General features: G+C 34.8%; 3 protein-coding genes and 2 pseudogenes across 3 annotated transcripts; 4 read left to right on the plus strand and 1 right to left on the minus strand.

Moving 5' to 3' along the window:
- The first annotated feature begins 22,284 nt into the window (after nucleotides 1–22,284).
- Nucleotides 22,285–25,037, plus strand: LOC127076484 (pentatricopeptide repeat-containing protein At4g16390, chloroplastic). The gene has a single exon (XM_051018153.1). It carries the CDS (start codon nucleotides 22,398–22,400, stop codon nucleotides 24,399–24,401), a length of 2,004 nt encoding a protein of 667 aa, XP_050874110.1. The 5' UTR covers nucleotides 22,285–22,397; the 3' UTR covers nucleotides 24,402–25,037.
- A 7,651-nt stretch (nucleotides 25,038–32,688) lies between these two features.
- Nucleotides 32,689–39,559, minus strand: LOC127076504 (uncharacterized). The gene is made up of 2 exons (XM_051018175.1): nucleotides 39,347–39,559; nucleotides 32,689–32,948 (listed from the first exon to the last, which is right to left on the minus strand). The coding sequence occupies exons 1-2, from the start codon at nucleotides 39,424–39,426 to the stop codon at nucleotides 32,699–32,701; spliced, it is 330 nt and encodes a 109-aa protein (XP_050874132.1). The 5' UTR covers nucleotides 39,427–39,559; the 3' UTR covers nucleotides 32,689–32,698.
- LOC127076495 (pentatricopeptide repeat-containing protein At4g16390, chloroplastic-like) lies at nucleotides 34,372–37,092 on the plus strand (annotated as a pseudogene).
- Nucleotides 39,560–41,464: 1,905 nt separating the features above from the next.
- Nucleotides 41,465–43,880, plus strand: LOC127076515 (pentatricopeptide repeat-containing protein At4g16390, chloroplastic). The gene has a single exon (XM_051018183.1). The coding sequence runs from the start codon at nucleotides 41,719–41,721 to the stop codon at nucleotides 43,741–43,743; it is 2,025 nt and encodes a 674-aa protein (XP_050874140.1). The 5' UTR covers nucleotides 41,465–41,718; the 3' UTR covers nucleotides 43,744–43,880.
- Nucleotides 43,881–62,290: 18,410 nt separating this feature from the next.
- Nucleotides 62,291–68,294, plus strand: LOC127112153 (pentatricopeptide repeat-containing protein At4g16390, chloroplastic-like; annotated as a pseudogene).
- Nucleotides 68,295–72,089: the final 3,795 nt, after the last annotated feature.

Consider the following 72,089-nt stretch of genomic DNA (forward strand, 5'->3'; position numbering starts at 1 on the left):
TGTATCTCCACTCGAGTCAAGTATTCTAGCCTTTGCTAAGAATCGTCATTGTACCTTCATGGTAAGTTGTATCTCCAGTCGAGTCAGGTATTCTAGCCTTCATTAAGAATCGTCATTGTACCTTCATGGAAAGTTGTATCTCTAGTCGAGTCAGGTATTCTAGCTGGCGCTAAGAATCATCATTGTACCTTCATGTAAATTTGTATCTCTAGTCGAGTTAGGTATTCTAGCCTTCACTAAGAATCGTCATTGTACCTTCATGGAAAGTTGTATCTCCAGTCGAGTCAGGTATTCTAGCCTTCGCTAAGAATCATCATTGTACCTTCATGGAAATTTGTATCTCCAGTTAAGTTAGGTATTCCAGACGTTGCTAGGAATCGTCATCGAACGACTTCTTTTCCCCACATAATCGAGTATTCTAGCCATCACTAAGAATCATCACCGTACCTTGTCATTTCTCTCCGACTGAGTCAGATGTTCCAACCGTTTCTAGGCATCATCATTTAAAATCATTTATCTTCCCCACTAAGTCAGGTATTCTAGTCGTTGATAAGAATTATCGTTGAGTTTATTCATTTGATCCCTAGTAGATGTCACATGTTCCAACCATTGCTAGGAATCACCATTTTGTTTTTCCTCGACCGTTGCAAGGGGAAATTACCCTTTCTCTCATCCCCTAGTGGAGTTTTCTTCCCTCCATCTTCTCGAGATTTTGACATCAAACCTTCCTCCTTGAGAAGATGCTTATATTGCATACATCACATTGCATTCATAACAATCATAACCATGCATAATCCCCAGCAAATCATAACACTATCATCTCCCGGTAGAGCAAATTTCCGGTTACTCCTATTAGTGTTTAATCCTCTCCTACCTTGAACCATGGAGGCCATCACCATCCATATATTCAAGTTCGAGAAAATTAAATAGGGGCAACTGTCATACCCCAAAATTCACCCTATCCCCATACAACTTTCATCTAATCCATGACCCTATTGCACATACATACATTCATTGTTCCATCATCATAATCACATTAACATCCGTAACCAAAGGCATATTGCACGGACTCAAGGCATGGTGTTTACACCTGAGAGAAAACTGAAGATTTCCGGTTAAAGCTCTAGAGAAAATACCAGCAAATTAAGAAAAAAAATAAAAAATAAAAAATTAATTTTTGGTCAAGTTAATGGATGTAAGACCCCAATTTTGACCCTAAGACCCCTCATGCAATTTCATCATAAGCATTAGCATTGGAATCATACCCTAGCATCCTCCTTACCCCTCTTTCATTGGGTTTATTTTGGGAGAGATAACCAAGCACTTTGTGTTTGTATCATACTTGTATATTATCATTTTACTAATCAAAATACCAAAAATATGTCTTTGCATTTGCCTAACTCCTTTGTAGGTAGGGCATGATCACATTGATTCATCAAGTTCATATCTAGGGTTTGAGACCCTCATGACAAGGAGCACAACCATGAATTGATCCAAGAATGGTTATGAGCATCATATATGAGTTCCATTTAGTCCTCTACATGTTATTTTGATCAAGTTTTCTTCAAGAGTTTGAGGATGATTTACCTTGGAAACCCTAGTTTGACTGGGTATGTTGAGTAACTTCTCCAACAAGCTATCCCACCAATTGGTCAAATTTATAAAGGTACACTTAAAAATTCATAATATTATGCATATATGAGCTACCATGAGCCAAGAAAGTCAAAGGAATTGAAGGTTAGCAAGTTGGTTGATGGTGGTTGGCCAGATGACTTCATCTGATCAAAACTGGGTCTCACTAGACCCTATCTCCTACAATTTTCACCATATGAAAATGATTCCAAGAGAAAATTTACTATAAATGACATTCCAAACAACTTTAATGTTGATACCTAGAGCTATTTTTTCTTGGAAAATCATTTTCTATGTTGAAACATTATAGGTCATTCTGTCTAAACCCTAATTTGAAAGTCAACTTCCCAAGGCCATAACTTGCTCAATTTTTATGATATGAAATATTTCCAAGTTGAAAAATCAAATTCAAGATGTCTACTTATACTTTTATGTTTGGAGTGAGAGCTAATTCAACTTTTATGAGCATGTGATATGAGGTTACATTATAGGTCACTTTTGACCTATACCATTGAATAAGTGATTTTTCCAAACTTCAAAAATGCATAACTCTATCATCCCAAATCCAAATGATATGAAATTGGTTACCATTTTGAAGGTATTTGAAAGAGATACAACTTTGATGAAGACATTTTTATCATTTTAAGCTCACATAAAAAGTTAAGCAAGGTGGAATATTGAGATATATGGCTTGACACTTAGAATTTTTTTAGATATGTTGAAATTTACAAACTTCCACCTCAAAATTCATCATGACACAAGCTTCAAATGGAAAAGTGTTGAAAATGAAAGTTGTTCCTCTTGATCTGACCTTTCCAAAAGGTCCAATTTCATCCATTTTGGACAAGATTTTCTAGAGTTGCGCATGGCTTGAACATGATATCATTATTTGGCAAAGATCAAACTTCAAGTTTCCATATACATTTGCCTTGCATTCCAAGCTGATTTCAGACTTACTCACACTCAATTGTGGATCAAATGGAATGATCTCATAGGACTGTACACGCCCATGCACCCATGCATCACTCATTGCCAATTTTGGAAAGTCATTTGGAAGGTGCAAATATCACATGATCCAGCTATAAATGGAGCTCTAAACCCCTAACCCTTCCATTTGAGAGGATAAACCTGAGAATTTCCTTTGGAAATTGAGTTGAATTCTCACTGTTTTGAGATTTAAAACTCCAGGAATCCAAGACCTTTTGTGCATTCTAATCCACTTCTTCAAGCATACTGAGCAAGATCAAGCACAAGCCAAAGCAAGAACAGTTGAATCCAAACCTACATTGAAGGTATTTTCCAGAAAATTTCATCTCTTCAATTCTCTCTTAATTCCACTCAATTCTCTTGGATCTTTGGTTGTCTGAAGTCCTACCAACATAGGGAAGAAGATTGAGTTGCTTAGAGGTCAAATCGAAGCAACTCAGTTGACACACCTTAAAATTCAACTCCTCATATCTTTCTATATATGTGAAGTTAATTAAAATTGAGGTCAGATTCGTGCTCTACGCCATTTTTTCTTTCAGATCATGTCCTCCTTTTTTCATTTTCTTGATGGTGATGAGTGAATCAGTCCGGCCAGGGTCACCAGAGAAGATGACCGGCCTTTGGACACCAGTGATGTGTTGGCATGGTTCAGAGCCATTGATCCTTTTCAAATTGTTTTAATCTCGTGCGATGCTTTTAAATACCATGCCTATGCCGCGTTGACACAAGTCCACCATGGAACGCGCGCTGGTGGCCACTTGATCTGCCACCTCAATTAATGAGGGAGATCAAGTGGTCCATATTTTTTCTGATTATTTGAACTTCATTTTAATTGCATTATTTTCATTAATTCATATTAGTTTTAATATTGATCCAAAAAATATGACAGTTTCACCAAAAAAATTCAAAAAATTTCCTCTTTCATATTTTGAATTAAAATTATTTTTTGGATCATTATTAATATTTTTCATGAATTAATTGATTTTGCATTTGTTTTTAATTGTTTAAAAATACTTTTAAGTCTTCAAAAATTTTGAAATTTTTTCTCCAAGGTCCTTTGACCTTGTTTGACCTATCATAAATCTCATGACCATTTATTTGGTGTTTTGATGAGGTTTTAGGAATTTGACAAACCATATTTAATTTAAATGTATTATTTTAGTATTTTTAATTTGAATAAATGCCAAATAATTTTGTCGACCAATTGTGATGACTTATTTGAGTTTGACTCTTGTTGTTGGGTCTTGGTCAAGGTTGATTTGACTTTGTCAAGTTAATATCATTGGATTTAGGGGATTGATGGAATGTACATTCCATCTCCCAAAATGAATGAATGATATTAATTTGGTAAAAGTCCTCCTTTGATCAATTTGAGTTTTCATCTACTCCCCTCCCTCTTCATCTCATTCCCCTTCTTTATGCATTCATCTCATTTGGCCAATGATATCTCAAAGTCCTAAAGCTAGTTGATTGAAAAATTAACATGAGTATGGATGAGATTAGGCCACACCTTTTGCATATTCTTTTTGTGTGTGGTATGTTCCATGAGCATAGTCCATTATACTATGTCTCTAACATGCATTAACACCAAAATTCTATTGCCCGACCTCAAATAGTTGTGACTTTTACATAAGTCCAATTACGATTGCTTAACATAGTGCTAAATTTGTGACACAAAGGCATAATATTCTAGTTAGTGAGATTGTAAGTCTCCCCTCTTTCATGGTATTGTGTGGAAACTTGGTCTTTTTTCCTTCCTTTGGAAGATGTCTTGGCTCAAGGATCCATGCTTGTGATAAGTGAGTTGAGTGTTCTCCAAAGAATGTCTTAAAATGAAAAGCAAAAGCAAAACAATACTAACTTCTAACCTATTAACAACTAACTTTTAATTTCAAGCCATTTACTTTAATGTCATTTAATTCTAGCTTTTATACATTTGCCATTGTTCATATTATTCTAATTGTTTATGTTAATGCAATTTTCACTTTGTCCACTTGGACCATATTGTGTGATATATTTTGTTTGTGTACACTTTGTTTGTTTGTGTGGTCTTTGACCATTAATGTACATAATAACAACAAAACCCCTACAAAAATTGTGTGGATTGTTGGCTTGATGTGGACAAATGAACTTAGAATTTAGGCAACATTCCTATGCTAAAGGACTTGGCCAATGCAAACTTATTGAGAAACCAAGTGCTTGCAATTTGGAACTTCATATGACACATCATTCAAGATCCCTCTGAGTTCATCTGCAACATGATCATTGTGTAGCTGTCATTTTGAACCCGTGACTTGTGGAATTCATCTGCTACATGGGCTAATTTTTGAAGAAGATCATGGAATGGCTAAAGCTTGGATGTGGCTATCTTTATTTGATGCCTTTACTCTTCAAGATAATATAATTGTGAATTTGTGTGTTGCTTGATTCTAAAAGTCCAAGGGAATTCTGGGTTTCTATTGACATTCTTGTCTATTGGATTGCTACCCATTTGGTCAGATCTTTTCAACTCTTAACTTTTAATTTTGTGCATAGGACTAGTCCCTTCATCTTCTCCCCATTTCTTTAATTTCAAAATCTCTCCCTCTTTTTTACAAAATCTTCATTGATTGAACTTATTTTGTTCTAAACTTTGACCACTTTGCAAAAGATAGAAACTTTGGCCTTATGCCATTGCATTTTCAAACTTCTTTTCTTAAATCAAACTTGTAAATAAACTTAATTATACTTGACTTAAACTTTCAAAAAGCCAAAAAGAACTAACTCGTTCAAACCATTTTTAGGCCTTTGTGCCTTTCAAGCTTAATTTTTATTAAAAGCAATGCATCCACTTTGAAATTTGTATCACGAGCTACGAGGTTTTGATCCCTCATTTTTATGTTGGTACGTAGGCACAAGTTCAAAGGACTTGTCAAACACAAAAATATAATTAATGAATTCTTTTATCATCCCCTCATTCTATTTGTTTGTAAACATCATTTTGTACCAAATACATATACACACAAAAAGGGCTCCCTAGGAGTACCTAGGACACTTTGGGTGCTAACATCTTCCCTCTGTGTAACCAACCCCGTTACCTATAATCTCTGACATTTTATTAGTTTTGATTTGAAAACTTCTTACTTTTGGGTTTTGTTCGTACTTTTTCCCTTTTCCCTTGGAAACAATAAAAGCGCGGTGGCTGTAACACCCCGATAAAAATAAGATAATTATTTAATTTAAGTTAATATTATATTTATTAATTTAATTAAATAATTGGAATTATTGGATTATTATTATTATAATTATTGGAATAATAATTATTGGAAAATATATATAAGTTGGAAATAAGAAAAAGAGTCCCATTTGGTAAAGAAAGGGTTTCACGTGAAAAGCAGAGAAGCGGCTGAAAAGAGGAAAAGGGCAAAGAGACAGAGCAAGAGGAAGAAGGTTGGAGAAGAGAAAAGCTTGAAGCTTAAAGATTCGCCAGATTAACTCAGGTAAGGGGGTTTATCGTCGTTTAATGGGTATTATGGGGTTAACATGTAATGGGTAGTGATAAGCCATTGATTTGACCCTAATTGGGATGTTGAATGCTGAAAAATGGTGTTGGATAAGTTGTGTTAAAGTTGTAATTGACTCTGTAATTGGATGAGTCTTGATTTCCCGAAAGTGTAGCTTTTTACGGAATTGAAATCGGAGGTCCGGAAGTCCTCCAACGGCGGAAAATGCGGAGAATTCTGCATTCTGCTTCGTGTTAGCGCAGGAACAGCTTTCTGTCTTGCGTTAACCGGTTAACCCAGGGTGTTAACCGGTTAACACTGTTAGGAATTGTGAAGTATTGCTGTTTTGCTTGCGTTAACCGGTTAACCCAGGGCGTTAACCGGTTAACACTGTTGTGATTTGTGAAAATTGCTGTTCTGTTTGCGTTAACCGGTTAACCCAGGGCGTTAACCGGTTAACACTGTTGAGTTTTGCCAGAAAGCGTGTTCTGTGTTGCGTTAACCGGTTAACCCAGGGCGTTAACCGGTTAACACTGTTGGAAATTGGAAAAATTGATATTTTAATGTTGTGAACATAATTGGTGATTGGCCTATATCGGTGTGTGATATATTAGGGATTATTTCCCGTTGTTTTGAGTAGGATAGGTATTAGTAGAGTGTGCTAATACTGTGATTGAATTATTTGGCATGACATGATATGATTATGTGATAAATATGCTGATGATGTGTGAAAATATGCATAATGTTGTGAATGTATATATTATGTATGTAATTGTGGATGGACTGTTTTATGGCTTAGAGTGTGAGCATATGTCCATTGTGGATTGTTGTTGATGTTGCATGCTAGGTGATTTGGCATAGCATAATGTGGCCTTTATGGTGGTAGCTAATTCCCATGGTGAGGAATTAGTGATGTTAGTCATTTTGGACTGTTGTTGATGTTTGCATGCTAGGTGATTAGCGTGCATAGCATGGCCCTTGGGGTGGTAGCTAATTCCCATGGTGAGGAATTAGTGATGTGAGTCACTAGGTCTCAAATGAGTGGGACTAGTGAGCTTGGTAGCCGTACCTGGATTTGGTCGGTGAAGTTGAACTATATGTTCACGAATAGTCGGTACCGCATGCATGGAGTCTCATTGCATAATGTATGTATGACGTATAATATGAATGGATGTATTCCAATATTATACGTGTGTTTTGTGTTGGTGTTGAGTATGAATTGAGATTATACGTGTGCTTTATGTTGGTGTTGAGTATGATGTTTGAGTTGATGTGCCGTTACTGAATGTGTGTTATGATTATGGTGATGAAATGTGTTAAATTACTTAACATTGCATGATACTTTATAATGCTTATTATATCGATTGAAGAACTCACCCTTACAACTATTTTTCAGGTAACGAGCAGTAATTGAGTAGGAGCTAGTGCTTGGAGTCTAGTGTAGTTCCTTAGTGGGTCATGCTCTGGTAGATGTAACATCGGGATGGGATGTTTTAAATGTTTATTGTTGGTTGTGAACCAGTTTACATGTAATATGCTACATGTTTTGCATGATTGATTTAATCTCTATCCGCTGCGTATTGTGCAAATGCTTTATGTTTTGAATTAATAAAAGAGCATGACAGTTATCATGGTGAATGGTGTGAAGTAATTGTGTGACACCCTTGATTGCATATCTACTCTGATTGATATATGTTGTTATTTTAATTAAATATTTGGGGTATTTTAGAAGGGTGTTACAGTGGCGACTCTTATTATTTGATCTCTAGCTTATCCATAACTTGATGATCATGAATTTACCTCTACAATGGGTTAATCTGATTTGGTTAACCCATTAACACAACCATAATTCAGACTCCCCAGATAATTTTTGGTCTGGTTAATGGGTTAACCTGATTTGGTTAACCCATTACACAACCATAATTCAGACTCCCCACATAATTTTTGGTCTGGTTAATGGGTTAACCAAATCATATTAATCGATTAACCAGACCATGCGCAGGCTTTCCAGGCCATTTTTGGTTGTGTTAATGGGTTAACCAAATCAGGTTAACCGATTAACACTGCGCAGACAGCAGTAATAGCTCTATATTTTTTACACAAAGTGATTTATTTTTTACCCACTTATCCACTTGTTTCCCCTATAAATAGGGACAACATTTCCCTTCATTTACCATGCTTTCTAACCCCCCAAAGTTCTGAAAAATCATCCAACCCCTCTTCTCTAAACCCAAGACAAAACAAAAAATATTTCTCTCCCAAAAGTCACCCCCTCCAACTTTTTTCCACTTCACATTTTTTCCCTCAAAACTTCTCACTCTCTAACACTCACAACTCAGCCCCTTCATTAAGCTTCCACCATAAATACTTTCATCCCCAAACCCCTTGCTTCACATTCAAGCTCAACACCATTTCAACCTAGCTTTTTCTTCACATTTTTGGGTAATGATTGTAACCTAAACTTTGTAACTTTTTGGTTCTGTTTTATATTGAAAAATGGTTGGTTGTTCTTGGTTGATCTTTTGAGAGGGTTTATAGTTATCCTGTCAAAAAATGATTAACTTTGGTTGACACACTTTTTTTGAGGTTTTTGCTCTTACTACCTTTTTGTTCACCTTTTATTGTTCACCTTGTTGTTCTTGCTTTGTATTTGTTATCATTTGCTTTTATTATGGACTTGTTGTTACATTTGTTTGGTTAATGAGGTATATTAGATCATGGTCATGGTTGTTTATGGTTGATTAAATCTTCAATGTTTCAAACATATTAATGATTGACCAATAGATCGCTCATGATACTTTAAGACATTGATAGATTGCCTCTGTTTCAACCATATTTGGGTCATTTGATGCATAGATGAAATCATGTTCTTTACATTAACTTGCTAATCCATTTGCTTATTGTTATTCTACTAACAATTAAATACTAACTTCTAACATTTACGCTATGCTAATTTATTTACTCTCTACTATCTTGCTAAATAAAAAGAAGTAAAAATAAAAGAAAGAGAACAAATAATAATTATTTGAGTGACATATTGATAGATGGACTTAGGGTTGTATAACTTTCTTTGTTACAAATCTATTGTTAGTTAATTTTTTAATCATATTCAATACTTTACATCAATGATAAGTTATCCCTTAATGTGCCATATTTTGAGTTTTGACCTATGAATAAATAATCCTCAAAATGTTCACTTTGCATATATCATTAACCACTAACTATAGTTCACTAACTTTGTTTACTACTAACCATTATTATTGTGATTTTGTTACCATTAACTTGTGGTTTATTTTATGTCATTTATACTCACTAACCATTGTTATTGTGATATTGTTATTCTTTATCTTATAATTTACTTTTATGTCATTACCTTATAATTTACATTCAAGTACTCATTACCATCATCATTGTACAAACTCATCAGGCATGTTTATTTACTTGTTATTTATTTTTATTATCATCAAACATTAAAAACAACAAAAACATGATAAAATGATAAGACCAAAGTATATTCACTCCACTCATTAATCACTTGGACTTAGAGGAATCCATTTAGGACCTTTGCCTGGATGCATTCCTTTACTCTTTTGTGATACTTTATAAACACTTGGATTTTTATCCGTAACTTACATGCTTATTTTAAGAATGGCATCATGACACCACCTTAGGGGGCATGTTTATAAGATCATTATCCTTTGTTTAGCATATGTCACTTTGGCACACACAAGACTTTCTCTTGAGCTTCCTTACAATGAGACCCTCTATTTTCTTGTTGGTTACTTTGCATTCATGTTGCATAAGCTAAATTTCATAAAAAATAAAGCAAACCCTTGATTCAACGTCAAATGGCATTTTCATAATCAAACTTAAAATACAATAAAATTACGATTATTATTGTGCTCCACGAGCCTTAAGTGGTGGAGAATGAGTAAGAATGGAATATTCCTACCCTTACTCTGATTATTTTGGATGCAAGACGCTTAGCTTGTTGTCTAGAATAATCATTTCCGCCCATAGACTTTAGTACAATATAATCACAAACATTCTTTCATAAAACCCTTATTCAAGGTAAAAAATAATACAACTCATCAAATTCATTTTTGTGCCTTAGGGCATCATCCCGAAAACCCTTTTCTCAAAGGTAAAACCAATCAAAACACAAATATTTTCTACTCCAAACTACGGAGCTCTGATTCCTCATCCCCGAATGAGTGATAAGTAGGCACAAGGGCCCAAATCCTTGGCTAGCACTATAATAATAAAATACCCCCTCTTTCACACACATTTCTTTTGAAAATAAAACAATGATAGATAAATCCCTATGTATGTAAAATAACCTAAATGGTTCCCATGGAGTACCATGGACGTGAGGGGTGCCATTACTTTCCCCTAGTGTAACCGACTTCCGAACCCAAAATCTCGGTTCCGAGACCGATTCCTTATTCTCTTTTAGCGCTTCCTGTGCACGTCTCTTTTTCGAGGGTTTTATCGACTATTTCTCATCACCTCTCCGATAGAGGTAAACTAAATAAAATTCGGTGGCGACTCTTATGATATTGCCTCCCTTTGGCATCTCTTTAGTCCCGGTTTTATTATCGTGAAATCCTGGTAGCTACAATGTCTCACTCAGAAGACGAGCTTGAAAATCCAGAAAACCTTTGCTTCAAAATCGATTCTCATCTTCAAAAATAGAGAATCGATTTCTCAGTTTCAAAGCATTTCAACTTGAAATTCTGGTATCAGATATGAGATGTCGAAGGTAATGTCACGATACTAATATCTGAACAATACAAACAGGATAAAAGATAAAGAACGGTAATGCAAGAGACACAAGCAATTGTTAACCCAGTTCGGTGCAAACCCACCTACGTCTAGGGGTTACCAAGCCAGGAAGGAAATCCACTAAATAGAATCAGTTCAAAGACTCTCAGTAAACAACTTCAAGTTACAGTCTTTTCACTTAATCTCTACCCATGTGACTTCTACCTAAGAACTCTTAGATATGAGATCCTACTCACTCCTCCTCAATCACACCAGTGATATAAAACAAGAATTACAATGAAAAGAAGACACTCTTCAAAGACACATACTTGATCTTACTTAAAAGCTTCAATCAAGTAAACACAGACTCATGCTTCAAAGCTTAGGGTGGACAAATTACAACTCAAAAATCAGACCAATTCAATCATCTATGGATGAATTGAATGGCTTACAATTCACACGACCACACAAGACTTAAACCCTTATTCTCTCTCAATATTTCGTTAGTTATTTCTTGTGTATCAAATCAGGTTTTCCATGTCCTTTTTATAGAAGCAATTGGCTGGGCTTGGACATCATAAAACCCTAAAACTATTTTCCATTCATATCTTCTCGTGACAGTTGATTATATCTCTTTGGAAAATAAGTCAATCTAGTTGTAATTACTAATTGATAGCGTGTTCAATCATACATAGATTAGCATTAAAAACGCAATCACATAATACATAACATTCAGACTGAATGTTCTGAATACAGATGTCATGACATCGGGTCTGACATCTCAGTAAAATCCTGCATAATCACATTTTAAACATCTTGCGGGTACATGATATCTTATGTTAAGACAACACATGTGACAACTTGTGAACACTCTAGGTTTTACCAAAATTGCTGCCAACACAAGAACCAACACAACTTAAACGAACCACCCAGAATCCATCCCTGGACATAAGTGAAACTTTTCCAAACCTTAACTCACCTTCCTAACACCTCAATTGAGTTGCACCAACTCATTGGAGTTCATACCTGAAACCGATTCCGATCAGGTAGTTTCGCTCACCCCATTCACTCAAGCAAGTTACCATTCAACTCAAAATCACCCACTGATCATTAACCCCGTATTTTAAGTTTTGATTAACCATTATCAATCATTTAATTTTTCATTTAGGTTAAGTGTGTTCATCTGAGTTTCTGGAAAATACTCCACACTCAGAGCCAGTCAATGACTCATGAGTGTGAAGGTTGATTCGTTTATGTGTATAAAAGTTGTTTCCATGATCAAATCCAGTGAAAACACGTGTTTGGAGGTTTTGATTTTGGATGGTTGGAGGTTAAAGATGACCTCTTTTATCTGTTGCTTTGAGCGAATTCAAATTCAAACATTTGTCGTGTCTTGTCCTGATTGATTCATTGTGCGCGTAATATTTTAATCTTTGACTTAATATTTTATTTGATTAATGCGCTTTTAATCATAAGTGGGCTCTTGGCTTAGTGGGAGAGGGGGTTGATCCCCCATGACCCCAAGGCCAAGGGTTCAACCCATAGCGCATGCATTTTGTCCTCTTTTTTATTCCTTTTCTTTTATTTTGTTTATTTTTATCCAATTTTTTTCCCATTTCATTTTATTTTTTATCCCACTTCTATTTATTTTTCTGAAAATATTTCCAACATAGACTCATTTTATTTTTGCCTCTACTATTTTATTATGCTTTGTTTCATTTCATTTGAGTAATGTTTCTTTGACTTATGAGGTCTTGAACTTGGGTAGCTAATGAGGTCTATGTTGTCATGATATTGGAGAGATTAAGGTTGATTGAACCTTCTATGCTTCAAACTTATTAATGGATGATCTATAGATCATTCATGATACTTTGGGGCATAGATATGTTTCATCTATATCAACCAAACTTGGACCATTTGACATATAGATGAAGCTTTATTTACGTACATACTAACTTGTGGTTCCTTTTGTTCCATTTTTATGTTATTGTTATACTAACCCATTAACCCTTATTGTTAACTTATTCATATTGTATATTGATAATTATAACTTGGTTAACTTAATCATTTAATCAAAACATTAAACTTTAACCCTTTAGTTGGTATAATATTCCTTTTTTTAAGCTATTGATAGATGGACTTGGGGTTTGTATAACTTTCATTGTTACAAATTTGTTGTAAGGTGATCATTTGGTCATCTTCAACACTTCGCATCGGTGATAAGTTATCCCCTTATGCGCCATATGTTGAATCTTTTGACCTAAGGATAGATAATCCTAAAGAGTTGATCTTAAACATATTCTTACTAACCACTAACTTTATTTTATTGATTTTGTTTATCACTCACCATTATTATAATCTTATTACTATTGTCTCGTGGTTTATTTTTTGTCATCCATATTCATTAACCATTGTTATTGTGATCTTGTTGTTATTACCTTGTAATTTACTTTTATGTCTATGCATTGTGATTTACTTTCAAGCATTCATCATCATCATCATCATCATTGTATAAACTCCTCATGCATATTTATTACTGTCATTTGTTTATTATCATCGTACAATTAAAAACAACAAAAACATGATAAAATTATAAGACCAATAATAATGCATTCACTTGTAATCAAGTTGGACTTAGAGGATCTCATTTAGGACCTTTTCTTGGAGGACCTTTACATGTCTTTGTGATACTTTGTTAACCTTGGATTTCATTTGTAACTTGCATACCGGTTATAATAATAACATCATGGCACCACCCTAATGGGACATGTTTGTAAGACCATTATCCTTTGTTTAACTTATGTCACTTTTGGACACAAAGTGATTTCTCTTGGGCTACCTTACAATGAGACCCTTTACTTTCTTGTTGGTTACTTTGTATACCTGTTACATTGCCCAATTTCATAATCAAATAAACAAACTCTTGATCCAATGTCAACCAACATTTTCGTAATCAAATTCAAAATACAATAAAACTATGATTAGTATTATGCGCCACAAGCCTTAAGTGGTGGAGAATGAGTAACAATGGAGCTTTCCTATCCTTACTCTGATTATTTTGGACACAAGACGCTTAACTTATTTGCCTAGAAGTTTCACCTCCGCCTATAGATTTTAGTGCAATCTAATCACAAACTCTTTTTTCATAAACCCTTATTCAAGGTAAAATCAACATCAACCCATCAAACTTACTTTTGTGCCTTAGGACACCACTCCGAAAACCCTTTTCTCAAAGGTAAAATCAACCAACACACAAACAGTTTCTACTCCGAACTACAAAGCTCTGATTCCTCATCATTCAATGAGTGATACGTAGGCACAATGGCCACAATCATTGGCGAACACAATAATAAAAAACCCAAAACCCTCTCTTTCACACTCATTTTTGCAAATAAGAATAAACAGAAATAAGCGAGATAAATATCCACATATGTAGACAACCCAAATGGTTCCCATGGAATACCATGGACGTGAGGGTTGCTAATACCTTTCCCTCACGTAATCGACTTTCGAACCCAAGTCTCGGTTGTAAGACCGTTTCTTTATTTGTACCTTTGCGCTCCCCGTGCGCACCTTTTTTATTTTGAGGGTTTTATCGATTATTTCCCCTCTCCTCTTCGATAGAGGAATCCAAAATAAATTTCAGTAGCGACTCTTCTGATTTGCCTTTTTTCTTTGATTGAATCAAGATATTCTTTCGTTCAGTCCTGGTTCGTCGCGCCCGAGTAAATCCACGATTGCGAAAAACATCCTTTGAGTTGACATCTCATTCCAAAAAAGAAGCAGAAACTTAGTCGGATACTTTTTGGATATGATGAAAGAGTTTGACAAGTTGAATGTTATTGAAATATAGTCAAATCAAAAAGTCCGAGACGGGAGCTCTCATCGATTTAGGTAAGGGCGTACATTGACCGATTTGGGTTGGGTTTGATCAAATCCAATGCTCAATCCATATAAGACATTCCGGTTTGGATGAGGTAAAATAACCATTTGTTACACCAATGGGCCGGTTTAGGCAAACCCACTGATTTTCGGGTTAGATTAGGTTAGGTAGTGGGTTGCCCAAATAATTTTTTTTTATTAATATTAAATGAAAAAATGATGAGACATCATAAAATTGTAATTTTATTTAAGAAAATTAGATAACACATTTTTACTATATTTTAACATCATAAAATAATAAATGATATAATCAACTAATAAAATTATCATAAACACTAGCAACAAATTAAAGTTGCATGACATAAAATTGTATTAGTATCAAAATAATTAAAGAGTGAAACATTTAAAATTAGTTAAAGTCATGATTCACTAAAATAGTAAATGTTAAGAGACTAAAATTGTAACAACTAAGTTAATATTCATCAAAATCACTAAAATTGTAATAATAAATCTTTGTTTAGTGGGTCAATGGGTTTTTTGGGTTTGAGTCTGATTTCACCCGAACCCCGACTTTTTAATGGGTTGTTTTAGTATTTAAACTCATATCCACCCAATCATCCGATCCAACCCACCTTTTTGGATTTTTTTGGGTGAGTTTGATCGGGTTTTGTTGGTTGACCCAACCCATGTACACCCCTAGATTTAGGCAGTGACACATTTTTTTCGTGCATTTAAGTTTGTATCTTAAATTACATTATGTGTATAAAATCTGGTATTTTCATCGATATAACATTACTTTGATATTCTCATCAATGTAATGTCAACATTATTTTGTTGCGTTTTAGTTTTTATCTTACATTATTTGTATAAACATTGGAGTTATAATTTTAAATTATTGTTCATTGGTAAAATAACATGTTTTATAAATAAAAAAACATGGTATGTCTGACTTAGAATCTCCATACATGCCTTTAGTACAAGGTTTCAAAATAGTTTGTGTTTGAATTATAATCTTTCTACATACCCCTATGACATAACATTGCATATTTTTGTGTAGGGTTGCAAAAGAGGGTGTGTTCATATTACAATCTTTGTACATCACTAGGATAACACATTGCAAATTTTTATGTAAGGTTGCAAAATAGGGTGTGTCTCAATCATAATATTCGTACACATCCTTAGGAAAGTACATTGCATATTTTTGTGTAAGACTACAAAATAGGGTGTGTCCATATTACAGTCTCCGTACACACCTTTGGGTTTGTATATTGCATATTTTTTATACGTAACTATTTTTTTTATTAATTTTGATCATATTCCATTCACACTAATATAATTGTCATTCATATGTGGCATGCTTTTAACACAACAAAATTTTATATATTAAACCATTAGTCATACATAAGTCACGTAAAATAATTTTTAAACTACAACTTAAAATATTATTAAATACAACTCAAAATACAACTATTGGGTATGTTGTACACCCCCTTTTCTCCTTTTCCTCCTATACTGAAGTGCGCCTCATGCCTCTGATAATATCACTTGTAAGATGTCCCACTAGGATTTTCCTTCCTGAAACTCTTATCTACATATGATAACTTCTCAAATAGTGACGATACAACAACATATAGGAAAGACATCCACAACATGATTAGTCTTTTCCTATTCCCTTTCTAATATCTCTCGATGAGTTAGTCTTGGGGGATCTCTTGTTGGCACTAGTGTCAGATAAGAATGAGAAACTATGAAAACCATTGGATATAACAATATACTATACTCCATGGACTAGGAGCTGACACACTACGTACATCCTCTAGTACCAAATGCTCATGGTAATATGTAAATAGCACATCAATATTTCCATGGAGGACTTTGAGAGGAAAAACCAATTTGGGCCCCCTAAATATACCCTGCAGATACCTAAATTGTCTTAGTACTCGCTCAAGTAAATAAGGGTACATATGTCAAAACCTGTAAGCCAACCATCTAGATCTCCTCTAGTGTCTATGTCTGACGGGGCTCACCATATGGAGTGAAACAAATATCATCTTCCAAAACAAGGTCAAAAGAATGTTTGTATGAATCAGTCTCAATACTCCCCCTGAGTGGGATAATCGAGCATATGCGGTAAATTGTTGGAGGATCCATGCCAGAAAATTATTCAGATAAAAATCAATAATGTAAGAGTACAAATACCAAGAAATTAATAATTAACATGTATGTAAATGACCTGAAACAGACAACTGTTTCCTAATATTTGTCTCGTTTTCCATTGAACAATTGCGTCTAACTTGGAGTACTGGTAAACCAAACATGATACCCTTAGTTATACTCGTGAATCCTCTCCAAATCTATGAAATGGTTAAGGTAAACAACATCGACATTAGTCACATTTTTGTCCACAAATATGATCGGGCCAACCAAAAGCAAATATTATTTCTTCAATGCACATTGCATGTGATAGACAACATGTGCATCATCACTAACATGATTTTCAACGGAAAACAAGTGGTTTACCATCATCTAGAAATGAAAATTTGGCATGTGCTCTTGGGTATCTAGAATCTTTGTTTGGGCTGCACCTGGATCAAATCCTAATTATGTCACCATTAAGTATAATGTCTCATATCTATCAATTGAAAAGTGATCTAACAATCTTTGTGATCCCAAGATGGAGGATGAATGATATATCATCAAGAGTAATGCTCATATCACTAATGGAAAAGTGAAAGGATAACCTCTCCGAGTGCCATCTCTCAACAAAGACCGACAGAAAATCATGGTTAAAGTAATCATATATTGTCCTACAAAAATCTTTCAGACCAGATGCTTATAATACTTCTTAAAATCATGGTTCATCTAGTTGTTGAAGTTTTTCTATCTTTGTACCATGGTTTATACACTTCAGTGTCTTACGATTTTGTAAAAATAAATACATCAACGTCGGACAATCTTATTGATATAATTATCATAAAGCAAATGTTTAAAAGCATAAGTAAATATTTATTCTACTCATCATTCCCATACTTGAGCAATGACATAGTTTTCATATCGAGGGAATAATGACATGTGCAACATGAGCATGTACATAAATATCAAGAGCATGTACAACATCATGAGCATGTACACCAACTAACATGTGCATCGTCAATATTTGTGTTGAAATATTAATATTTGTTTTAATTAATATTTGAATTTTAGTCCGTTAATAAATTCCTAGTCAAAAGGAGTATTTTAAGTAAGTCTTATTCTTTAGCATAGAGGGCTGAAAATTAGGAGTTTTAGTTTTAGGCAGTTTCATGTAAGGCTACTGATACAACCTCAATTTTCTGTTTTAGTTATCGAGTCAAGTTTGCAATATCAATAAAGTTTGAGTTTATTTTATTCTTACCTTGATCAACAATTGGTATCAGAGCCCCATCAAAGAGGCATGATCAGAGAAAGATAGAGAATTTAAAGAAATTCTTGAGAATGACAGATAGCAGCAGTAGCAACAAATTTATGCAACCATCTACTCCCAAATTTGATGGCTTCTATGAGCATTGGGAAAAGCTGATGGAGAACTTCCTCAGATCTAAAGAGACATGGAACTTGGTCGAGGATGGAGTGGCTATTGGTCTACAAAACCGAGATCCCACTGAGGAGGAGACAAAAACAATTGCAGAACAGAAGCCGAAGGACATAAAGGTGAAGAATTATCTCTATCAAGCCATTGATAGGGAAATTCTGGAGACAATACTAAATGATGAGACCTCAAAGCAGATATGGGACCGATGAAGCAAAAGTTCAAAGGTTCAACTAGAGTGAAGAGAGCTCAGCTTCAAAGTTTGAAGACCGAGTTCGAGGTACTGAATATGAAAGAGGGAGAATCTATCAATGCATACTTTGGACGAGCTCTTTCCATAGCAAAGCGGATGAAATCTTGCGGAGAGACTGTGAAAGAAAACGATATTACGTCAAAAAAATTTGAGGTCTCTTGTGACAAAATTCAACTACGTTGTGTGCTCCATTGAGGAGTCTAACAATGTGAAAACTCTAACAGTTGATGAACTCCAAAGTAGCCTCCTTATCCATGAGCAAAGAATGAAAGGTTCAAATAAGGAGGAGCAGGCATTGAAGGTGACACACGAGGAGCGTTACGAAAGAGGCAGAGGCATAATGAGAGGCCGAGGAAGAGGTAGAGGCAGACCATTTACAAGTAGGGCTGTTGTGGAATGCTACAAGTGTCATAATTTGAGACACTATCAATAAGAGTCTCCAACATGGGAGAAAAGAGCGAATTATGCTGAGTTTAATGAAGATGAAGAGATGTTGCTGATGGCACAAGCAGATTCTCATAGAAACAAGAAAGAGCGAGTATGGTTTCTTGATTCTGGATGTTCAAATCATATATCCGGAAACAAGGAATGGTTCGTACAACTGGATGAAAGCTTCAGGCACTCAGTCAATCTTGGAAATAACTCAAAGCTAGAAGTAATGGGAAAGGGAAACATCAGATTGGAGTTCGGAGGAAGCACGCAAACTGTAAGCGACGTATTTTTTATTCCTGAATTACGAAACAATTTACTAAGTATTGGACAACTCCAAGATCGAGACATCACAATTGTAATTAAGCATGGAGTTTGCAAGCTATATCATCCGAACAGAGGCTGCATAATGGAAAGCATGATGACCACCAACAAAATGTTCCTTGTGACAACAAACATTCTTATATCAACGTCTACATGCTTCAAAGCAAATGTTGATAACCTTGGTGAAATATGGCATAAAAGGTTTGGTCATTTGAGATATAAGAATTTGGTGTTGTTGCATAACAAGAAATTGATTCAAGGGCTTCCAAAATTGAATGCTTCATCAAAAATCTGTACAAGCTGCATGGCAGGAAAACAACATCGAGAAGTTATTCCCAAGAAAAGCATCTGGAGAGCCAAACAACAACTGCAACTTATTCACTCGGATATATGCGGGCCAATCTCTCCTGAATCACATGGAAACAAAAGGTACATACTGACATTCATTGATGATTTCAGTCGAAAACTTTGGGTTTACTTTCTAAATGAGAAAAGAAAAGCCTTCACTATTTTCAAAGAATTTAAAACCATGGCAGAGAAGGAAACTAGTTTGGCTTTGTGTTGTTTAAGAATAGATAGAGGAGGAGAATTCAATCAAAATGAATTTTCAAACTTCTATAAAGCTCAAGGAATTAAGCGACAATTGACAACAACTTATACACCTCAACAAAACGGAGTCGTTGAGCGCAAGAATCGCACAATTATGAATATGGCACACTACATATTGGAAGAGAGGAGACTTCCCAAAATGTTTTTGCCAGAAGCCGTAAAATGGGCATGCCATGTGCTCAACAGAAGCCCTGCGTCTGCTGTAAAAGACAAGACGCCAGAAGAGTGTTGGAGTGGTTTCAAGCCCGGTGTCGAACATTTTAAAGTGTTCGGATGTGTAGGAAACGTTCATGTACCATAAGCTAGAAGATTCAAACTTGATGCTAGAAGCCAAAAGAAAGTATTCATTGGATACGGCGAGAAATCAAAATGATAAATCCTTTAACTATGAAGGTAACAATTAATCCAGATGTAATATTTGAGGAAGATGACTGCTGGAATTGGAGGAGGACATATGCAAAATCAGAAAGTGATGTACTTGATTGGGGTGAAGCCTGTGAGGAAGCACTTGAGGAATTAGATGAACATGAAGATGAAAATACCACTAGTGAATCAAAATAAGAACACTTAGAAACTAAGGATTCCTTTTCAAATGAAGCGACAACTCCACCAACCTTAGCGAAGAGAACAAAAAAACTCCAATCTACCTTCAAGACTATACAAGTGGAGGTGAATTATCAGAAGATGAGGCACATAATTTTCTTATGTTTATGTCTACTGATCCAATTTATTATGAAGAAGCAGTGAAAGAGAAAAATTGGAGAGATGCCATGGACATGGAAATAGCAGCAATAAAAAAGAACCAAACCTGGGAGCTAGTTCAACCTCCCTCAGAAGCAAAAATAATAGGTGTAAAGTGGATCTACAGAACAAAGTTGGATGAGAACGGTGAAGTTAGCAAGTGCAAAGCTTGCTTGGTGGCCAAGAGTTATGCACAGGAGAAAGGTGCAGACTACAATGAAGTTTTTGGCCCGGTTGCAAGATGGGATACCATCCGAATGGTGATAGCTCTAGCAACAAGAAATGGCTGGAAACTCTATCAATTGGATGTCAAAAGTGCATTTTTGCACGGAGAGCTTCATGAGAACGTATATGTATCACAACCGCAAGGATATGAAGTAAAAGGGGAGGAAGGCAAAGTTTACAAACTGAAGAGGCCACTTTATGGGTTGAAGCAGGCTCCAAGAGCATGGTTTAGCAGGATTGAAAGCTACTTCCTCAATAAATTGTAAGTCTTTATGTTGATGATCTTATTTTTACTGGTAATGATCTGATCATGATGCAAGGATTCAAAAATTCTATGAAAAGAGAATTTGAGATGACTGATCTAGGCGAAATGAAGTACTTCCTAGGAGTTAAAGTGCGTCAAAATGAGAGAGGAATGCACATAAGACAGAAGAAATATGCAAGAGAAGTTCTCGAGAGATTCGGCATGGGAAATTGTAATGGAGTAAAAAATCCCATGGTCCCTAGAAGTATTAAGCTGTCAAGAGAAGAGGAAGGAAAACACATTGATGGAACTCTTTTCAAGTAGATGGTGGGGAGTTTGATGTATATGACAGCAATTAGACCTGCCTTAATATACTGTATGTGTCTTATTAGTAGGTATATGTCAAATCCAAAGGAAGTACGCATGCTTGCAGCCAAAAGAATTTTAAGGTATATTAAGTCAACAATTGATCTAGGCATGTTCTACTGGAAATGGTGCAAGGACGAGTTAGTAGCTTACACAGACAACGATTATGCCGGTGATATAGATGACCGGAAAAGTGCCTCAGGCTATGTATTTATGTTAAGTGGTGGAGCTGTTGCATGGGCATCCAAGAAGCAACTAGTAGTTACTCTTTCTACAATTGAGACCGAATACGTAGCAGCTACATCCTGTGCTTGTCAGTGTATTTGGATGCAACACATTCTAAAACAAATTAAAGGTTCTCAATCTGATTGTGTTACAATATTTTGCGACAATTCTTCTACCATTAAACTTGTCAAAAATCCAGTTTTTCATGGGAGAAGTAAACACATACACGTGAGGTTTCATTTTCTGAGAAATCTAACTAAGGATGGAGCTGTTAATATGGAGTTCTGTAGAACAAATGATCAACTTGCAGATATCATGACCAAGCCATTGAAGTTGGACCAATTTGAGAAAATTCGAAAGCAACTTGGAGTACAAGCAACAGAAGATTAAACTAAAATACAATGTACATGCTTAGTTTAGGGGAGGAATTATTGAAATATTAATATTTGTTTTAATTAATATTTGAATTTTAGTCCGTTAATAAATTCCTAGTCAAAAGGAGTAGTTTAAGTAGGTCCTATTCTTTGGTATTAACGGCTGAAAATTAGGAATGTAAGTTTTAGGGATTTAAAACATTGTAAACATCTACAACTTAGTCCAAATTTTGATATTCGTAGGGGTATACAAGCTTTGATACAGCTGGGTTTCTTGAACGTTTTTGTTCTCATGGCTTCTCGTCTTTACTCTTCACTCTCTAATACTCCTCTTTTTATCTCAATTTCCACCCCTTCACCTTCTTCTTCTTCTTGCAGTCGCAATTTCAAATTCAAAACTTTTTCCCACCTCAGCCAATCGTCTGTACACCACCAGGTTACAGATTCTTCATCTTCACCCAAAACCAAAATTTGGGTCAATCCTAATGGCGCCAATTCGAAACCTTTCCGAAACAAACCCTTTAACTCTAGGACCAGTTTTCTCCTTCAACTCGCCGCGTCTTTGGACTCGTGTGATCCCACTCAGCAACAAGTCTCTGCGATTCTCAACTCTTTAGGAGACGATGCCGTCACAGAACGAGACGCCGTGTTCATTCTTGATAAGATGATCAACCCCAAAACTGCACCCGTTGTTCTTAGATACCTTAGAGACAAATTTCAATATAATGAAGTGGTTCTTTACAATGTCACCCTCAAAGTGTTTAGGAAATGTAATGATTTTGAAGGAGCACGGAAGGTGTTTGATGAAATGCTTCGAAGAGGGGTCAAGCCGGATAACATTACGTTTACGACTATGATTAACTGTGCTAGGATGTCTGCTATGCCGGATAAGGCTGTGGAGTGGTTCGAGAAGATGCCGGGTTTGGGATGTGAACCTGATGCCATCACGTGCTCAGCTATGGTGTGTGCGTATGCAGAAACTAATCAGGTTGATTTTGCTCTACGACTGTATGATTTTGCAAAAATAGAGAAATGGCATATTGATGCAGTGGCATTCTCAGCCTTGATTAAAATGTTTGACTTGTCTGGAAACTATGATGGGTGCTTGAATATACACTTAGAAATGAAGAGTCTTGGTGTGAAGCCTAAAGTGGAAACGTATAACAGTTTGTTGGTTGCCATGTTGAGAGGTAAGAGGCATTGGCAAGCCAAGACTATACATCAAGAGATGATAAGTAATGGAGTTTTGCCGGATTTTATAACTTATTCAACTCTTTTGCGAGTATATACTAGTGCACAATATGACGAAGACGCTCTTGGCGTTTATAAAGAGATGAAAGGGAAAGGAGTGCATGTGACTGTAGATCTCTATAATGTGCTTTTAACTATGTGTGCAAAAGTTGGCTCTAATGATGAAGCTCTAGAGATATTTGAAGACATGAAAAGTTCTGGGACTTGCCTTCCTGACAGATGGACTTTTTCAGCCTTGAGTAATGTATATTCCAACCGTGGGAAAGTTTCCGAGGTGGAAGGGGTGTTGGGTGAAATGATCAAATCGGGTTTCAAACCTGATATTTTTGTTTTGGTATCACTTATCAATTGCTATGGAAAAGCTAAGCAAATTGACGAGGTTGTGAATGTATTTGATCGATTCTTGAAACTGGGCATCATTCCAGATGATCGCTTATGTGGTTGTCTGCTGAATGTTATGACACAAGCACCAAAGGAAGAGCTTGGTAATCTAATAAATTGTGTTGAGAAGGCCAATACAAAACTCGGGTATGTGGTAAGATATTTGGTGGAAGGGCAAGATAGTGATGGGGATTTCAGAAAGGATGCCTCAGAACTTATAAATTTAATTGACACTAAAGCAAAGAGACCTATATGTAATTGTCTGATTGATCTTTGTGTCAATCTGAATCTACCCGACAGAGCGGACACCCTTCTTAGCATAGGGTTGATGCATGGAATATATAGGAGTATGCAATCAAGATCTCAAACAAAGTTGTCTTTGCACCTGAAGAACCTCTCAATTGGAGCTGCTATGACTGCATTTCATGCTTGGATAAATGACTTATCTAAGGCTTTGGAATCGGGCGAGAAGTTTCCACCACTACTTGGAATTAATACAGGGCGAGGAAAACTTAAGAATTCAGGCAAGGGTATAGCTAGTGTAATTGAATCACATTTGAAGGAACTCAATGTTCCGTTCCTTGGAGATCCAAAGAAAGCTGGATGGTTTTTGGTTACAAAGGAAGCAGCCGAATCATGGCTGGAATCCAGGGGTTCAACCTAATCCATCGCTGCTTTGGATTCTATGGTTTTAAATGCTCCATCAATGGCCCTTCCATTTTGAAAATATTATAGGGAATGATGTGCAGTGTTACTTTCATGCATTTTCAAGTTTAGTTCTGACTCCAATTCTACTCCAGCTATCTTGGCATTTTGGTAGGAAAAAGAATAAGGATAATAGGGTGTGAAAGACAGCGGAAGATGCAATATTCTGATACATTTCATTCAAACTATAAGGAAGTTTCAATTTTCTGAAATTTGAAAAGCAGCCCACATGTAGATATCTCACAAATTCTGAATCTTCTCAAAGTCCTCTTCCTTCCTCCAATGAAGCATACATTCATGTAATTTTTATTCATTTATAAGTCTTTGATAGTTATAGTTTCTTGCAGCAGAATTGAACGTATTTGGTAGTCATTGTAAGTTTTCATGGTTGAAAGAGCAACAGGTGTTATATCAAAATGTCATCCAAAGTTATTGATCCAGAGTGAGGCAATATGAATAATCATTCATGAGTATGCACTATCCCCAAGTTCCATACAAAACCATTCACATAAAGAAAACGCTAAAACAGTTCCATACTTGTAAATTGGAAGAATGCAATTGAGAAGAGTTCATGGTGAACGATAGTAAGTACTTTTATCATAGTCTTTCATTTTGTTTCATTCTATTGTTTTTATTAATAGTATCAATTACAATATTTTTGCATTAAATTTTTTCTTAATTAATAGGATTGATTATGGGGTTTATATATATATATATATATATATATATATATATATATATATATATATATATATATATATATATATAATATATATATATATATATATATATATATATATATATATATATATACCCCATGATCAATACAATATATGTGTGTGTATTTTTCTCCACATAATAATACAAGAAATTCAAATTCAAGATGGTATCTAAAGCTTGATTCAAAATCTTATTTTTTTTCGTGGTTCAAAACTCTATTTTTTCGTGGTTCACAATCCTATTTTTTTTCTTGGTTCACAACCCTAATTTTTCTTGTGTAGTTTCTGCGATCTAGAGTTCTTTAGTTGGCGGTGTTGAAACTGTGACTGAAATTTCAAGTCCAAAGAATGATGTTGTTGAAAAGAATCCTTCCAAAAAGAGTCTTATTTCCTTTGTGTTTCAAGGAACACCCGTTATTACCACGACTAAATTAAATGCTAATAAGAACTATTTGAATTGGTATGTTTCAGTTGAGTTATGGTTTTTAGGACAACGTCTGTCAGACCATCTTACTAAAAAGGTTTTTGAAATTGATAAAGAGATAAAAGATGATTGGGAAGCCGCTGATTATCAACTTGTATCATTGTTGTGGAATTCTATTAACCAAATTTGATGACACACTTTTGTGCGTATAGATCATGTTATGAGGTTTGACAGAAGGTTAAAAAACTTTATGCTAACGATATTAAAAGAATGTATGCATCGCCTGCAATTTGGCTACTCTTTAGATGGATGATCAAGACTTATCAGAATATCTCACATGTGCTCAATCTTCCATTGATGACCTCAAACTTATGCTAGTTAGTGATGATATTACGAAGATATTGGGCAAGCTTGACAATATGTTCATGGTGTTTGTCCTTCATGGCCTCTCTAAAGAATATACTTCGGTTAAAGATCAGGCGTTAACAAATACTACAATCCATACGGTAGAAGAACTAATTGATCGTCTCGTCCATGTATCTCTACCAAGTGATGACACTCATATTACTCATGAGTCTTCTACTTTTGTTTCTAACTTTAGTAATGGAGGACATGGTCGTGGTCGAGGATGTGGTAGAAGAGGCAGAAGTAACTTTTATTACACTCATTGTAAGAAATATGGGCACACTCAAGATCAGTGTTTTGACTTACATGGCTACCCGAACAAAATTACTAATGTTCCTTAAACCCCTGCAAACCGTGAATCAAAGGGTGAACTCGAAACTACTTTCTCTGCCGATGAGTATCAGGAGTACTTGTGATTGAAGGCAGCACGACAAGCCACCTCCTCGGCTACTATTGCTCGTATTGATAATTCTATGGTTTGTCATTTTCATGCTACTCCTATTGGATGAGTTATGGATTTTGGTGCTTCAGACCATGTGACCGATAATGCCTCACTTTTCTCTAAATTATCACAACCTAAATATCCACATTATATTACTATTGCGGATGGATCTAAAGTTGAGGCAGTTGGTATTGGACGAGTATCACCTATTCCCTCACGTTCTTTGAGTTATGTTTTATTGATTCCTAATTGCCCCTTCAATTTGATTTCTATAAGCAAATTAATCAGCTCTTTAAACTGTGTTATAACATTTACTTTTGATTCCTTTTTCATATAGGACTGGAGTACGAGACAAACGATTGGAGTCATAATTGAATCTAGTGGACTTTATTATCTTCAACCATCCACTTCCTCTATATGTGCTACTACTGAATCTCCTGATCTTCTGCATCGTCACTTAGGCCATCCGAGTTTATCAAAATTGAAGAAAATGGTGTCTGGTCTTCCTCATTTAGAGTCCTTACAATGTGAATCGTGTTAGTTAGGAAAACATGTTAAAGTTTCTTTTTCCCGTCGCATAAATTTCAGAATTTTGTCTCTTTTTGACGTCGTTCATTCCGATGTAAGGGGTCCTAGTCGAATTCCCTTTATATTAGGGTATATGTATTATGTGACTTTTATTGATGTTTTCTCAAGATGTACTTTGATGTTTTTAATGAAAGATCGTTCTGAGTTGTTTAATATTTTTAAGCATTTATGTTCTGAAATCTCGACACAGTTTAATAAAACAATTTGCATTTTACACAATGACAATGCAAAATAATATTTTTATGATCGTTTCAACTCTTTCATGCTTTCCAAAAGCATCGTACATCAATTGAGTTGTCCTCATATGCCTCAACAAAATGGTGTTACTGAAAGAAAACATAGACACATTGTTGACACTACTCGTACCCTTTTGCTAAATATCAATTTACCTATAAAGTTTTGGGGTGATATTGTCCTTATTGTCGGGTATTTAATTAACCGAATGCCATCCTCTGTGTTGAATGATCAGGTTCCGGTCGCGGTGAAGAATCGGAGACCAAGCTATTGATTAGACTTGACTCATGAATCAAAATATCACCACCGAACTTTAATTTATCCAAGGGAAGGGGAAAAGATTCAAAAATAAACCCAATATGTATATGTAAAGCTAGAATATTAAACTTAAGCTAAGCAAAATGGGGGGAGATTCTAAAGGTATGGGGGTGTGTTATGAAAAGGGAATGTATTAGCACCCTAATCATCTGTAGTACTCTACAGGAACCTTTTGGATATATGTGTGGTTTAAAATTGTTTGATATTTGATTGGGGAGATGAGAAAAAGAACATCTTTTTATTGTTTGATGATTTAGAAAGACGCTAAGTCTTATGCCTACGTACCCGTGAAGGATCAAAACCTCGTAGTTCGGGTTCAAAAGTAAGAAGGGATTTGTTGAGGTTGGTTTTATGAGAAAGAGACAAATTGTCATCTTAAGGAGAAAACTCACATTTAAACCACCACAAACATGTGGAAGATAGATCTTTGCATCAAATTGAAAGAAGGGCTCTCACTTGGATATAGAATCAACAAGTATGCCACATACCTCTTTCAAATGGAAAAGAATAAATATCAATCTCAACAATGTTATGGGGTAGGAGATTTAAATCTCAACTAGGGATGACTCATGTCTAATCCTTTTATGAAAAGGTTTTAAACATGGAAAAGCCAAAGGGGCAAAAGGGTTTGAATTAAGTTTGTGTTTTTTAGGTCTTATGAAAAGATCTTTGAATATGCTTAAGTGTTTTGCAGCATTTGATTAAGAAATAAAAAGGGAAATAATGACCTAAGTCAAAGTTCATTATGAAAGTGGTTATAAGAAGGAGAGAGAGATAGAATCCTAAGGTTTAAATTGAGGGGAATCTAAGATTGTATCTAGAAGCTTTTGGTTTAAGGGGAAGCAAAGTTGTATAGAATGCAGATGAACACACATGCAAAATGACAAAAATGTCATGATTCATTTCCCTTGGATATAAACAATAACAAGGTTAAACGTGCATTAACATTAAGGCATAAAATATGTCTAAATACAATGGCAATCACAAGGTATGAATGACAATATTAAACATGGTTTTTTAGGCATTGAGATAAGCATAAACAAGACATGACGAAGTTTCACACAACATCACAAGACACAACATATTGATGGTGAAAGACAAAATCATACTTGACATGGTAAAAGCATTCATTGGTACATGGTAAACACAACATGAATCAATTTAGGTCAAACATGCATCACATTATAAGTCTTCACAAAATAAACATTAGATTTGAATCAAAGTTCATGATAAGACCAAACTTAAGTGGAAACCTAATCACCTCCTAACCATTCATTCAACATGTTTTCAAGGTGAATCAATCGATACATTGTATGAAAATAATAAAGTTCAAACATGTTAAGGATAACAATCAACATTTAAAAGAGTGTGTTTTAATCATATAAACTTTCAACATCAAGAACAAATAAGACATAAGCCGAAAGAATCAATTAGGAGCCTTAAAAAAACACTTAAAACACATGTTTTCCATCCAATCAAAAGTGGTGAAATAAATAATATTTTTGGGATTTTTTTGGTGTCATCATAAAATAGACATTCTCATGAACACATGGCAAAAAGAATGGGTCAAAAATGTTAAGGGATCATGAAGTTATGGATATTTGAAGTTATGAAGAAAAATGAACATTTAACAAGTGAAAACAAAAAATCATTACACTACCCAGATTTGAACCCACACCCAGTAAATTAACAAACCAGTGTTTTACCACTAGGGCACAATGCCAATTCATGTACTCAGTTACGTTAATTAAAATATATATTAAAGTGACTTTTAAAATTTAAAAAACGGCTCCAAACTTCATCTTCCTCATTCATCCCGTAGTCCATAGTTTCCACCATTTTCACATATTGTCAAAGCTCTAACTCTCTCAATTCTTAACAAAATCAAAAGTTGTAAAGACCAAAACTGCTTAGAATTTCGCAAGGAATCTAATGGTACTCACCAATTTCATTTATTTTTCATAAATATCCAGAAATCAAACAAAATGCATATGAACCCTAAAATTGAATTTAAAATTAAATTCCAAACATCACCGATTAAGACCAATGATCATAGGGGTTTTGTTCCTGACATCTTGGCAAGTGTAATGGTAACAAGAATGATGCAAAATGGTGCCTTAAATCATGAATTGCAGAAACGAATACATACCTCAAAAATGAAAATCATCCTTTGGAGTAGGGGTGTTCTAGATGTGATTTTATGATTTGAACAACTTCCTTACACCTCTAGGAAGGTGTTTGAATGCCTGGCCTGAGCTGAGAGTGTTTGGTTCTTCGTTTCCAAATCAAGTTGAAAGTTATGAAAATCTGATTTGGAAGATGATGGTAGGGTTGTTACAGAAGTTGTTCAAGTGTTTGGACAACTTCTAATGGATGTTTAGAAATTGTTTGAAGTGTCGGTTTGGAGAAAACACAAGCACAATGGAATTTGGAAGTTTGAGGTTTGGAGAATTTGCTACAATGGAGTTTCACAACCGTTAAGAAATGAGACTTTTTGGACACCAACATGGCTCTTCTCATCTTTGACTTGGTTTTGTTCCCTAGTGAGGAAAACTTTGTTGACCTAACTATTGTAAACATGTTCTTGGAGGTAAAGGTTGAAGACCCTACACCAGCCCTCCTCACTTATGTCTATTATATCATTCATCTACGCCATGAGAAAAATGGGGGTATGAAATGAGACTTTTTAGACACCATCATGGTGAAGGAGAAGAGCGATCCAAAACGCAACGGAATTTAAAATTTCTCCTTTAGTGATCCTTACGAATGGGCATGATCAATGATAGAATCGTTACCTCTTGTGGCGATTGTAACCTTTGATGCAGATCTACGGAGCGATCACGAATGTTGAACGATGACAACACCTCTACTCAGTCCACACGAACGAATTCCTTCAATCTCAGTGCTAGCTGCTACGAATGAAGGCTTTGGGTGAGAGAGAGAGAGAGAGAAACAAAATTGTAACTGCACAAATGCTTCTACACAAGGGTTCTATTTATAGAACCACTTGCATGGGCTGCAAGCTAAAAAGCCCACTCAAGTGTATGTGGCCCATATCTTATAATATGCCAAAATCACTTAAGCGCGTGGTACCTTACCATATTTCGTATTCTACTTAAGTACACCGTACCTTACAATGTTCTACAATTCACTTAAGTGAACCGTACATTACGATATTCCTTAGTTACTCTATCTCTCATCAATCCGTCCTTTTGTGTGTGACCCTGTAGGTTTTCGCGGCATTGACAATTATATTAAATCACATATTTAACATAATAAATAGTGAACGGTATCTAGCAACATATCACTGCTACCCAAGACACGAAAATATCATGTGATCTGATAAATCCTTGTGATAATACTTATGTGTATAATTACCCTTTTACCCTTATGTCTATATTGAACATAAAGCATCGACTGTGTCATCCTTGTCTAGTTCAATATTGGGTCCATAGACATTTATCCTGTTACGCAGGATGGGAAAATTCCATCTAGGTCACTCATGTCCCTTGGCATGCTTCGTGGAGTACCCATCAACTGTCTTTATGGTCATCCAGATACGGACAATGTTTGATCAGCAATAAGGCACTCGACTCTACATCTAGGGTCCATAGTGGTTTCAGGTCGAAGGGTGGTATACACCATTATCACCATGAGAATAACTTATGACACTTTGCATAACATTCTATATAGTATTCTCATAGCGGGCCAATCCAGTATAAATATTACTCTTAATATTCATACCTATGTTTAAGACTTGATAACTCATTATCCATGATCCATGAGACGTGATCATCGGTCTATATACATAATAGTCTTAATGCTTTAATATTATCCCACTTCACAATAAAGCTCGACTATGGATATTTTAAGAATAATGTCCTTATGTTTAATGTGATCTCATGATTAAGTCACACTTGATACATTAAACAGACTATCTATTCTAGGGACTTTATTAGACAAACATAATATAGAAAAAGACTTTTATTATTAATAAATAATTCGATACAAGTACCAAAAGTATTGGCCTCTAGGGCTTACACCAACACATGGCTTTTCTCATCTCTGGCTTGATTTTGTTTCATAGTGAGGAGAACTTTGTTGACCTAACTATTGTAAACATGTTCTTGGCAGTAAAGGTTGAAGACCCTACACCAACCCTCCTCACTTATGTCTATTATACTATTCATCTATGCCATGAGAAAAGTGGGGGTATGATGTTATGCTGCGCACCTTTGCTCTACAAGTGGTTCATTTCCCACGTATTTAAGGACATGTATGTTGTTGAAAATATGAATGGGTACAAATGGTACCAATATTTGGTCTCACTAACCGAGAAGTTTATCCTATGGTATCCTCAGATCCTCAACCGAGAGGATATGATCATCCGTTGTGGGGACTTTCCAAATGTACCTCTCATAGGCTCAAAGGGTTGTATAAGTTACAACCTAACCTTATCCATGAGACAACTCGGCTTTCCCTTGACATATAAACCTAGCGACATATTGTCGGAAGGCTTTGTTCTGCATGATCTAACTGTTGAAAGCCCAACTCTTTTTAGGGCTATCCATATTTGGGAAAGAATTAATCAAGGAAAAAATGACCTAAAAAGGCAAAGGAATGAGGCCACAAAACCCCACACTCAGTGGATAAATGAGGGGGTCCGAGAAGTAAATCTACCTTTTATCCCCGATCATCCAGTTCCACCAAGGTCACCCGAACCAATCCTTGTCTCAGTAAAAGAGGTTGGCGAGCTTAAGACAATCATTTCTCGAGTAAAGAAAGAAAATGAGGAACTACAACACAATATCAACCAAGTCACTCCATAAATGAATGTCTTTAGGTACAACCTTGAGCAAAAGGTAAAACAACTTGAAGAAAGCTAAGAGGCAGCCCGAGTAGAAGTAGTCAACCTTGAGCAGAAGGTAAAATAAATTGAAGATAAATACATCGACGTTAGACAATCTATGAGTATAATTATCATAAAATAGATGTTTAAAAGCATAACTAAATATTTGTTCTACCCCTCATTCCCAAACTTGAGCAATAACATGGTTTTCATATTGAGGGAGTAGTGACATGTCATCTAAGCTTCTAAGAAAACTCTAAGGTGTGGCACCAACAGGTCAAGTGGGAGGATGTGTAACATGAGTATGTAAGGAAATATCAAGAGCTTGTATAACAACATCAGGAGCATGTACGACAACAACATGTGCATCATTAAGATTTGGAGATTCGTGACCACGAAACGATGATCCCTCAGTAGTACCAGATGATTGTCCAACCACACATGAAGATTTAGCTTTCTTTCCACACACTGAAGCATGTTGAGATAATCGATCATATATATACCTCGACTGTTCGTCAACCATTTTTCTATAATCATACAAGACAAGGTAATTAACATAAGTAAATAAAACATTGTATACATCTTCATCTTAGTCCAAATTTTGATATTCGTAAGGGTATACAGACTTTGATATTTGTATAGTTCGCACCAGAGTTTATAGCAGGTAGAACTCTAACCCCCAATTTTACCAAACTCAAATCAAAACAAACTAGGACGATTTTGCATGCATCATAAAAAGAGTATAATATATACATCTAAAATCTTGGAAGTATTTGCATGCATCATAATCACAAGAAGTAAGGTGAGGATGTGAAGTAGTTAAACTTACCAAATATTTTTCAAATGTGAGAAATGAATGATCATAATTGATTAAGTAACTTAGTCTGTATAAGAAAGTAGAAATTGATAGATTTTTGGCTAGTAATGTCCTTCTTGACTATATTAAGTATTTTTTGTTATTTTGATTTCAATTTTTTTTTGAATATGATGGGAAAAACGTTTTGCCTTATTTTCAAGGGTGAGTCCAGATATTGATATTCATATAGGGTATTTGGAGAAAAATAATCAAACATGCCTATCCGAAGAACAATAAATGAAAGGCAAGAAAGAGACAAAGTGCAAAGAATCAGAGGAATATGAGGAGTATCAAGAGTATCCTAAACCCGATAAAATAGTCTAAATAAAGAATAAGATATACTAACAACTATAAAATCCACCACACCAACCACTAACCAGCACACAAACCCTCCAAAAGCAAGACACTCGAAAAGGGGAAGATCTAAGCATGACAACATCGAAGAATCAAACTGAGAAAAAACAAATAAACCACCAAAAAATCAAAGATGCAACTGGCCAAACAACACCCACTCAATTTAGAAGAGAAAGGTCAAAACCTGACAAACAAGTGTAGACCCACTTCTAAGACAAGAAAATAATTATGGTTATCCAATGATTAATCGACAAATTTTACATATTTGAGATAATTCAAACCACTCTATACCAAATCAAAGACATAACTAAAACCACATTTTTACCTCTATGCTAGATCAAAGACATAACTAAAACCACCTTCTTACCTCTACCTAGCCCCAAAAAATACTTCAAATGTCTAAAACCGACTGTATGATAGACATTGACCTAACCATCCATTTAAAAACCCTATGCTAAATAATAAACGTCAAGTTGCAACACACAAACATTGTATGCATTTTCAGGTGAATTTTTCTGTTGTAACGTGTGATTCGTCCAAGTTTTAATCTCAAGATAATATGAGAAAGATATTTTCAAAAATTTATAAGACTTAAGAGAAATAATAAGAGTGTAACGAACAATCCCTATCTTTTTTACTCATATGTACATTTTTATACCACCAAGACCCATACGAAAGCATAAATATCAACCCTTTAACTAATCTAACGGCTGACAAAATATTAACAAAAACTATGCAAAGAGACACGTTCACCGTTTGTGTTTTCTCGGACTCGTTTTTGTTCTCATGGCTTCTCGTCTTTACTCTTCACTCTCTAATATTCCTTTTTTTCTCTCAATTTCTACCTCTTCACCTACTTCTTCTTGCAATCGCAATTTCAAATTCAAACCTTTTTCCCACCTCAACCAAGCACCTTTGCACCACCGAGTTACAAATTCTTCATCTTCACCCAAAATCAAAATTTGGGTCAATCCTAATAGCGCCAATTCTAAACATTTCCAAAAATATAGGACTAGTTTTCTCCTTCAACTCGCCGCGTCTTTGGACTCGTGTGATCCCACTCAGCAACAAGTCTATGCAATTCTCAACCGTTTAGGACACGATGCCGTGGCAGAACAAGACGCCGTGTTCATTCTTGATAAGATGATCAACCCCAAAACTGCACCCGTTGTTTTTAGATGCCTTAGGGACAAATTTCAATATAATGAAGTGGCTCTGTACAATGTCACCCTCAAAGTCTTTGGGAAATGCAACGATTTTGAAGGAGCACAGAAGGTGTTTGATGAAATGCTTCAAAGAGGGGTCAAGCCTGATAACATTACGTTTACGACTATGATTAACTGTTCTAGGATGTCTGCTATGCCGGATAAGGCTGTGGAGTGGTTTGAGAAGATGCCGGGTTTTGGGTGTGAACCTGACGCCCTCACGTGCTCCGCTATGGTGTGTGCGTACGCACAAACTAATCATGTTGATTTCGCTCTACGACTGTATGATTTTGCAAAAATAGAGAAATGGCCTATTGATGCAGTGACATTCTCAGCCTTGATTAAAATGTTTGACTTGTCTGGAAACTATGATGGGTGCTTGAATATACACTTGGAAATGAAGAGTCTTGGTGTGAAGCCTAACGTGGAAACGTATAACAGTTTGTTGGTTGCCATGTTGAGAGGTAAGAGGTATTGGCAAGCCAAGACTATACATCAAGAGATGATAAGTAATGAAGTTTTGCCGGATTTTACAACTTATTCAACTCTTTTGCAAGTCTATACCAGTGCACAATATGATCGAGATGCTCTTCGTGTTTATAAAGAGATGAAAGGGAAAGGAATGGATGTGACTAAAGATCTCTATAATGTGCTTTTAGCTATGTGTGCTAAAGTTGGCTCTAATGATGAAGCTCTAGAGATATTTGAAGACATGAAAAGTTCTGGGACTTGCCATCCTGACAGTTGGACTTTTTCAGCCTTGAGTAATGTATATTCCAACAGTGGGAAAGTTTCCGAGTTGGAAGGGGTGTTGGATGAAATGATCAAATCTGGTTTCGAACCTGATATTTTTGTTATGGGATCGCTTGTCAAGTGCTATGGAAAAGCTAAGCAAATTGATGATGTTGTGAATGTATTTGATCGATTCTTGAATCTGGGCATCATTCCAGATGATGGCTTATGCGGTTGTCTGCTGAATGTTATGACACAAGCACCGAAGGAAGAGCTTGGTAAACTAATAAATTGCGTTGAGAAGGCTAATACAAAACTCGGGTATGTGGTAAGATATTTGGTGGAAGGGCAAGATAGTGATGGGGATTTCAGAAAGGATGCATCAGAACTTTTAAATTCAATTGACTCTAAAGCAAAGAGACCTATATGTAATTGTCTGATTGATCTTTGTGTCAATCTGAATCTACCCGACAGAGCGGATACCCTTCTTAGCACAGGGTTGAGGGATGGAATATATAGTAGTATGCAATCAAGATCTCAAACAAAGTGGTCTTTGCACCTGAAGAACCTCTCAATTGGAGCTGCTATGACTGCATTTCATGCTTGGATAAATGACTTATCTAAGGCTTTGGAATCGGGTGAGAAGTTTCCACCACTACTTGGAATTAATACAGGGCGAGGAAAACTTAAGAATTCAGGCAAGGGTATAGCTAGTGTAATTGAGTCACATTTGAAGGAACTCAATATTCCGTTCCGTGGAGATCCAAAGGAAGCTGGCTGGTTTTTGGTTACAAAGGAAGCAGCCGAATCATGGCTAGAGTCCAGGGGTTCAACCTAATCCATCGCTGCTTTGGATTCTATGGTTTTAAATGCTCCATCAATGGCCCTTCCATATTGAAAATATTATAGGGAATGATGTGCAATGTTACTTTCATGCATTTTCAAGTTGAGTTCTGACTCCAATTCTACTCCAGCTATCTTGGCATTTTGGTAGGAAAAAGAATAAGGATAATAGGGTGGGACAGACAGCGGAAGATGCAATTTTCTGAAATTTGAAAAGCAGCCCACATGTAGATATCTTACAAATTCTGAATCTTCTCAAAGTCCTCTTCCTTCCTCCAATGAAGCATACATTCATGTAATTTTTATTCATTTATAAGTCTTTGATACTTATAGTTTCTTGCAGCAGAATTGAACTTACTTGGTAGTCATTGTAAGTTTTCATGGTTGAAAGAGCAACAGGTGTTATATCAAAATGTCATCCAAAGTTATTGATCCAGAGTGAGGCAATATGAATAATCATTCATGAGTATGCACTATCCCCAAGTTCCATACAAAACCATTCACATAAAGAAAACGCTAAAACAGTTCCATACTTGTAAATTGGAAGAATGCAATTGAGAAGAGTTCATGGTGAAACGTAGTAAGTACTGAACATGATGAGTTTTATCATATTCTTTCATTTTCTTTTGTTGTATCTTAAGTTATTTCATCCTGAAAGTTCACTAAAATCAAATTGCCTAACTTCTGGTTGTATCTACCACATAAAGCTATTTTGATTTGTATCTACCACATAAACCTATTTTGATTTGCAAGTTTAATGTTGAGCAAGAAAACAAATGGACAAATGTTAATAAGAGCTTGGATGATAGTATTCTTTTTCACTGTTATTGATTAGATGAAATGATAGGTTCAACCTCATCGTAGTCACGACAATACCAAACAATATGATCGGTATCCAAAGACATCAGCCTCTGAGACCATTTTAATGCCCCAATATTGTAAGCAAAAGGTCATTTTCTCGACAAGTGAGTCAGAACCTACTTGTAAAGCAAATGAATACAACAACTCTTTTTTGATGTCTCCAATGGAAAGAAAAGAATACACCAGCTAAGAGAATGGACACTGGATTTTCTGGAGACGAAAGTAACTTTATCAATGAATCCTTCAATGTTCAGAAAGAGTACCAAACCATAAATAAGGAGAGCAAACATAGAATAAAAGGCGTCCCAACTTCCACTATTGACAAACAAGGTGGCCTTCTCGAAAAGGAACTTCTAAGGAAAATCTCTGACCTTATCCTTAACGCAAAGATTAGACTTAATCACATGCTTCTTAAGATGAAGAGCTTGAGCAATCACAACAACTTTGGAAAAACCATCAATACTCATATAGGGAATCTGATCTCTGACTGAAATGCGGATGATGTGAGCAAACTCCTATAGACTAGGAGCCTTTCTTTTTCCCTTTATCTTTCTTTTTCCCTTTATCATTCACAAGATAGTAACACCCATTCGAACAAAAAATAATCAAAATGGTTTCCGTTGAGTACAATGAATGTGAGGGGTGCCAATACATTTTCCTTGCATAATCGATTTCCTTATCCTGTTTCTCTTTCCTTTGGGTTTTATCAATATTTTCTCTTTCCTTTGAAAAAACTAAAATTCGGTGACGACTCTGTTGAATCTTCGAGCATGCGATGCGCTCAGGTATTTTTTACGGTGCGACATCACCTAACGGTAAGCTATGTGTTTTCACACATTGATCCATATATAAGATGGTCCTTAGCCAAGGGCCTCCAAATTAAGGGGTCTCATTTTGTTTTAAATATATATATATATATATATATATATATATATATATATATATATATATATATATATATATATATATATATATATATATATATATATATATATAATAATCTGTTAAATAAATTATAAAATGGAAAATAATTATGAATTTGTCATTGATCAAGTGTAGGAGATTTATTTTTAAACATGGTGGTAGAAGTTGTTGTGCATTCAATCCTCCTTAGTATACTTTTTTAGGTGTGGTCATTGGAAGACTCTTGCTTATGTAAGGATCTCTTGTCTAAAACTTCTACCATAACTAATTTATAATCTTAATTTGATAATTTTCACTTATAAAAAATTTTATATCAAAGTTGATCCTAATACTATATATATACTATTTATTTAGATTTGTGAAAAGATTTTTGCTGTATTCAAATTAATGTAGCTTATCCTAATACTGTTTATATTATTTATTTTATTTTTTTTTAAATTGTATTTTTTATTAAGGGTTCATTTTTATTATTTACCCTGGACTTTTAAAAAGTCAAGACCGACCATGATTTCACGTATGATTTCATATACATAGACAAAATGCTTAATGTATAAGCAACTTGCAAACCACGTTATGCATAAACTACATGTATTCACACATGTTTATTGATATATTATAAGGCATATTTTATAAATTGCAACATTAATCCTTACAATTATGATTATTCATGCATCTTCTAACCAGCTAGGTTTCTTCAACACAACAAATATTGTTCTCGGTCCTTAGTCATCCGACTAAGTTTTTTCATCAATCATAATCTTTTTCATCGTAAGATATTCAAAATCCTTACTAAAAATATCTTTGGTATAGTTTTCAGAAAACTAAGAATCACTCAAATCAAAGTTATATATAAAAAATTATGACCTAAACACTACAAATATATTTAATTTTTTACACTTGAAACATATCAAAATACTCCAATTCAACACAAAACTTTCTCAAATGATTATAAATATACCAATCACCTATATTGCAACTAAAAACTCATATAAAACATGAAAGTTCCAGTAATTCATGGTCACCAATCCCATGGTTCATTTCTATGCAGAATCACACAACCTAATTTCATCTTTCTTGTCTAATTTGATAACATGCAACTCAAAATTCGTCTTCCTTACCTATCTAAGATCATAGCTCATAGGAAACTCACCTAAATAATTGAAGGTGATCACATATGATGATGAAGATGACACTTGTTCCTTTTTCTTGCCTATTCAACTCCATCTTCATTCTTCATCTACTCTTAAAGCTACTCATTTTACCAATTGTTGGTTTGATGATGAAGTTCTTCCACTAGTAATGATTGCTTAATTTTATGAGTAAAGGAGGAATGATGGTTAAAGAAAGGAAAACTGAATTAGATATTGATATTGTAGGAGAGTGACTTACCTTATATGAGTAGCTCTCAAACCATGTGATTCCTTCCACGCAGAAAGAAAGAATTTTGAATTCCTTCTAAGAAGTTCACCATTCATAAATAATCATCATTTAAAAATAAATAAATAGGATGTTACATGTTTGACTTCAATATTTAATATCCGTATATAAATTATCAATTAAATAGCCTTAACGAATTATGCTAGATATACTAGAAGTAGTATTAACATTAAATATAATCCTTAACCAAAACACATTCACTTCTAGTTATATGATCTAATATTGTTCCTCATTCATAAACAAAAAATACATTTATGAATTTAGTCGTTTATTTCACCACTTAGTATTAAATTAATCGTTATCTTATTTAAATTCAATCAAATGAATTTTTACATGAATAAACAATATCAAATTCATCAATTTAATATATATCTTTGATCATTTACTTTCAAATTAATTATCATATTTACTTAAATTATATCAAATAATGTTAGAGAAGTTTGAAGGATTTATTTAAATTATATAAAAAATAACCTATTTTTTCAAATAAATACAAAAAGTAAACCATTTTTCGACCTATTTCACAAAATAACCTATTTTTAAATAAAAAAAATATTTTAATATAAATGAGGCGTCAATGTAATTGACGCTTGTGTACAACACATGAAATGAGATGTCAATCCAACTGCTGTCTCCTCATATGTGTTGTACACAAATGCCAATTGGATTCGTTTGTTTTGATGTTTGAAAGTGAGTTATTTTGGAAAATAAATGAAAAAGTGAGTTATTTTGAATATTTATTTTAAAAAATAAGTTATTTGAATAAAAAATTCAAATTTTCAAGATTTTTTTTTTCAAATTTAAGGAACAAAGTCCATAAGTGTCGATGAACTAAATGTTTGAAGTCCAAGAGAACTTGATGTCACGTATCCACAAAAAATTTTAGCGTGTATTTAGATGAAGCATTCAAATGAGAAAAAATAAATTTTTGAGAAAATTTAAAATTACTTGTCCAAAATCTGTTATTTGAATAAAAAATATGAAAAATTATTAAAATAATGTAAATTTATAAAGTATTTTATTTAAATTAAATTAAAAAAATTTCAAATGACATAAAAAAATAAAATTAAAATCGCTCATTCACTATTTATAATACGAATATTAAATTATTTATTTCTTTATTTTTTAAAATTTGTAAGATGATCCTCATATTTTATAAAAATTTAAAATTCATCTTAAAATTTAAAAATTATAAGTAAGTCCCTAATAATTTACAAATGTGTTTCTTCAAATTTTTAAAATAAATTGATCCTTATTTTTTATATTTTAAACTTGACTCAAAATTTTTAAAATGTATGAAAATAAACCTAAATTTTTTAAAATTTGTGAAAATAATTCCAAAAATTTAATCATGAATCATTTTAATACTCAATCCAACAAATAACAAATTTAAAAATAAAAAAATTTCAATTGAATTATTTAAATTATTTAAAATTTTAAATTCCTTAAAAATTATCAATTATCCCATCCAAATAAGCTCTAAAATAATAGAAGTATGAGACATTTGTCTTATAAATCTAACAATTCTTCCATATAAAACTCTAACATTTTCACAATTAAAGTCCAACAAATAAGTTAGAAAGGTATCAAAAATCTAAATGCATTCATCAATCAATATAGTTTTTAAATATGAACCCTAATTGTCAAATACTCTTTATCTAATTTAAATCGGTAATTGAAAATTAAAATTAAAATTATTAGTGAATTGTAAATCAAAATTAAAAAAAGATATCAATAGAATTATTGACGTGTTTTAGTCTTTGAATAGTTTTTTTTTTCATCACCACTATTCCATTTATTAGACTAATTACTAATGTTCAAGAACTAATTCTAACATCAAATAGCTTCAACTTTCTCCCAATTACAATTATGTCGATTAAATTGTAGTCCTCCTTGCCAAACCAACGTAGGAACAAAGATTGGTTAGTGTTTGAGTAGTTTAGAGAAGGAATGATTTCATGGTTTACTCAAACAAGTTTTTACACCACTAACTAACACACAATGTTATCCAAATTTGACCATCGAAGACTCAAACTCAAGTGAATTTTGACCCTTCAATTTTCCACCATCTTCTTCTCTGCCAAAATGGCTCATGCTTACCCTCTCTGTTCTTCCCCTTCTTCTACTCGCATTTCATTCCCTTATTCCTTCACCAATCCCAAATTCCCCAACCGCAAATTCAAAACCTTTTTCTCTTTCCAACCTCCCAATTCTCTTGAAGATGCTAAACACAATCACCCTCATGCTAATTCTTCAACTTTATCCAAATCTAAAATCTGGGTCAATCCCAAAATCCTCAGATCCAATCGAGTTTGGAGCAAATCCCAGAACGCCATGTCATCTCTCGCCAAACTCCAGTCGTCTAATCTTAATGAGCAACAAGTTTCTGAAATTCTCCAGGGTTTGGGAGACAGTGTTACAGAAAGTAATGCAAAGCACATTCTCCGTAACATAGCAAACCCTGATATTGCAATGCTTGCTCTTAATTACTTCCACAAGAAGATTAAACGGGAAAGACTTGTTGTTCTTTACAATGTGTTGTTTAAGCTTTTTAAAGAAATTAAGGATTTTGAACAAGCAGAGAAGGTGTTTGAGGAAATGCTTCAGAGAGGAGTCAAGCCTGATGTTGTTACGTTTTCCACTTTGATTAGATGTGCTTCTGTTTGTTCTTTGCCACAGAAATCCGTGGAGTTGTTTGAGAGGATGCCTTCTTTCGGTTGTGAGCCGGATCATCATGTGTACTCGTCTATGATTTATGCTTATGCTCGCACGGGGAATGTTGATATGGCTTTGAAATTATATGAGGATGCGAAAAATGAGAAATGGCCTCTTAAGACAGTTGTATTCTCTACTTTGATTAAGATGCATGGTTTGTTGGGAAACTATGATCAGTGTTTCAGCGTTTATATTGATATGAAGGCTCTTGGTGTTAAGCCGAATATGACGATGTATAACACTTTGCTATATGCAATGGCGAGAGGTAAGAGGGCAAGGGGTGCTAAGCTTGTATACGAAGAGATGAAAAATAATGGATTTTCGCCACTTTGGGCAACCTATTCAGCTGTCTTGGAAGCTTATTCGAGAGCACGGTTAAGTAAAGAAGCTTTGAGTGTGTATAAGGAAATGAAGGAAAAGGGGATGACTATGAATAATGTTCTTTACGGCATGCTTCTTGACATGTGTGCCGATGTTGGCTGTGTAGATGAAGCTATTGAAATATTTGAAGATATGAAGCAATCTGAGGCTTGCGAGCCCGACGTTGTCTCATACTCATCCTTGATTAACATGTATTCATGCCTAGGGAAAGTTTCGGAGGCAGAAGCCATGTTTAATGAAATGATAAGCCATGGATTGGAGCCTAACATTAAGGTTCTCACAATGTTTGTTCATTGCTACGGAAAGGCCAAACGAACCGATGATGTTGTGAATATATTTAATCGATTCTGGAAAACTGGCATCACTCCTGACGACCGGTTGTGGGATTGTCTTTTGAATGTGATGACCGAACTTCCAAAAGAAGAGCTCAGTAAGATGACAAACTGCATCGAGAAAGCTAACCCAAAGCTTGGTTATATTGTGACATGTTTGACGGAAGGGAGCGAGGATGATGGATATTTTATAAGGGAAGCATCAAAATTTTTAAGTTCAGCTGATGGTGATGTAAAGAAGTCCTTATGCAACAGTCTACTCGATCTTTGTTTCAACCTTGGTGTGCAAGACAGAGCTCGTGACCTTCTTGACTTGGGATTGAGGCTTAACATATATAGCGATATACAATCGAGATCTGAAACTCAGTGGTGTTTGCACCTAAAAAGACTCTCGATTGGAGCTGCTATGACTGCGTTTCATGTTTGGGTTGAAGACTTGTCTAAGGCTTTTGAATCAGGCGAGGAGCTTCCACAATTACTTGGAATTTCTACTGTCCCTTGGAGATACGGGCTATCAGAGAAAGAGAAAGTCTTGGCTACTGTATTTGAATCATATCTGAAGGAACTTAGTGCTCCTTTCCATAAGACTACTAAAATGGCTGACTGGTTTTGTACTGCAAGAGATGCAAAGTCATGGCTGCAATCCAGAGGTTCAACTCAAATTGCCGATCTTTTCTATTGATAGAGTTGTTATAAGTTAATCATTTTCCATAAAGTTTCTATCCATTTTTCTTTATCTCAAAAGGGGATTTTGGCATTAGATTCAAAAGATAATATTTGTATTATTTTGAATTGTGAATGAAAATGATTTTGGCATTAGATTCAAAAGATAATATTTGTATTATTTTGGATTTCTGGATTTGTGAATGAAAATCTGATACTACATAAACATTTGTGTAACTGACAATAAACTCCATACTTTTTTTCACAATCAATAAACTCCATACTTTTTTTCACAATCAATAAACTCCATACTTAGGCAAGTGAAGACAAAGAAATAATATTAGAAGGTGGGTTATGGATGATATTTGAGAATTTGTCTGCACTTATTTAGTTTGACTGGGATCCCTCCATTTTTTCTAATACTAAAAATATTCCTCTCATTTATTTTATTAACAATTTCACCCGAAAAAATATAATCTGGCATGTTAATAAAAAATCTAGTATGTAATTAAAAAATAAAAAAAACTTGATGTGTTTTTACCGTTTTTTCAAAAAAATGATACATGACAAAATTTATCGATGTTTTTCAAAAACTTCAGATATCATTGGATTTTTTCCTTAATCCTGAAAAATCTGGTAGTGTTAATTTCACGGTCTTGTTGTAAATTCCATAGATTATCGAATTTTTCCATAACTTAAAAAATTCATTAGTGTTAATTTTCAACAATTGAGATTTTACCGGCATTTTTGTAGGGTTGTGATTGGACCGACAATTTTGTGTGTCTCAATATTGGTATCTCACATTTGCGTACGTCAACGACGTGAACTCCTGTTGATTTTAGACTCACAAAGGACACCCCTCTTGATGTTTTGAAATTCAAACAGGATAATCTCTTGCACCATATCAACATCTGAAAGGTGGTTAAGATCGAGTATCGTTCACTATCGATCGATATTGAAGAAAAGATTAGGTTCAATAAGTTTGAACCAAAAACAGATGAAGATTTAAAAGTCATGTGAAACATTTATCATCGATATGAAGTAAAGGGTTTGATCGAGGTGGATATGACCATTGCGAGATATGTGAAGACAAGTTTCTCAAATGATTGTTTTGATGAAGACAAACTACAAGAATGTGCTTATGTAAAAAAGAATGGATCAAGACTCATTTCAAGAGCTAGTGCAATAAAGTCCAATTTTCAAGTTTCAAAGATTAAGCTTTGGATGCTCTTAAGGATTACATTTTAAGGTATAAGTCTACAACCTCTCTATGTTAAATATAAATGCTCAAAAATTCATACAAAATCTTATCATACTGCATTACTATTTTTCTCTTGCATCAACTTGGTCAAACCTCAATTTTCTAAAGTATTTTTTCTGTCAATAGCAGTGGTAACCGATTATCACAATTCTTGTAACGGTTACATGTGTTCAACGCTAACTTCTTTGACATTTTTCAGTTGGTGTAACCGGTTACCATATTTCCTGTAATTGGTTCCATGCGTTCAAATTTCAAAAATTTTAAACACCACTTCAGGTGTAACCGGTTACACCATTTATGGTAACCGATTACCACTGAAGCAGTGACAGTGTTTCAGTTGTTTGTTGAGGCAAACGAATTTTTGAAATGTCTTTTGAACCATGACATCTATTCATGCATTTGTACTCATTTGGAGAGGTGTTAAGGCATTATATAAACCATACTTTTTAGATTTTGAAAGACACCTCTTTCATTTACAATTCAAAACTTATTTCCTCTCATTTTCAAAACCAAGTGTTCTTAAACAAATTTTTTGTTGAAACTTCTGCACTTAACTTTCATTCCAATTTTATATAGTTTCAACCACATACACCATTGAGCACTTGTGTTACATATTGAGAATTATTTACTTGAAGGAGAAGATCAGTCCAAGTGATTGATACATTGTATACAACTTCAAAAGTTCTTGTAAAAATTCCTTACTGTCCAGGATTGTTGGAAGTAAGAGAGTGATTAAGGGAGGATTGTTCTCTTAAGTTACTTTGTGTAAATCATAAGGAGACTGTCCTTATTTATTTGTTTAGGATCTTGTATATGGAGGCTAGGATTTATTGTACAAAGTCCAAACAAGATACTAAAATTTCTTACTGCATAAGGGGACTGAAGTACCCTTGGATTGTGAGGGGAACCAGGATAAATCAATGTGTTTTTTATTTTTCTGCACTTTACTGTACTCATCACTTAACATTCAACCATAAAAATAATCACATCTAAGTCTAAAACCGGAAAAATTTTAAAGTACCTAATTCACCGCCTCCCCTATTATGTGCATTCCATACTTACAAGACATGTCGACGATATTATCAAGATGTTGAAATGTCTTGAATCATCTAGTATTGTTTAAGTTTTGCTTATGTTATTTTTTTGTTAAGTTATGTTATGTTCAACAATGTTCGTGTTAAACTAAGTTATTTTCTTATGTTAATAATATATAGATAATTTATTATAAAGTCAAAATAATAAACAAATAATAAAATTTACACAGATCCATCACGAGTAATGTGTGTTATCTGCGATGCCAAATTATAATCATTTTCATATGGGTTTACCAAACTCACGTAGTTATTTGAAAGAAGTGTTATCATCTGCAATCGATGTTGGTCATCCATACCAGGTGGAGGCGGTGGCACGTTATCTAAAGGTCTTCCAACATGGGAAGGTCCAACATCATCCGCAGGCTGAACATGTGAGATGATGTAAGGATGTGATATTGTAAAGTACTACTCTAAGTAACCATGCAAACACTACCTAGGGAACTGCACCACCACTATATTATCTCTAATAGAAACGCTACTGCTGACAATGTAAGACATAAATCATATAATAATTCCTCCGATGTCATTGCAGGGATTGGTCGAGGGATGCCCTAAACATACCTAAACTGATGCATACCCAAATTGATACATCTTAGGTAAATATCTAGTTATTGGTCACTCCAATCACATATAATATGAAAATAAGACAATGTCATCAGAGTCCTGATGCACTTTATGGTCTACGTAGGGTGTCCACCCTACGGTCAACGCATCGATCCTCCGTCTGTCTTTATGAAGACCTGTTGGATGTGAACGTTTGACCCTCCATCTGGTGGCCCGTGGAAAGTCATCAATGATAGGACCACTAATACGCCTATCACAAATGGACGAAAAATGCTCGTATATCTAACACTGCATAAGATGAAGAAATTACATATACAAAATGTCTTTGATAAATAATAACTAAATAAACAAAACATAGTAAATATTTTTTCTTGCAATAAACTCATATAAACCATCAGCTTGAGCCGCCACCTCTGTGTCAGCTTGAGCCGCCACCTCCGTGTCAGTCTCTATATCCTCATGAGTTTATGTCAACAACAACATCATCGACCTCTGCATCAAGATCTCTGCCACGTCCAACTCTACCTCTTCTCTGCCGGAAAGTACGGGGGCGCACGAGACTACTCAATCCTTCTCCTGTAAGAATCAGTGGAGACTACTCTACCCACCCAAATATGTGACCGCTCTCCATCATTTCCGCTTACACAGGAGCTCTCTACAACTACTCTCTCTAATCAGTCAGTCAATCTAGAAGCAATCTGTAACACCCTTCTAAAATACCCCAAAATATTTAATTAAAATAGCAATATATCAATCAGAGTAATTATGCAATTAAGGGTGTCACACAATCACTTCACACCATGTTCCAAAATATCCTGTCATGCTCATTTATTTAATCAAAATAAAACATTTGCATAATACGCAGCGGATACAACTAGCAACATTCAAACCATGTAGTACATTACATGTAAAGTTGTTCAACAACCAAAAGAAAACATAGTAAAACATCCCATCCCGATGTTACATCTACCAGAGCATGACCCACTAAGGAGACTATACTAGACTCCAAGCACTAGCTCCTACTCAATCACTGCTCGTTACCTGAAAATAGTTGTAAGGGTGAGTTCCTCAATCGATATAACAAGCATTATAAAATATCATGTCATGTTAAGTAATTTAACACATTAATCACCCTAGTCACATCACACATTCGGTAACGACACATCAATTCAAATATCATACTCAATACAATACAACTCATGCTCATACTCAATATCAACACAAACACACGTATAATATTGGAATACATCCATTCATATTATACGCCATACACATATTATGCAATGAGACTCCATGCATGCGGTACCGACTATTTGTGAACATATAGTTCACCTCACCGTCCAAATCCAGGCACGGCTACCAAGCCCACTAGTCCCACTCATTTGAGACCTAGTGACTCACTCACTAATTCCTCACCATGGGAATTAGCTACCACCCCAAGGGCCATGCTATGCACGCTAATTCACCTAGCATGCAAACATCAACAACAGTCCAAAATGACTAACTCACTAATTCCTCACCATGGGAATTAGCTACCACCATAAAGGCCACAATATGCATGCTAATCACCTAGCAATGCTAAATCATCAACCACAATTCAAGAATAGACATATGCTCACACTCTAAGCCATAAAACAGTCTATTCACAAATGCACACATAACTGATACATTCACAAGATCATGCATACCATCACACATCATCAGTATTTTATCACATAAGCATATCAGATCATGCCACAGAACAACCACAGTATTAGCACACTCTACTAATACCTATACTACTCAAAACAACGGGAAATGATCCCTAATATATCATACATCAGCTAAATCACATTACCCAGCTGAACAACCAAAAACTGCACAACAACAGCACAGAAAAATCACAATCCTGCCCATACGCGTAATGCCTAGTCCCATACGCGTATGGCCCATTTCTCAGCCAAATCCCATACGCGTAACACCATCTCATACGCGTATGCTACGCGTATCACTTCCCCATACGCGTACCAACAGAGACCAAACCACGTTCAAAACATCATCTTCCTCATCCATACGCGTATTGCCTAGTGCCATACGCGTACCAGGCCATCTCATACGCGTACTGCCTAGTGCCATACGCGTATGACCAGAAACCAGACTTCCAGATCTGCTATGGCTTTCTCTGCTACGAGATCTATCCAATCCAACCTTCTACAGTCCAATTTTACACATTATTCGTTCATATCCTCTAACACAATTCATACCCTATTCGATTTCACAAAATCTAACATTATTACATCTAATTCCTACGAATTTCCTCCAATTAAACCCATATTTCGTTCATCCAATATTTTCACAAATTTCAGCATGCATCATTCTAATCAGAGGTAAATCAATGGTTTATCACTACCCATTACATATTATCCCATAATACCCATTAAACGATGATAAACCCCCCTTACCTGAGTTAATCCGGCAAATCCTGCAGCTTCGAGCTCTTCCTCTCTCCAACCCTTGCTCTCTGGTTCTCTTTTGCCCTTTTTCCACTTTTCTGCCCCTTTTTCCTTTTCACGTGAAAAATAAACCTTTTTACTAAATGGGACCTTTTCTAATTCCAACTTTTATTCCAATAAAATAATAACCCAATAATAATAATTCCAATAATATTCCAATTATTTAATTAAATTAATAAATATATTATTAACTTAAATTAAATAATTATCTTATTTTATCGGGGTGTTACACAATCCCGTCGTCTCTTTCTCTAGTCCTCACTACACACAATATATATATATATATATATATATATATATATATATATATATATATATATATATATATATATATATATATATATATATATATATATATATATATATATATATATATATATAAACTACCTGATTTTTTAAAAATCCGTAAATTAACATGATTTTATCGATATTTTTTTTGAAAAATACAATAATCATCATGCTCTTTTCCCGGCATTTTTGAAATTGTCGGTACATATGTATGCATTTTTACCAACATTTCAAAAATACCAATAAAAATGCATGCTGGTTAAACCTAAAATTTGATAAATATCATAACTTTCCTAAAATTTCCAAAAAATGACCAATGAAATGTGAAATTTATTTTTTAGATAGAAAAGTATTATGGTAAAAGCACATGTATAATGGGTTCCACGTAAAAATAAAAGTGCGACAAGACAAATTCTCATGATATTTGATCATTATCTCACATTGCCCAACTGGATTCCATACTTCGACCTAGAAAATTGCATCATTGATAATATGATGGTTTTAATTCATATGACTAACTTAAGAATGAAATATTATGATAAAAGTGTAGTCATTGCTCTTCCACCAGCCACTTGAAAATCAATTAAAGTTGATGTCAAAACTATGGAGGCTTCTTGTGAAAAATATGTCAAAGTTTCTATTGAGTTAAACCTAAACAAGCTTGTTGATTTGCTGGCCACATGAAACTTTACAGAAAAATATAAAAGCTTATATTTATCATGAAAAAGTAATGGATTATACGGTCACATGACTCAAAATTGTTTCAAGAAGGTGCATGATCCTGGTGTGGCGGAGCAAACATTACAACCATCATCAATGGCTGAATATTAAAACATAACAGGTGTGACAACTTCTAGCGATAATTTAGGGAACAAAAATAATTCTCATAAGTATGAGGGACTGTTTAATTGTTTCTAAAGGAAAAAAAAATGCAAATTCTAACAACAAATTTGGAAACAATGTTAAAGGAGAAGAAATAACGGGATCCTTCACGATTATAGGAAATAGGGTAACAATTTAATCTCGATAGTAAAGACATGAAAAAAGAACCTCTTTGAAATTTTCCAACAAGACAACTTCTTTTCATGAGAGATGGATAAAATCTCTATTAAAATTTAAAGTAAATGGGTTAGATACAATTTAAAAAAATGCACGGGTTGTGATTGGTAGGTGATAAAAAAAAACTAGCAAATATACTAGTATGTATCAAATAAATAAAATAAAATTTGAATTTTAAGAAGGTAATCGAGTGTGAGATAAAGTAAATAGGGGGGTTGTTTTAAAATTGTTTGTTTGATCCAAAAATAAAGAAAAATTGAATTTGGAAAATATACAATGATAAAGGCGATTAAGTCTTTTAATTAGAATCCCCTTCTTCCATTCTATTGATGAAATGCACATTAATAGACACCAGAGACATAAGAGTTACACCACATATTAACTCTACCACTACACCCAATATCTTGGTGTGTAGCTATTAGTCTGGGATTTTTAACTAAGTGAAAAGTCAACGAATTGATGGTCATAACTATGTTGACATTACTAAGTGTCTAAAGCTTAAGCGAAAAAGCTTTGACATATCGATTATGTCAACCTGTTGGTATGATTGAACTGTAAGTTGAGATGAGGTCGATAATGGTTTGGAGGAGTCTCAGAAACAAATCCACAAGATTAGGACCACTCTCTCTTCCAAACATGTTTAGAATCTTGAAAGATCACATAACAACCCTTCAACACGACATCAAAGTCGACACTTTTTAGTGTTAAGGACTTAGAATGTTTTCAAGTCCAAAAAATATGTGATGTTGAGATGTCTCATTCTTCGGTGAGAGCAGTTAAAACATTCAGAAACGGTTATTGACGCAGTTTTTACCATATTTTATGTGGTTTTCAGCCGTTTCTCTTTGAAGACACGTGGAAGCAAGTTAGAGAAAAGTAACCCCACATAATAGGACACGCGTCAGACATGTAACCAACAATCGGTGTCGACGATTATTTTAAAACTAGTATATAATGCAGGATTATACATTGTAATCGAGGTTGCAAAATTCTCATTCATTCTCTATAGAACTAGAGTACCCAAGTCATCTCACAAATAGTTTGTGAGAAATGTGAGTCAGCGTCCACTCTTTAAATTTGCTGCAAATCTTTTGTATTTCAAGCATTTACAATTAACGTCATTTACTTTGTTTATTGCTTTTTATCTTTATCCAAAATTTATTGCCTGCATTCGGTTGGTTTATTACCCAAGCGCTTTAAATCCAAATCCACACTTTTCATTGTATATTTTATTTACACAAATTGTCTTTGAGATTTTTCGAGTTAATCTTTTAAGTGAACTAAACTCGTGATTATTTACTAAAAACACCAATAAACAAATTGGCACACCCGATGAGAACCTTTTGTGTAAAAAAAATTAATTTTTGCAGAAAAGTTATGTTCTCTTTGTCTAATTTTTGTTCTTTGTTCATGAAATGGATTTAGTTATCGAGTGTGTATGCACCCGAGGAATGGCAAGACTCTCCCTGAAATGGCACGTCCACCGTCTAGAAACCTTCCCCCTCCCCAGAATAATGCTCTGAATTCATAAGAACAACCAATTGTATCGATGGTTGGTCATGTAGGAACTCCAATTTCTATTGGAGAAATATGTACCGTTATAAGTCAGATAACTACGTCGACTGTATCACTAGAGATTGTGGTATCCTTATCGCAAGTGACAAGTGTTCCCACTACTCCCAGGGCTACACAAAATATGATAGGAGACCAACGACCTCTTGTCCCCTTGAGTTTCACATTACCTCTAAGTGGTAGGGAACAACCTTATGGCATGCCACACTACTACAAATAATAAATTTTATGACAAAATTTTCACCTCACCCAACAAAAAACCAAGGTGTAAACCATAAACGCGTCACATTTTTTTTAAATACCATATATTCCCTCTGTTTAGCTAGAAACTAAGGGGTAAAGTATTTAGAGGATACACATTCGAATCCCAACAACTATATTTTAGCTCACTTTAATTTTTCTAAATATTTTTTATGACAATAAGGTAATTGATAATGTGAAACTATATCGTTTATTTTACTCGATTCACATGCACTTTAGTATAATTTTATGTATGTTTTACTGTATTATGCCGATGTTGGTGCCCTGTTTCAGGTACTTGTCGATGCAGAACTCGCGTGTGAAAAAGAAATAAAGAAAAGAGAACAAATGAAGAAAAAGGGAAGAAAAGAAGAAAAACGCTGAAAATGAAAATTCTGGGCTTGTGGCGTTCTCCATGGGCTTGTGGAGTTCGCCACGACCCCTTGCCACGTCACTTCAGATTTTTAGTACCATGGCGTTCACCATGGCCCTGTGGCATTCGCCACAAGCACGCAATGCTATTTTTCAGCAACTGCACAGAACATGGTCAAAAGACTCCCTATTTTTCCTCAACCACTTCCACACGAATTTAGGAAAGTTCAACTCCTATTTCACCGGTATAAAAAGGCAAAACCAGAAGAAAAAAAGGATCGAATTTTTTATCGTTTAATTTTGATTCTTAGTTTAAGCAGAAATACTCTAAAAGTGATAGTTCTTCCACATCGGGAGACTATTGCACATTTATTCTTAAGTTTACAAGTTGTTTAGACCAAGCATGCCGACATCGTTGTCTTTTCCAGTTGTTATTTGTACTCAAACAATTCTCCGAAGTTTAATCCAATTACTATTATTCATCAGCTTTCTTTTAATTGCTTAATTCTTTACTTTTTGCTTTCATTTGTAATTTTGAATTTTGATTATATTTATGTTTAATAATTATATTTGTATGATTAAGTTTAAAACCATGTCTGGCTAAACCTTTCGACATCGGTATGTAAGGATTCCGACGAAATTCGGTAATAATTAATGATAATTTTATGAGTTATTTTTCTGGATGTGGTTTCCAATTCTAATTTAAAAAGGTTTTTGCACGAGAGTGAAAAGTCAATAAGGTTATAAATCAACAGAGCGAGAGTTTGAGATTTTAACCAGATAGTGGTTTCTAGGCATTAATCCTAAACACGACGAGGGCGCTTTAGGATTAATTAGGATTTATCAATTTCCAAAAATTACTTTTAATTCAGGTGGGTGAGCGAGAGCAAAACATTTTGGCTTAAGAGTATAGCCCGAGCCAATAACACGAGAGTGTGAGGCAAAGTCTTTTAATTTGATATTTTCTACTGAAAAGCGATTTACCTTATTTTAATGTTAATTGTTTATCGAATCCTCGAAGAATGATGTAACTTATATATTGATGCCTCTTTATTGAATACTTTCATTATATTATTATTTCTAGTTCAATTTTATTTCCCGTTTCCCTTAATCTAATCTAAAAAAAAGAAAACAATCATTAGCCTTCGCTTTACATAGTAACTTTAGATAACGATAGTTTGGTTTTTGGTCCTTTGGGTTCAATATCTTTTTAAAACTACGCGATACGACTGTGCACTTGCAGTTAGCCATTTCGATAGACATATTAAGTCGTGATCAAGTTTTTGACGCCGTTGACGGGGACCAATTAAGTCAATATTATAACTTTGTTGTTACACCGTATAGACTAAGGCATCCTTTTGTGTATTGCTATGATCACCCAAATTTTCTCTATGATTACCGCTCCCAGTATTTTGAGGAACCACGAGATTTCCATAAATCTGACCTCAAAATATTAATGGAGGATTTCATTACGATGCAAACTCACTCTAGGCTAGAATCTAAGATGGAGCGTTTTATGGTGATACAAACTCTCCAGAATGAAGATTTTAGAAAATAAAGTCTCTATATCAATGAAACCCTTAGGCAGCTGAACAATGTGGTCGAGTCCCTAGCGACTCACAACAAGGCAATGGAAACTCAAATCTCTCTGCTTGCATAAACACCTCTAGGACCCTTCCCTGAGAAACATGTGGATGTTGTTGAAGGAGAAGAGCGATCCAAAACGCAACGGAATTTAAAATTTCTCCTTTAGTGATCCTTACGAATGGGCATGATCAGTGATAGAATCATTACCTCTTGTGGCAATTGTAACCTTTGATGCAGATCTACGGAGCGATCACGAACGTTGAACGATGACAACGGTTCTACTCAGTCCACACAAATGGATTCTTTCAATCTCAGTGCTAGCTGCTACGAATGAAGGCTTTGAGTGAGAGAGAGAGAGAAATAAAATTGCAACTGCACACATGCTTCTACACAAGGGTTCTATTTATAGAACCACTTGTGTGGACTGCAAGCTAAAAAGCCCACTCAAGTGTATGTGGCCCATATCTTATAATATGCCAAAATCACTTAAGCGCGTGGTACCTTACCATATTTCGTATTCTACTTAAGTACATCGTACCTTACGATGTTCTACAATTCACTTAAGTGCACCGTACATTACAGTATTCCTTAGTTACTCTATCTCTCATCAAGCAGTCCTTTTGTGTGTGACCTTGTAGGTTTTTGCGGCATTGGCAATTATATTAAATCATGTATTTAACATAATAAATAGTGAGCGGTATCTAGCAACACATCACTGCTATCCAAGACACGAAAATGTCATGTGATCTGACAAATCCTTCTGTGATAATACTTATATGTACAATTACCCTTTTGCCCTTATGTCTATATTGAACACAAGGCATATACCGTGTCATCCTTGTCCAGTTCAATATTGGGCCTATAGACATTTATCCTGTTACGCAGGATGGGCAAATTCCATCTAGGTCACTCATGTCCTTTAGCATGCTTCGTGGAGTACCCATCAACTGTCTTTACGGTCATCCAGTTACGGACAATGTTTGATCAGCAATAAGGCACTCTACTCTACATCTAGGATCCATAGATGGTTTCAGGTCGAAGGGTGGTATACACCATTATCACCATGAGAATAACTTATGACACTTTGCATAACATTCTATATAGTATTCTCATAGCGGGTCAATCCAGTATAAATATTACTCTTAATATTCATACTTATGTTTAAGACTTGATAACTCCTTATCCATGATCCATGAGATGTGATCATCAGTTTATATACATAATAGTCTTAATGCTTTAATGTTATCCCACTTCACAATAAAGCTCGACTACGGATACTTTAAGAATAGTGTCCTTATGTTTAATGTGATCTCATGATTAAGTCACACTTGATACATTAAACGGACTATCTATTCTAGGGACTTTATTAGACAAACATAATAAAGGAAAAACCTTTTATTATTAATAAATAATTCGATACAAGTACCAAAAGTATTGGCCTTTAGGGCTTACACCAACAGTTGTAAAAACCATCAGTGAAAAATCTATCGAAAATCCTAAGGAGAGTGATAATGAGGAGGGTTCAGAGAAAAGAGTAGAGATTGAGAAAGATACACCAACACCACCCGAAAGGGAGGTTGTCGAAGAGGTAGGGAAGGAAGCACTATGTGTTGTTCCTCTTCCCTATAAATCACCGATTCCTTTCCCGCGAAGGTCTGTGGAAGTGAAGGTAGACTCCAAATCTGAAAGGTATGAGGATCTATTGAAAAATATCCACACCAATGCACCTTTGTTTGAGATCCTGAATAAGAAGAGAAAATTAGAAGACCATGAAACTTGGGAACTCATTAGTATTAAGAGGGGCAAGTTATACTTTGAGGTGGTGGATGAAAAAATTGAACCCAAACCTGAAAAGCTAGTTCTCAGGATAGAGCTAGAACCATCACCACAAGTTCAGAAGGATAAACTACCTCGCAGAAGAAGAAACAAAAGAAAATGTGATGGATATGAGAGATGGCTTGATAATTAGCCATGGAAATCGAGGATAATTAAAAGTTTGGCCGAGGATTCATCCTCGAAAGAACCACCATGAGTACTTACACTTCTGAGCCATCGAGCTACCGACGTAAAACATAGTGAATATTTCAACTTTATTAATGTCATTTTATATTTAGTTTATATGTTTGTATTATCTTATTAGTTTGATTGATTATTTTTTTAAGGCTACGTGTTCCATTAAGCAGCAATTCATCACTCAGAAGCCGTTAAAAATAATTAACAACCAAAATTTGCCTTTTTCTCCTGAGCAATAAAACATAAAACACGTTTCTGAAGCTTGTGGCGTTCGCCACAACCCTCACGGTGTTCGCTAGAGGGCTAAAGCGATATTTTCATATTTAAGGTTCGTGGCGTTCGCCACAGCCCTATGGTGTTCGCCACAAACCTCAGAAACCCCAAAACATCGTTTTTAACATGCAACCCCCCACGTTTTCCCACTCTTTCAACTTCCGAGACCCATTAACTCACCTTAACTCCTCCCCACTAACACCCTTCATCTCCAATCTTTCCTTGCTTGGTTACTTTGTATATTCTTTATCCGTCACCAATTTCATAATCAAATCAACAAACCCTTGATCCAACATCAAGTGACATTTTCATAATTAAACTTAAAAAACAATAAAAATACGATTAGTATTGTGCGCCATGAGCCTTAAGTGGTGGAGAATGAGTAAGAATGGAGCATTCATATCCTTACTCTGATTATTTTAGACACAAGACGCTTGGCTTGTTTGTGTAGAATATTTGCCTCCGCCTCTAGACTTTAGTGCAATCTAATCACAAACATCTCTATTTCATAAATCCTTTTTCAAGGTAAAACCAACACAACCCATCAAACTCATTTTTTCACCTTAAGGCATCACTCCGAAAACCCTTTTCTCAAAGGTAAAATCAATCAACCCACAAACATTTTTTACTCCGAACTACGGAGCTCTGATTCTTCAACACCCGATGAATGCTACGTAGGCACAAGTGCCACAATCCTTGGCGAGCACAATAATAAAAACCCAAAACCTCATTCTTTCACACCCTTTTGAAAATTAAACAATAAACGATATAAATACCCACACACGTAGACAACTTAAATAGTTCCCATGGAATACCATGAACGTAAGGGGTGCTAATACCTTCCCTTTGTATAACCAACTTCTGAACCCAATCTCGGTTGCGAGACCGATTCTTTATCCGTATTGCACCTCCCGTGTGCATCTCCTTTCCCTGAGGGTTTTATCAACTATTTCCCCTTTCCTTCTATAGGAATAAATAAATTTTGGTGGCGACTCTATTTCCCCGTTTCGTTATTGTAACCCTGATAGCGACAATGAACTTTCACAAGATCTAGTCCACCATAAAATTTAGGAGGATTCATGCGAAAGAAATCTCAGAAACTACCACCTGTAGCTTCTAGTGGAATCACTTGAGGGTGAAGACCACCGTTCAATTGTTGCATCATTTGCTACATGAATTGGTTTTGTTGTTGCTGCATCTGTTGCACAAATTGAGGGCATTGTACACCATCACTCCCAACTACTGTTTCTGGGTATGAATTCTGAGTTCTAGGCCTACCAGGACCTCTGCGACTGTCATCCATGATCCTAAACGTCATGCAAATATAATTAAGTTGATCAGGCTCAATACTATGAATATGACATCGAGAACAATAATGACAATACACATATGAGGCAAAAAGAATAACTCATAATATTTCATGGATAGGTCGAGGACTCAACCTGCTCTGATACCAATTGGAACACCCATATATAATACATGTCTAGAATTACATATCATACATAGTGTAATACTGGTACTGAAATACATAAGTGTATCGGCAGCAATGTACATATTTACATGCCCAAATGAACTACAACTATGGCACAATATATACAAAGGTTCCTAAAAATAAAACTAGGAGCTAGATCATTCTCTGAATGATCTCAAAATAGATATCTACACAGCGAAAATGCCATCAAAAATATCGATTAGTCAAGGACATCAAGTCATCTTGTCCTTTTCTTTCACTTGCACGGAACTTCGTGAAAAATAATAACATTCATTGGGTGAGATGATAATCCCTGTGGATTCCCTATCTTATGGGCCCACTCAGCTCTATAGGGTTTCCAATCAATTCCTAACTCAATTCAAAAGGGGAAATAAGACTTAAGTAACGGAAAATCTTGCAATGTATGGAAACATGCCTCTTAAGTTCATGTTACTCAAACAATCACTAATCGGAAACCATACCAAGGTATCTTTCCCCGGTCAAACCTACGTCTAGGATTATTGACACGGGTCACAGATTGTTGTATCATACTTCAAATTTCTTGTGGATTTCAGATTCTAAGTGATAACAACCCACTTAAAGAATTGCCGCTCCCTATGGGACTCCAAACCCATTTCGAGCATTTTCCTTGTATGGGGCTCTGACCCATTTTGAGGTCCACCGCTTTATGGGACTCTAACCCATTTGATTGATGTGAATTATTGGTGCGTAGATCTTAATTCTTACTTTATATAAGTATCACAACATGGGACGACACAATAATGAGGTTGTTTCTAATTACGTGACTAAAGAAAATGCAATGTGATTGTATTTGACAACCACAAGGTGATCATATTCACCCTAATATCATACCCTCACTACATGTTCCATACAATGCATATCATTCCAAAGTATGGGAATCACTCATCATGATACTCACCTAGGTACCATATCGTACAAGCATCACCGTCTAAGTTATTCATGTAACCTAAGTCATGTATCTAATCTTCCTAACCTAATTAGAACACTAGGTTAACTCACTTTGTTCATCATGTATTTCTCTCAATTATTATTGATTAAATTCATATACATCATGGCTTGTGTTTAGTAGTTGTTATAGTACATTAAAGAATCATCCAGAATCAAGATATGAAACAAAAATGCATAAGCCAATCGGTTGGTTAGGGAAGTCCAATCGATTTGTTGTGTTCATGTTTCCATTTTCTTAAAAAAAAGACCAATCAATTGTATATGGATGTCAATCGATTGGTTGTTGAAATATTTCAATTCTTTAAAAGTCAGAGAGCTCGTACAATTGATTAACCTGGAATGGAGCCCAATACCAATCGATTGGTCCATGTCTTTCTCCCTTAAAAACACGTTTCTAACCTCCTTTCCTTCCAAACCATCCCTTGTTCAACCATTCTAATAGCCACAAACACAAAACACACAAACAACATATGCACTTCATGATTCTTCAAGTTTATGATATACATGATCATAATAACAACAAAAACATTATATGATATGAAGAACACAATAACCATAGCAAAGCATGAGTGATTCATTTGTTCATATCAACTTTCATGATTAAGGTAGAACATGTATCTTTATATCATCAATCATTATCATCTATTATATGTTCTCAACATAAACCCTAGTTTCAATTCTAACAAAAGTACTAAATAGAACCCACCTTAGAGAAATATGAAGAGAGATTTGAGATGAGATGCATCCAAGCTCATTGTTCCTCCAAGTTTCTTCTTCTCTTCTTTCCAAAGTTTTCTTCCCAAGTTTCTTTTCTTCTTTTCTCAATTCCTTTGTTACTGATATGTTGGATAATGAGAGATATGAAAAGAGATGATAACATGTGGTGGAAAATATATGGTCATAAAGATATATATATATATATATATATATATATATATATATATATATATATATATATATAGAGAGAGAGAGAGAGAGAGAGAGAGAGAGAGATAGAGAGAGACAGATTTGTGTGGTTGGAATTGAATGATGGTACTAGAAGATATTTTTAAGTAACAATACATTATAATATTTTCTCTACCAGAGAAATTGATCCATTATTAATGTTATCATAATGTCCCTTCTTGTACCTATTAATAAAAGGTCGGTCTCAAAGAATATTAATTAAGTCAATCTTAATTCACTAATTACTCTAATTGTACCAACTGTTAACTTTTAGAGCACATAGAAACTCAGTTGATCTCAACTAATATGAATTTGAGTATTTAAGGAAACACTGGATATTACATATTTTTTTAATCCTAGTGACTTTCTATTTAGGACCCCCCCCCCTAAATATGAGAGTCCATCACACTTTCCCTCAATCACTAACCCCTAGTGATCAACTTTAATAACAACTCTATTGATTGTTGAATTTACAATTCAACTAAGACATACCAACAACTATAGCAAGTTACTGAAACATAGAATGATGTACACAAATATATCCAACACTAATTCTTATGATTGCATTAGCGTGGAATACAAGAAACAAAGGAGTCACAAACCATAGGCACTTGGAATTTAATCTAGTGCACAAAAACTCTTGACAAACATGAGAATTGAGTAATCTTATATAGCAATGTATTATGGGTTTTTCTCCTTGGACATTTTAATTAAATTCGTACAAAATAATAGTTGGATTTGATTTTCTCCATAAGTCTCTAACAAAAGATATGATTTGTTATATTTTAATTTCGAATTTAAATCTGATTTGATCTTCAAAATTTATCAAACAAATCAAACAAACATTACTAAATAATCTACAACAAATATGATTGAATTTCAATCAGAAATTATGCACCCAATAACATCCATCAAAGCCTGCTGACTAGGGCCAAATGTTGCACTGCACACATGCTGGAATATTGTGTTCCACATGTTGCACCAGGACATCCAGATTAACTATTCTTCATAAAATATAAATATTCTTTGTAGAGTGAATCTTGGATTAGATAATTCTGAACCAAAATTGCAAAAATATATGTCTGTTGTCAGAGATCAGATGTTACAACACACATATTAGAACATCGTGTTTCACATGTGTCCCTTCTACACCAAAAACAACTTGAAAATTACTCCATGTTGTTTTCCATAATGCAACCAATTGAAAAGGAACAGCATAAATATTCAGAAAACAAATGAAGGAGTGCTTAAATGGACAAAACAAATAAAGAAATGAATAATGATAAAGCAACTGGATAAAAAATGCTTGAATTAAGAATGAGACGCAAATTCATACATTTCTCACAAATTCTTTATCTCAGTGACTCAGATGTCTGAATTCTAAAGATAATAAAATGAAATGCGAACCTTTATTACATAATCAAAATCTACTTATATACTATGTACAATATCAAATGCCAACAACGATTATCTCTTCAAATTCTGACACGTATCTCGTTACATGGCTTTTTTTCTTTCTAATTTTCTTCCACGCGATTTTGGCTATCAAACTCCTTAAAATTGTTATTGTTGTCAAAAACGTCTTCAAGTCATCAAATCACATCTCTATCGAATATGTGATTTAGTGTCGAAAACTTGATTGAGTCATATGTACTTAACATTTATATACATCTCATACAAGGATGGAAGACTGAAGGGCAAATACCTCTGGTTGGACAATGAGCGAGAAAACACGATTGATGCTTGAGATATGGCCCATGATCAATATTTGAGTGCATATGTTATAACAAGATTCTGTTGTGGTTAGGATTCTAGGGTCAGGTGACATGGGTTTTGTTAGGATTCTGTTGATGAAAGATAACTTGTTCTTGAATGTTAAAGCAAGTTGCATTGATTTACTCCAATTATGGTAGTTATGGTCATCAAGCAACAATGCTAAAATAATCGCTCTTGGGTTTTCACTAGGATGTAAGTAATAAGAGCTTTGAGGGTTCGTTGATGGGTCTTTGAGGAGGATGGTGTTGGTGGACAAATCATCGTCATCAATTGTTTCAATTTTTTACTGGTAGCCATGATTGGAAGAGATCGATTAATATTTTGGACAAGAAGAAGATCCAAATGTTATAACAAAAATAACAAAAACTATAGTTTGTTATTTCAGATCGATTAAAATAACAAACTATAACAAAATCTCAACAGAATAGCTAACACAATAAACTACACCACCCACATTCAAAGTCTTCGCCTTTATAAAAAACAACCATCTTGGTCAATCCCCAAAACCCCAAATCCATACACCTTTTAAACTTTTCATGTCTATTGAGACTAGCCAAATTTCTTGACTCATGATTAGTTGTGATGTATTGTACTTTATGCATCATAAGGTTGTGGAGTGGTTTGAGATGATGTCTTTGTTTGAATGTGAGCATGATAATAAGTTTTTACAGGGTATGATTACTTTTTATGCACGTATTGGTGAAGTTGGTGTAGCTTTGAGATTTTATGATCGTGCAAAGAAGGAGAAAAGTAATATTGATAACGTAGCATTCTCGGCCCTGATTAAGATGTATGGGAAATTAGGAATTTTTTTTAGGCTGAAGCTATGTTGAATGAAATGATAGGTTGTGGATTTTAGCCTAATATTTTAGTTCTGACATCTCTTGCTGGTTCCTATGGAAAAGCAAAACGAACTGATGATGTTGTGAGGATCTTTAATCAACTTTTGGATTTAGGCATTAGTCCTGATAATCGCTTGTGTGATTGTCTTTTGCATGTTATGACACAAATACCAAAACAAGAACATGGTAAATTAACAGTTTGTATTGAGAAGGATAATCCAAAGCTTGGTTTTCTAGTTAGATATTTAGTGGAAGAGAATGAGGGTGGTGTAGATTTTAGGAAGGAAGAATCCGAACTTTTTAATTCAATTGACGACTATGTTATAAATAAGTCTGTGTGCAACAATTTAATTTATCTTTGTGTTAACCTAGAAGTTCCCGAGAGCTTCTCAACTTGGTACATACTCTTGAGATATATACATTTATAGAGATAAGATCTAAACTAGGTATAAGCTTTGCAAGTAAAGAGTCTCTCAACTGGAACTTATCTAACAATCTTATGTTAGAATTAATTCATATTTTCATAAACTTGTAGATAAAGTTGTTAAAGGGTATTTTAGTATTTTCATTAAGTCCCACTTGTACTTAAGCAAGTGAGTGGTGTGAATAAATTATTCCTTTTGCAATGTGCATGTGCATTTTTTCTGCATAACCATTTTGAGTAGTGGAAGTTTGTTATTATTATCTCTTCTTTCTCTTGTTCATTGTTCATCTTTATCACCTCGTGCACCAAGAATTGGTATATAGAGCTCCGGTTCAGATCCACAGGGAAACATCATAGAAAACACGAGTGAAACGGTGAGGCATTGTGTGGTTGGTTTTTGTTTGGAGAATTCGTGTTGAATTTATGATCAAAATCATAACTAAATCACATATATTGATTCTGCGGGATTGTGAAACACTGTGTTTAGGTGAGATCTGAGTGTATTCCACAAGGTTGAAGATGAACTGAAACAATCTGAGCACCAAGCTTCTAGTGTTTGATAAAAAGAACTAGAATCGTTGGATGATTCAGACGCGTGTGTTATTTGAAGCTCAAGATGTTCTTGATCTCATCAACAACAATTACGTTCAGGTTTCACTTCCAGAAAATGCAACATATGCATAGAGAAATGCTCAGTGTGATTTGAGGAAGAAGGATCAGAAGGATCTGTTGTACATCCATCTGTGTGTGGATGTGAACGTGTTTGAGAAAATCGTTGATTCGACGATAATGAAGGCTTCGTGGGACACACTGGTACGGTGCTACGACGATGATGTATTAGTGATGAAGGTGAAGCTTCAGTCTCTATGTAAGCAGTATGGGAATCTCAGCATGAAGAATAATGAGAAGGTACTTGACTACATCTCTAGAGTGATTCTGATCACAAATAAGATGAAGTCGTGTGGAGAAAATCTCTCTAAAGAAAGTATCATTAAAAAGGTACTTAGATCTCTTACTCCTCAGTTTGATTACATCATTGTAGCAATTGAACATTCTAAGGATCTGAGCATCATGAGAATAGAAGAGCTGCAAAGTAGTCTAGAGGCGCAAGAGTTGCATCTGATTGAAAGAACCTCTAAGAGAGAGGTAGAGCAAACTCTGAAAGCTTATTTTGTCAATAAAGACCATAAGAAGTCTTAGTCAGAAGCCAAGAAAAGACATGGTAGGTCTCAGAAGTCAGAAACCTCAACTTATGGGAGTCAGAAGGGAAATGATAAGTATGACAAGAGAAAAGTCCAATGTTACTGTTGTAAGAAGTTTGACCACTTCGTTGCAGATTGTTGGTCAAACAAGGAGAGAAAATTAGAAGAAGAGAATATATCTAGAAGTTCTGATGATGAACATGTGATATTAATGGCTTATGATTCAGATAGTGCGTCTCTAGAAGACTGATGGTATATGGACACTAGTAACCATCTTACTGGAAATAAGAAATGGTTGGTTGGTTTTGACTCTGGGAAGATGACCAAAATCAGATGTGATGATGATAAGTATCTGAATGCTGAAGGAATGAGGAATGTTAGAGTGATTCTGAATAATGGAAAATTTGTGTTAATTCAGAACGTATGGTATGTTCCCGGCATGAAGAGCAATCTGATGAGTGTAGGTCAATTAATTGAAAAAGGATTCTCAATTACCATGAAAGAAAATATTTTGAAGTTGTATGACTGTAAACAGAAGCTAATTATGGAGTTAAAATAGGGAAGGAATAGAACATTTAAGGTGAATGTTAAAACTGCAGACTCTGAATGCCTTACCACAACTAGTGTTATGAAGGAAAGTGAGTTGTGGCACAAAAGATTTGGTCATTTGAACTCCAGAAGCTTAGGGCATCTGAATTCAAAGAAACTGGTACGTGAAATTCCTGCAATTAAGAAACCAGAAAAACCATGCAATGTGTGCATGAAAGGGAAGCAACCAAGACTACCATTTGCATCAGAAGAAGCTCCAAGAGCAAAACATGTTTTGGGAGTAGCGCATTGTAATGTGTGTGGACCATTTTCTAAACCTTCATTAGGAGGGAATAAGGATAACATGGGTATCCCTTATAAAGTTCAAACACGGGGTGTTTGCTGAATTTAAGAAACTCAGAATCAAGGTTGAGAAACAAAGTGGTCAGACTCTGAAGATTCTTAAAACAGATGGTGGAGGTGGGTATAACTCTACAGAGTTCAAGAAGTTTTGTGAGGAGAATGTAATTGAGCATGAAGTGACTGCTCCATATACTCCTTAACACAATGGTCTTACTGAAAGGAGAAACCAAACTTTGCTTGATATAACAAGGATCATGCTGAAGGAGAAGAAGCTTCCTAACACTTTGTGGGGAGAAGCTGTTGCCATTGCAACATATGTGCTCAACAGGTGTCCAACCAAGAAGCTAAAGGAAATTTTTCCTTTTAAGAGGCGGACTGGAGATAAGCAAAGTGGGACTCATTTTAGAGTATTTGGTTATGTCTGTTATAAACACGTTCTAGATGCTACTAGAAAGAAATTGGATGATAGAATCAAGGTGATATTACTGGTGGGGTATCATAATATAGGTGCTTATAAGCTTTACTGTCCATTAACTAATAAGGTTAAATCCAACAGAGATGTTGTTGTGAAAGAGTCAGAAGTATGGGATTGGAGCAAGTGTCGATCAAACTCCGGTGCAAAGTTAACTTCTGAAGATGTTGATTCTAATTTTGAAGATGAGTCAGAGCCTGAAAATGATTCTGAGAGTGAGTCAGAATCAGAAGGTGAGATTGATTCTAAGGAAGAATCTGATTCAGATTCAGATTCTGGTATTCCAGATTCTGATGGTGATTCAGATTCTAGTGGTAGTCTAGATTATGGGAATATTCCAGATTCTGAAGGTGGTCATGCTTTTGATGTCAATGCTTCTGGAGTTCCAACATCTAATACTGTTCTAGAATCAGAAGGTTATGAACAAGTTCAGAGGCCACAAAAAATCAAAAACATTCTGAGAAAGTTTGCAGAGTTTGACATGTTGTAAGATACTGAAGTAGATTCTAAAGGGGGAGTTATTCAGTGTGCCATGTTAGTAGACTCTGAACCCGCGAGTACGGAAGAAGCTCTCAAGCAGAAAATCTGGCTGAAGGCCATGAAAGAAGAATTTGATGCCATAGAGAGAAACAAGACTTGGAAGCTGACATAACTTCCAAAGAACAAGAAAGCCATCAACGTGAGATGGGTTTATAAGGTTAAGCTAAAGCCAGATGGATCAATTGGAAAACACAAAGCAAGGTTAGTTGTGAGAGGTTTCTTGCAGAAACCTAAGTTAGATTACTTTAAAGTGTTTACGCCTGTAGCAAGACATGAAATAATCAGGCTGGTGATTGCGATTGCAGCTAACAGGAATTGTCCTTTGATGCATTTAGACGTGAAATATACATTTCTAAACGGTCCATTAGAAGAAGAGGTTTATGTGTCACAAAGCTTTGTATGGACTGAAGCAAGCCCCTAGAGCTTAGAATCTAGAAATTGATTCATTTTTCAAGAAACGGGAATTTCAGAAATGTGAGATGGAGTATGATGTCTATGTTCAACATACTTCTGAAGGCAATATGATTCTAGTGTGTCTGTATGTTGATCACATATTGCTAACAAGAAGTTGTGAACATGAGATAACTAAGTTCAAGAAGGAGCTAATGAATGAGTTTGATATGATTGATCTAGGAAATATGATTTATTTTCTAGGGATGAAGATTATGTACTCTGAGAAAGACATAATTTTACATCAGCTGCAATATGAACTTGAGCTTCTAAAGAGGTTTGAACTGTTGAATTGTAAAGTTGTTGTCACACCTGCTAATACAAATCAGAAATTGGATTTTGATTCTGATGGTGATGATGTAAATGTGATAATGTTCAAGTAGTTGATAGGTTCTCTAAGGTATTTGTGTAATACCAGACCTGATATTTGTTATGCAATTGGAATGGTGAGTAGGTTTATGAGTAAACCGAAGTGGTCTCATTACCAAGTTGCTGCCAGAATTCTAAGATATATAAAGGGAACTCTGAAATATGAAGTTTTGTTCCCTTCTAATGCTGAAATTGACTCAGAATTTTTGAGTTACTCAGATTTTGATTGGTGTGAAGACAGAGTTGACAAAAGAAGTACTTTTGGGTACTTGTTTAACTTTACGGGAAGTCTTATTTCTTGGTGTTCCAAGAAGCAACCAGTTGTTGTTTTATCAACCTATGAAGCATAATATATTGCAGGTGTTCTGACTGCATGTCAAACTGTATGGCTTCTGAATTTGCTGTAGGATCTGAAGATCAAGGTAAACAAGCCTCTGAAGTTGATGATTGATAACAAGTTTGCAATCAATCTTACCAAGAACTCAGTGTTGCATGGGAGAAACATGCATATTGAGACTAAGTATCAAACTGTATGGCTTCTGAATTTACTGTAGAATCTGAAGATCAATGTAAACAAGCCTCTGAAGTTGATGATTGATAACAAGTCTGCAATCAATCTTACCAAGAACTCAGTGTTGCATGGGAGAAACATGCATATTGAGACTAAGTATCATTTTTTGATAAATCAGGTTCAGAATGGAGTGATAGAAGTTCTGCATTGTAGCACTCAGAAGCAGCTGGAAAGTATTCTGACAAAGACGATCAAGACTGATCAATTTCTCCGCTTGAGGGGTGGAATTGATGTTGTTAGTTTAGGTTAAGTTGAATATGAATTAAGGGATGTTGTTATAATTAATTCATATTTTCATAAACTTGTAGATAAAATTTGTTATAGGGTATTTTAGTAGTTTCATTAAGTTTCACTTGTACTTAAGCAAGTGGGTGGTATGGACAAATTATTCCTTTTGCAGTGCGTGTGCATTTTTTCTAAGTAACCGTTTTGAGTAGTGGAAGTTTGTTATTATTGTCTCTTCTTTCTCTTGTTCATTGTTCATCTTTATCACCTTGTGCACCAACACCTTACAAGTTTGGATAAATGAATTGTCTAAAGCTTTGGAATCAGTGAAGGAGTTTCCATTAGTACTTGGCATTCATACGCGACTCAGAAAAACAACTTTTCAGCCAATGTAGTTGAATCATATATGAAGGAAGATGATGCTCCGTTCAAAAAGGATATTGATACTGACTGGTTTTTAACAACCAATGAAACAGCCAAATTATGGCTGCAATCTAGGGGTTCGTCTGAAACAGATGTTGCTTTGAAGGGTCTTAGGTGTTCCTGTTATGGCACTTTGTCATGTAGGAAATTTTGATATAAGTTGATTCAGAGAAATATTATTTGTTTTACTGTGGATGTTTTATATTGTGATTGTTGGCCTGACATACTATAGTCTACTTAAAATTTTGACATAATTAATTAATCACCAAGTTCCTTAACTTAATTTAATGTTTCGCTTTAGTACCTTAATTAAATTTTTTTACACTTTGGTCTATTGAAAACTGTTTTGTTAGCATTATTGGTTTCTTCCGTTAATTTTTCTGAAAAAAACGTTAACTTTTGCCAACATGATATGACAACTAGGAAAGTGGTACAATATTGAGTTACCAAATTTCTTTAAAAAATTGATATTTTATTTAAACTTTAGAATTTTGTTTTAGGGGGTTAAAACCCCCCACAAATTGTTAATAATGTGTATACAATATATATATTAATTCTCCTTCTTTCATTAGAAATCTATTTTTTTTAATAAAAAATCAAGTTTTCATAAAAAATACAACAAATACATTCAAAATTTCTCACTATTCTTAATAATTTTCTTGTAGTATGACTGCAAATATACTTTGTAAGCAACCATTGTTCTCTTCTATGTAATCTTCATGGGCTCCTCAAATAATTCAATCCGCTTATTTTCAATATTTGTAGTATATATGCATTGCAATAAAACACATTCAGTTAATGTTTCTTCAAAGCAACATATAAATAAACCTAACACAAAACAATGTAACAAAACTATTTATATATTTTCATGTCCCTATTCATTTTTAAATATAAACATACAATACAGAACAACATGTCCAATAAAAAATAAAATGCAGTTCAGTATAAAAATTTATCAAAATAATTTTTTTATTAAAATGACCACAACAACACAAATCACAGGTGAGGCAAAGACGGTAGCCGAACTAACACATTTATTTCTGTAAAAATTTTGAACTCCTAAAGTGTGATGCGAACATTATTGAAGTGAAGGTTTTTGTTAGTTTCATCAACTCTTTAAAGAAAATTGTTCAAATGCTTCATGTCTGTAGAAGCATAAATGTAGTGTACAAACATTTCTCATCAACAATTTTATTAAAATCCAAACAAAAAATCATAGAATAAAGGAAGATGAAACAAAGTGTTAATTCCCTCGTTACGTGGCTTTTATAAAAATAAAGGAAGATGAAAGAAGGTGTTAAGAAGGAAACAGTGGAAAATAAAGGAGGGGAGTGAAGCGAAAGGAAAAGAAGGTAGCTGCTAGGATTTTGGAAAGGAAAGAGAAACATGTTTTTATTTTTAAAAATTGTAAGGTTTGGTATTAAAAAGAAAAATTCTAAAATAAAGTCCATTAAGAATTATCACGTGTACCGGCGTTTAATGGAAATGATCAAATAGACTAATGGAACGGAACAGTTTGAGGGACTCTCAAACTACCATGTAACATTATTTAATCAAAAAATTAAAGTGAAATATTAAATTAAATTAAGGCACAAAAGGATGCATTAAACCTAATGTTGAAATGTAATCTCTTATCTTAAAGACAATTTGCTTTTGCTTACTATAATCAACTGCTAATTTGTATGCAAATGGTATTTTTACTTATTTGGTTCTGTCTGCTATTGGTCTATAGTTTTTTTTTAAAGGTTTTTATACAAATATCTGATGCAGTGGCATAGATTGAATACCAGAAGATCTTTTGCCACCTTCAGGTTAGAATGAAAAATGCCAATTAAAGTGTCAAATTCCTTTAAACGGTTCCAATTGCCCATGGCGCTTAAACGACTGAGAAAAAGTCAAGTAAGTCCTCAGTTTTTTTTATTTAGTTTTTGTTAGAGAATTGGGTATGATAATCCTGGATAACTTCGAAGAATCGTGTTCGTACACTTTCCGAACAAAGTATTTCGACCCTATTCTTGCCTGAGTTCACGAAATCTTTGTGGGGATAATTCTTGAAGAACAATTTGTTTCTGGCAAAGAGAAATGTTCAGGAATGTAGAGAGAAAGTTTGGTTTCGTTATGTTTTTTTTAAACTGAGGCCAAATGACTCCTTATATAGGAGATCAATAACAGAAATCGAAAAGACGCAACTGTTCAGAAACGGTTACGTCGGTTGGGAAAGGGTTCAACTGTTCAAAAGAAAATTTCGAACGGGGCGCTGCCCCGCACCCCGCCAGGGGTTTCGCCCCTTGGAACCCCGTTTCAATTATTCGCATTCAATTATACGTTGGCTCGACGAGCGTGCACTCCGCACTACCCCTAACTCGTTTCCAAGCTTTAACGCATAATTGCATCGGCCTATAGTAAATCACATTACTACTAAAATACATTGATGATACTAAAATCACCAACAAATCCCCCCCATTTTAGTGTAATCCTTGATTTACTCAGTATATACAATAATATATACAAGGGTATAACACACATGTATAACGATCAAACAAATGCATAAATGAAAATGTCTTGCGATTGAATTTTCATCTTAGTACAAATACACATTCCAAATACTCGAAAATCGGGGTGTCATAGCGATTGAACCCGTCAATCCATTTGAGTGTCTGAAGATATAGTACACATATGTTTCTTACAATACTCTACTATTCATACTTGACACTTTACAAGCCATGTGTCCTTATCCATTAATAAGCATATAGGAAGCCAAGTCCGAGCTTCTTGAAGTGGAAAAACTTCATGCTCACATAGGTGATTCTTTTAATCTTGCACCTACATTTGCAATTTTCCAAAAGAACCATTAAGAAGATATAATTCAACCTAGCCATCACTTGCAGGTCTGAGCACATACCTTGGGAAGATAAACACAATTGCTCCAATCTCTAACTATGATCTTTCCATATTGAATTATGCTTCTAATGTTGTATTAGAAGGGAATTGGGTATACCATAGCTAATAGATTTAAATGGACTTTAATCCCATCCCAATTACTGACTTCTTCACTAAGTCTCTAGCTAACCCCTTCGTCAAGTGGTCAGCTAAGTTTTGTTGCGACCGAACAAACTCAATAGATATCACCCCATTCATGATTAATTCCCTAATCATACTATGTCTAACACCCAAATGTCTAGACTTTCCATTGTATATTTGACTATAAGCTTTAGCCAATGTGGCAGTACTATCACAACGGATAGAAATTGGTGATATCGGTTTAGGCCATATCGGAATCTCATATACCAAATTCCTTAGCCATTCCGCTTCTTTACCAGCAGCAGCTAATGCTACAAACTCAGATTCCATTGTGGAACCAGTTATACATGTTTGCTTCTTGGAAGCCCATGAGATGGCACCTCCCCCAAGCAAGAACACCCATCCACTTGTAGAGGATGAATCTTCAGCATTATTTATCCAACTAGCATCCGAATATCCCTCTAACACCGAAGGAAATCCATATATGACAATCCATAATTCATTGTACCCTTCAAGTACTTGAATACCCTAGTTATCGCATGCCAATGATGTCTACGAGGATTACTAGTAAATCTGCTCAACTTTCCAACCGCATAAGCAATATCCTGTCTAGTGCTAATCATAGCATACATCAAAGAGCCTATAGCTTTTGAATATTCGAGTTGATCCACAGGTTTACCTGTATTTGGCATAAGCTTTTCTCCCGGATCCATGGGAGTACTTACTGGAGAACAACTTTCATAATTGAACTTCTTGAGTATTTTCTCAATGTAATGAGATTGTGTAATTACAATCCCCTTATTCTCCCGTTTAATCTTAATACCAAGAATAACGTTCGCTTCTCCCATATCCTTCATGGAGAACTTTGATGACAAGAAATTCTTCGTTTTATCAACTTGATTTTGGTCGGTGCCAAAGATCAACATGTCATCAACATA

This window comes from Lathyrus oleraceus, chromosome 1 (genome assembly GCF_024323335.1).
Source record: "Lathyrus oleraceus cultivar Zhongwan6 chromosome 1, CAAS_Psat_ZW6_1.0, whole genome shotgun sequence".
Lineage (NCBI taxonomy): Eukaryota > Viridiplantae > Streptophyta > Magnoliopsida > Fabales > Fabaceae > Lathyrus > Lathyrus oleraceus.

Bases quoted from the DNA above. Each gene is read 5' to 3' on its own strand.
- LOC127076504 (XM_051018175.1), bottom strand. From the start codon at position 39,426: ATGAAGATGGAGTTGAATAGGCAAGAAAAAGGAACAAGTGTCATCTTC. The intron at 32,949-39,346 runs GTGAGTTTCCTA...GTATGATTATAG, and splicing joins GATCACCTTCAATTATTTAG to AAAAATGGTTGACGAACAGT.
- LOC127076484 (XM_051018153.1), top strand. From the start codon at position 22,398: ATGGCTTCTCGTCTTTACTCTTCACTCTCTAATACTCCTCTTTTTATC.
- LOC127076515 (XM_051018183.1), top strand. From the start codon at position 41,719: ATGGCTCATGCTTACCCTCTCTGTTCTTCCCCTTCTTCTACTCGCATT.